This window comes from Prorops nasuta, unplaced genomic scaffold (assembly GCF_024137725.1).
Source record: "Prorops nasuta isolate Cenicafe-Biocafe unplaced genomic scaffold, Cenicafe_Pnas_1.2 PNAS00035, whole genome shotgun sequence".
In the NCBI taxonomy this organism is placed as follows: Eukaryota; Metazoa; Arthropoda; class Insecta; order Hymenoptera; family Bethylidae; genus Prorops; species Prorops nasuta.
Genome location: NW_027116832.1, coordinates 1,087,951 through 1,160,039, shown reverse-complemented (window position 1 = coordinate 1,160,039; position 72,089 = coordinate 1,087,951). Strand labels below are relative to the sequence as shown.

Sequence of the window (72,089 nt, the reverse complement as noted above, 5' to 3'; positions counted from 1 at the left end):
TCGATCAGTCAGAGAAAGGTAGCCCTTAGTCCGTACGACCACAAGCGTTTCGTTACACCCGGCACCGCGGCGACTCTACCCTGGGGACATTATAGTCTAAAAGAATAATTTATTTATTTATTTATTTTAAGAATACATATATTTTTTGTCATGATACATCTTAATAAAAGTTCCTTTAAGACATTGTTCTTATAAAACATTGTTTTTATTTATCCAGGAATTGTGCGTCCTGTCGAATCCCAGCCACTAAACAAACACTTTATTGTCCTTTCTGCGCAATACTCTCTCCACCAGATACACATCGGGATTGATAGTTTTCGAAAGCTCGTATTCGTAAAATCCACCCAATAGTTCCGTACCCATGGAATCCTTGAGGAGATACGTAATGGGATTGGTCCTCTGCACTTTCGCCACCTCGAATATTTCGGTCGTCCAATTTAGCGTGTAGCCTTTGGCGAACATCTGCTTGTATTTACTGATTCGTACGAAATCGCCGTTTTTGAACTTGGCACGACCTGCGACCTTGATGTGACTGTATACTGTCTTGAGTAGCTCTTCTGCATGCTCGGGTTTCACATCCACGGGACGCATTCCCGTGGTACGATGCTTTCGCGCATTGTACGCATCCACCAACTCTTGCAGCATAGCGCGCCACTTGTAATTGCCGTTCAGCGTAAATCGTTTCCACATTTCCGTCTTCAACGTACGATTCCAGCGCTCGATTATCGAGGCTTTCATCACGCTGTAAGTCGAGTAGTGATTTATTCCGCGTTTCTTCATCAACGCCTGAAAGTCACTGTTGTAAAACTCCTTGCCGTTGTCGTTCTGTAAATTTTTCGGATATCTGCCGATCTTTAGGATTCCCGTCATTGCCGTCGTCACTTCTCTGCCGCTCTTGGTCTTTAATGCCACAGGCCAAGCGTATTTCGAGAGGGTATCGATTACAGTGAGATTGTACTGGTGACCCGCATCGACGTAATTGCGCATATCAACAAGATCGGCCTGCCAGAGATCGTCGAAGCCACGCACGATGACTCTTCTGCGTGGAAAATTTATCCTCGCCGGTGCATGGAGCTCCTCCACCAACTGTATCTTTTCTTTGCTCATTTTTTTCAAAAATGGACAGATTCTAAGAATTTATAATTATTGTTAATTGTTTCACGTATCAGATCTTCCTTACTCACTTTATCATCCAATTTTTCACAAATTATTTGCAAAATTTGGTTCATCTTTTTCTCAAATGGTTCATTAAGTTTATTCAATGTCATTGTCAAATATTGTTTAAATTCAAGCAGTAAATATTCTAAATTTGGTTCGTGAAAGTGTTTCCTACTCTCACCATCCAGCCCAATTCCAAATTTATTTATCGACATTTCGAAATAAATGCACTGCTGTCACTTTTCTTTTTTCAAAATTCAGTCTCTTGTTCCTCGTTATTATTATTATTATTCCTCTTTTTGATGGCTCGTAATGCGGAGAGTATACAGTCTACTATGTATGTTAAGTAAATGCAAATTTCACAACAATCATCAGACATTTAATTTTTTTTTACCTCGTGCTACCGAAAGACGTTGATATTACACTGAGGTAAGAATTTAACGTGCAACTTTCTTTATACGATAAGATCCTCGTCGCGCAACTCCTCGATTATCGACTGTATCTCGTTGTGATGACTCGTATTGCCGGCAGCCACCGATGCGATCAAAAGTCTCAAACGTTCGATCAATTCATTCGGATCGTTCCAATGTACGTAGTTGATTGGTCCCTCGGTGACACGCATAAGACCTTTACCCCTTTTTTTTTATGATGTTGACGCGTCAGACGTTGACGATTTTCTTGCTGGTGCGTCAGACGTTGACGATTTTCTTGCGCCTAATGTTGATGGTAACCGATCAGGCGGTAACATTGGTTTTCCCAATAGCAATGGTTTCATAATTTCTGTATATTTTACACCTTTATTATCCTTGGTTTGTTTTAAAGTATCGTTTAACAGTTTATGCGCCTTAGTTTGATTGAGAATACTCTTGTATTGTTCCAAATCTTCGGGTTTTATAATAGCTCGATTGGGTTCTCTCATGAAAACTAGTTCATAAGTATCTACTGTACCGGTGTATAGCGTCTTATCGAGAATAATATCTCCTTCATGATTAATATCAAATTTACATCTACCAAGCGTTAGTTGTTCATTTTTATAACGAGGTCCAAAAGCACGATCAATCAATTTTTCCCTATCGGTCAGAAGTAATTTAATATACTTGCCAGGGATCGGATGTATTCGATTATGTTGAAAGGCATATTGTAACAAGCGTGGTTCCTCGTTTTCATCAATATTTAATTTTTCTAGAAAACTTTTTTTCGAATCGGGCGACGTTTGATCGGTTATAGAAGACTCGTCGTCGGTCATGAATTCCAATGGATTCGTAATAGTTTCATCACTACTATTAAGATTCTTCGCTCTTTTAGCAACTCGATGCGGTGTCGATGTGAAGTAGGCTCCCCTCCTCAATTTATCGTTGTATTTGAAAAAAGAATTATTATTATTATTTATGTTATCACAATCCTCCGTTTGCGAAACGAGTTTCTTCAATGGATCGACTATCGGCTTGAATGTCTCGTTCAAACTGCTCTCCATTATCGCCTTCTCCGATTTCAAGGCACGATGCTTATCGCGAATGACCTCGCTCGTCTTGGCGATCCTCTTCAGAAGCGATTTTTCATCCATCGCGATGCTGTATACAACAGCTTTCCCCGAATTGAACCGACACGGTTTTTAACCGACCTGTTACTGACACGGTTTCTTAACAGATCCGACCGGCCTGTTCATCGGCACTCGACTATCTGACGCTGTTTTTTAACCTGACACTCTCAAGGCCGTGAGTAGAGTAGCTGTAAGGATTCTGGGACCGGGTGGCGAGGGGGTCGGGGTCCCGCGGGGGTAGGGGAAGTAGGGGAATTGCCCCCTCTCCTCGAGCGGTTGTGCGCATGCGCATCCTCCTCCTCCCCCGACGTTAAACTCGTAGGTTACACACGTGGGCCCCCCCCCCCCTCTTACGTTAAGCAGTGGACGCAGAGAAAGAGAGAAAGAGAGAGAGAGAGATTCCATCGATGATTGTCGGTATCGCTAACTACCGATAGTTGTCGCGTGTATCCCCCCTCTGACTCCTTTGGTGGGGGGGGTACAAATGTGGCCTCCCCCTTTTACCTTAAATTCCTTAAAGAGCGGTGCCCAAGCGAATCTTGACGCTCCTGGGATGAGAGTTGGGGGGTGCCCAACCGAGTCTTTACGCTCCTGGGTGCCCGCGCGACCGACTTCTTTTAAGGCGAATAGTGTAGTTGAATACAGTGAGAAGCTAACTCACTATTACCTAAAATGTGACATTCTTGAGGAAAAATTTACAACTCTAATGAAAAAAATCGATGAAATTGATGAAATTGGTATAAGAATCGATAAATTGATTGATAAAGTCGATCATAATGATTATAAATTGGATCGGAAAGACAAGGAATTACGAAATTATATGATTGCTGGATTGAAAATTGTTGTAGAATATTTCTCTAATCAGCTCGCAAAAAAAGATTTTGAAAATGAGAAGAATAGAGAAGACGATATAAATTATGCCCTGAAGAAACTTATACTACCGCCAGTGCTTGATGACCTGCTGTAAACATAACACGTAGTGGAATAATTATGAGTAGTTTCCGAGAAGTGGAACGCAGAATATTATTTTGTAAAGTGGATGGATGGAAAGGTATTGAAGAAACACAAATTTAAGTAAAAATATATTTATTGGTTTTATTTACAATTTTTAAAAGTTTTTCATACATTCGATAGTATGATGAATGTATTGTTTACAAATGGAACACCACTCTGGAAGTATACAATTAATTTTTAGGTGACCATACTTTTTACAATTAGTACACCAATAATGTGGTGTTAAATCCATTTCAGGTTCCATTTGTGTAGCCTCTGTTTTTGCGAAAATAGGTTCTGTCTGCGTGCTACTATTTTTCACCTAGGACATATTTGAAAACTTTTTTTAATATTGTAATAACTACTTTACAAATCAAGTATACTTACAAAAATCACCACCTCCTCCTCCTCCTCCTTCTCTAAATCAATAGCTGCTAAAAAATAAAAGGAAAAAAAATTAAATTTTTTTTTTTTTTTTTTTCGTATGTGTGTTGTAAGATTATTTCATGATTCTATGTATGGGTGGGTTTTCTTCTTTTAAAAATTAATAAAATAAGTACTTACAATGCATATTTCGCTGAAGCATCGCTTCATATTCTCGAAAATAGCGTTCATGAGAATCGTTAATTCTCCTAATATAATCCTGCATAGATTCTGCTGCAGTTTCCTCCTCTTCTGCACGATTTATCGTCACAGAACACTTTTCACTTTCCATTTTTAATATTTTGCTCTTTCAACGTGTACTGCTGTAGGTTCGAGGACTGAATGAATCCTCTGAAGAAATCCCGTCGAGAGAGAGAGAGAGAGAGAGAGAGTCTTTATCGTTTGTTTTCAATATGAAATTACATTAGAAGTCCATTCTTTCTTTCTTAAAGGATACACTATACCCTCCCCGTATATAGAGATATCCATAGATATTTTTCCCTATTGTGTTATACTGTGATAAACCTACAGGTCAATCACAATGGAAATTTATCGCAAGTAAGAAAAAAAAAAATTACCCCTTCCATTATTTCTTTCTTAATTAAGAAGGATACACTATACCCTCTGAATAATCCCCGTATAGTGATATCCATAGATATTTTTTCCTATTGTGTTATACTGTGATAAACCTATAGGTCAATCACAATGGAAATTCATCGCAAGTAAGAAAGAAAAAAAAAAAAAACAAAAATTACCCCTTCCAAACATTGCATACGCTTAATATATGATAATATCGTTCATATAAAAAGTCAGTCTGTTAAACGAGAGCTGCATAGTCGTACCACGCGTGCTTGAACTATTAAGAAAAAATAAGTTTGTGTGTGTGTTTGAACGCATAAAAATAAACTTGATTCTTACATAAATAAAAAAAGGTAAGGATTTTCTTTTTCATTCGATTAGTAAATGCATTATTTAATTGATTTTTTTTTACTCTAATGAGACTAATTTTTTCATAGAGATAAAAATGAACTTCAATAAGATCAATGAATTGGGAAGTGTCATTCCAAAAAAATTCGTTAAATTAGATAGCTTAACGGAAAATGACGAATACGAAATATCTGAAGTTGAAATAATTAAGACAAAATAAGGCATAAAAATTATTGTAAAGCTGCCAACAGCCGATTGGGTATTCTTGCCAGGGAGAATGGCAAAATTGGCAGAGGATACGGAGCAGTTGCAGCAGCTGCAAAAGGCTGCAACAGCCAAAAATTTAATAATGCTATACAAAGGAGGAAAATACCACAACGTGGAATTTAAGTGTAAAGTTTGATAGATATTTTGTATTAAAAATAAAAAATTAATTGATGCTTATAATTATTCATATTTATTTATTCCCTACGTTTAATCTCCCATAATGTAGAATTTAGGAATAAAACATTAAGAACTTTAAGAAAGTATTTTATTTTTTTTTTTTATAAACTTATATTTCTAACAATATTTTTTTTTTTTTTTTTTTTAACTTACATTTCTAACAATATTCGTAAGAGGATTATATTGTACAATTTTATCGTGTATGATTAAACAATAGGCTGTAGTATTATCCGGAATGATTTCCATACACTCGATCTCGAGTTTAACGTCGACCGTGCCGGTTTTTATGGACTCGTTCTGATGCGAGCAGTCGATGACGAAGAGCGGCCCGTACGTCAAAAAGTCCGTATAGTCGAGCATGGGTCTCCCGAGTTTCTCACCAGCGTAATAGGAGGTGAAAAACTTTACATACATGTCGTAGAGGACGGAGTAGCGGGATTTCGTGAAATCAGTGTCGAGACGATCGTACGGATAGGATTCGGAATTCAGATAGAGTTTGACATCGAGGACATTGCAATGAATAAATCTCAGCACATCCTCGTGCTGATCACTCTTCTTGTTCGTTCTGAACGCCAGAATGACGTATCGCGGCTTCTCCAATTGCGTGGACGCTTTCACGGACCACGTGTGTCGCTGCGACTTGGGCAAAAGGGGATACTCGTAAAGTTCCCAGGCGCGAAAAGCGAGTGACAGACTCTTGTCCTGCTCGACGATACCGAGAAATTGGAGTTTCGTAATTTCGTTCAGGGTCACATGGGGTATTCTCCATTGCACTCGTAGCAGCTTGATCGACGAATCGGTGATTTTCACCGCCGAGTAAATGGCGTTTGTATCGTCGCGCGCGCGAATGAGAACGAGCTCGTGACGCGCGTTAACGACGACTCGCCGATAATCCTCGCAGAATCCCAGCAGCATTTTCAGGGGCACGCAAAAGCTGAAATTCTTAACAGCCGCCTCCTTTTTGAGCCGGTCTCTGGCCGTAGCGACGAACCATCCGGAATGACGTAGACTGGCGCTCTCCTCGGTGCTCAGGGAAACGAGATTCTTCAGAGTGCTGGTAATACCGACGTTTCTGCATCGGTCGATCTCGATACCGTTCAATTCATAACGAATCTCGTCGAAGAGGAAAGCCGCGGAATTGCAGTCGAGCGTAACTGTATCATCGTTAGTGGCGCTCGCGTCACGCGTACCCTCCACCAGCTGGCCCTCGACGTAGAGATAACTCTCGCACGGCAGGAGTATCAAATCTTGCTGCTGTATGGGAATGCGAATCTCGTCGCTGTTCGGCAACGAGGCGTTCGCATACGGATTGTAGGCATGCATCTCCATTTTCGTGATGCGATTGTCGTAGGTCAGCGGTGCGGTGACGTTCAAGGGATCTGCCATTGTTCCACTATGTACTACCTTCGCCCAATCTCTTCACGGTGAATCCCAATGATTGTAAAAATTCGATATTTCTTCTCGTTAGCAGGAAGCTCCTCTTGTCGCGATTTTCACTCCGAGCCGGTGTATTCGACTCCACGTAGGACGAACGACTAGCGAACGTTTCATCCAGTTTCACCGCTTTATAATCCTCGCTACTACTTTTGTAAATTAACATTTCTTAATGTGTAATCTTATGGTAATTTCTTCACGTCCAAAGTCTACGAGACGATCGTCCTGATCGAGGATACGTAACGTGAGACGGTCGATTACTCTGACGATGACCGGTAGATAAATGACGGTTTTCGGTGCCTCCGAGATTTTATAGCCCGGTGGTACGCTGGGAAAGAACTCGTGAATAATGTGTCGTGGTCTACCGTTGGTGTACGCACCACCCGCAATGTTGCACTCGATGCGTAGAATATTTGTTTTCACAATGTCCACGGTATCGTCGGATTCAGCATGGACGTTCGGCTCGATCACGCGATTCGACGAGAAGCCCAGTAGCGAGCCAATGTTATTCGGTTTTCCAAAGTCAATCGAATATTTACAGAATATTTCACTCTTCAGTGTATTGTTATTCGCTCGTAGAAGAATGACGCTGTCAATGTTGTCTTTAATTTCTTGTCTCGCAGAAATTTCAGACTGGAAAAATTCATTTATGGCACTCAACTCGTAACAGCCTCTGGGTATCGTCAGTACCTTATCGTTATCGTAGTAAAACTTATTATTCATCTCGTCCACATTGGCTATCGAGTTGAACGTTTGCATGTCCACGAGACCGATCTCGTAGCGATCGTCTTGCAGATTGATGGGGGGGAAGAAATCTGAATTTAAAACTGATTTACGATCCGATAATGTCACGGTGAAAGACATTTTTGTTTCAAAGTATCTGTTCTCGCAGGAATTTCACGCACAACTGACCGCAATTGCTTTTATCGTACGATTGATATCGATCATGATTGTAGTAGATTGTAACATTAGGACCAAAGTAACGCACACATTCTATCGGCGGTTTCAAATTTCCAAATGAATCGAAATATACGAAGATGTCGTTACGCTTGACGTAGGCTACCCAGTGGGTACCGGGACCGCATTGATCGTCGAGATTCACGATCGCGCACTCGTTGCACCGCGGCCCGTCTAGCGGCAGAGATGTGCGCATAAAGACTCCACGGAAGTATGGTATGCGTCGGCAGATGCGTGTCAATTGTACGTTACTAATAGGACCTGAATCCGGGAAAGCATCGCCACGACGAAATTTTCCCTCATTCATTTTCTTCCTCGACCGTTTTTTTGTTGTTTTTTTTTTGTTTTTTTTTTTCCACGGATACCCTCTCCGACGACTCGCTTGTACGGTTTCAGATAAAGACCTCGGCCTCTCTCGCGCGACGCTTCCATCGCGCGATTGTGACGTTGCATTTCCCGCAATCGTTCTCTCTCAGCTTTTGCACGGTTTACAGCACTCGCTATACCCGATACTCCACCTGCCAATGCTCCGACTGCACCTAGTAGTGGAAGTATAGGTATTATACCACCCCGTTTCCTCGGCATTCGAATTCTTCTCTTCCTCGTAATACCAATTTTTTTCTTGCTGTTGTTCTTTTTTTTAGCCGCTACTGCTTTCTTCATCGCAACAATATTATTATGTAATCCCAAGCCAAGTTTACGCTTAGCATTCATCGATGCCCATACGGCTGCGGCGACCGCGCGTTCACCCAAGGTCGCGTCTCTTGCGTTAATACGTTCACGCGCTCTCCTCGCTAGCACTTTATCGGCCTGATGACGCTCCGGTAGATCCTCGTTGTGCCAATATGCTAAGTCGTGATCGAGGAAGGCCTCGTCCAGCGGATTTATACCACGATCGCCGCGCTCCAATCTTTCGCGAAGTCGAGTGCCGGGTCCGCAATAATTGTAACCGGGCACGTGCAGCTCAAATGGCAATTTTTTCAAGACTTTATTGAAGAACGATCCAGACATTTAGAGCAACTGCTTCTCTTGCTGACAAACGTAACAGTCTTTTATCCGTCTCGGTGGTCCGTCCGTGGTGAGTGGTATCAGGTAGATTGTAGTGTTGCAAACAATATTGATATTGCTGCACATCCGAGTCCGCGCGAATGTGCCGAGGTAATCTTTCCCCACACACTCGCGATACTGTCTGGAAAGTACTCGAGCAATACGATCTTCGGTATGTGTTCGAGCTGATGATTCGTCAAGTTATGCAGAGAATCGACGACGACTAGCATGAACGCCATCGTAATGGCCAACTGACCGAATAGTTCCGTAATTCGCGAAATAAAAATGAACGATACGGCTGTACCCGAAGGTTAATAGCGAGGATGCATTTCGTGAAGCACGTGCCGACTATTTCGCGTGACAAATTTGAATGCTCACAATGCTACCCGCGCAAATAAAAAAAAAAAACGTCACGGATCGCTATTACCATCTACGATACGCTGCATAGTTTGCGGTCCGTCGAATTGCGGTAAGACAAACGTGCTGCTGAGCCTCATAGAGAGTCCGCACGGTGTGAGATTCGAGAACCTGTACGTCTACTCGAAATCGCTCCAGCAACCGAAGTATCGATATCTGGGCAGCTTCTGCAGGAAACGGAGGAAATCGGTTACTTTCAATTTTCCAACAATTGCGAGGTTGTGAACGTCGCGGATGCAAAGCCGAATTCCATTTTCATATTCGACGATGTGGCCAACGACAAGCAGGACAATATAAGGGACTACTTTTGCATGGGTAGACATTCCAACATCGATTGTTTCTACCTCTGTCAGACTTATGCGAAAATACCGAAGCATCTGATACGAGATAACGCAAACTTGCTAATAATATTTAAGCAGGATGGAACTAATCTGAAGCATATTTTCAACGATCACGTCAACAGTGATATGTCGTATGAGAAATTTCTCACATTGTGTTCGACCTGTTGGAGTCGCGATTACGGTTTCTTAGTAATAGACAAGGATAGCTCTCTGAGGAACGGTCGTTATCGCAAAGGTTTCAACGAGTACGCCACGATCGAGTGAACGGCCTTGTCAGGCCGGTAAGGTTTCGGCCTTGTGAATGTCGATAATCATGCCGGTAAGGTTTCACGATCACGGCCTTGAGTGTCAGTTTGATACTGGAGCGCAGGCTGTTCGGATCACCGTGTCAGGTCGGTTAAAACCCGTGTCGGTTCGGGGAGAATACAGCATCGCAACAGGTCGGTTAAAAACCGTTCAATTCGGGGGAAAGCTGTTTTATACAGCATCGCGATGGATGAAAAATCGCTTCTGAAGAGGATCGCCAAGACGAGCGAGGTCATTCGCGACAAGCATCGTGCCTTGAAATCGGAGAAGGCGATAATGGAGAGCAGTTTGAATGAGACATTCAAGCCGATAGTCGAACCATTGAAGAAACTCGTTTCGCAAACGGAGGATAACACAAATAATAATAATAGTTCGTTTGTCAAATACAACGATAAATTGAAGAGGGGAGCCTATTTCACATCGACACCGCATAAACGAGCAAAGAATCTTAGTAGTAGTAATATTAGTGAAACTATTACGAATCCATTGGATTTCATGACCGACGACGACGACGAGTCTTCTATAACCGATTAACCGTCGCCCGATTCAAAAAAAAGTTTGCTAGAAAAATTAAATGTTGATGAAAAAACAGGAACCAGGCTTGTTTCAACATGTCTTTCAACATATTCAATTACATCCGATCCCTGGCAAGTATATTAAATTACTTCTGACTGATAGGGATAACTTGATTGATCGTGCTTTTGGACCTCGTTATGAAGATGATCAACTGACGCTTGGTAAATGTAAATTTGAAATAAGTCATGAGGGAGATATTATTCTCGATAAGACGTTATACACCGGTACAATGGGTACTTATGAACTAATTTTCATGAGAGAACCCAATCGAGCCATTATAAAACCCGACGATTTGGAACAATACAAGAGTATTCTCAATCAAACTAAAGCGCATAAACTGTTAAACGATAGTCTAAAACAAATCAAAGGTAATAGAGGTGCTAAATATACAGAAATTATGAAACCATTGCTATTGGGAAAACCTATTTTACCGCCTTATCGGTTACCATCAACATCACGCGCAAGAAAATCGTCAACTTCTGACGCGTCAACATCAGGCGCAAGTAAACCGTCGGGCGCAAGTAAACCGTCGGGTGCAAGTAAACCGTCGAGCGCAAGTAAACCGTCATCAGCATCATCGAAAAAAAAGGGTAAAGGTCTTATGCGTGTCACCGAGGGACCAATCAACTACGTACATTGGAACGATCCGAATGAATTGATCGAACGTTTGAGACTTTTGATCGCGTCGGTGGCTGCCGGTAATACGAGTCATCACAACGAGATACAGTCGATAATCGAGGAGTTGCGCGACGAGGATCTCATCGTATAAAGAAAGTTGCACGTTACACTCTTACCTCAGTGTAATATCAACGTCTTTCGGTAGTACGAGGTAAAAAAAAAAAAAAATGTCTGACTCCTGCTGCTGTGAAATTTTCATTTGTTTAACATACATCGTAGACTGTATACTCTCGACATTACGAGCCATCAAAAAGAGGAATAATAACGAGGAACAGGAGACTGATTTTTGAAATGTCGATAAATAAATTTGGAATTGGACTGGATGGTGAGAGTAGGAAACACGAACCAAATTTAGAACATTTACTGCATGAATTCAAACAATATCTGACAATGACATTGAATAAACATAATGAACAATTTGAGAAAAAGATGGACCAAATTTTTCAAACAATTTGTGAAAAATTGGATGATGAAGTGAGTAAAAGAGATCTGGAAAGAGCAATACTTAGCAACACTTTTCATTAGGAATTTCTAAGAATCTGTCTATTTTTTGAAAAAAAAAAAAGAAAAAAAAAAAAAAATGAGCAAAGAAAAGATACAGTTGGTGGAGGAGCTCCATGCACCGGCGAGGATAAATTTTCCACGCAGAAGAGTCATCGTGCGCGGCTTCGACGATCTCTGGCAGGCCGATCTTGTTGATATGCGCAATTACGTCGATGCAGGTTACCAGTACATTCTCACTGTAATCGATACCAGTAGATAGGCTAGGATGGTTCTATGACCGCGTGGCGAGGGGGTCGGGGTCCCGCGGGGACAAGGGAAGTAGGGGAATTGCCCCCTCTCCTCGTGTGGTTGTGCGCATGCGGTTGTGCGCATTATCGCGTTCCCCCGACGTTAAACTCGTAGGGTACACAAGTGGCCTCCCCCCTCTTACGTTAAGCAGTGGACGTAGAGAAAGAGAGAAAGAGAGAAAGAGAGAGAGAGAGATTCCATCGATGATTGTCGGTATCGCTAACTACCGATAGTTGTCGCGTGTATCCCCCCTCTGACTCCTTTGGTGGGGGGGGGGGGGGGGGGGGGTACAAATGTGGCCTCCCCCTTTTACCTTAAATTCCTTAAAGAGCGGTGCCTAAGCGAATCTTGACGCTCCTGGGATGAGAGTTGGGGGGGTGCCCAACCGAGTCTTTACGCTCCTGGGTGCCCGCGCGATCGACTTCTTTTAAGGCGAATAGTGTAGACGCTTTGGAGAAAGAGAGAGAGAGAGAATACTCGTAGAGAGCGATCCAGTGATCGCTCCCCCATATTTTTTTTTTTTCGTAAGTTAGAAAAAAGGGAATCTTTTTTTTTTTTTTTTTTTTTTTTTAAATTATAATTTATTGAAGTATTAAAAAGGTTTTATTTACAATGCTTTTTTTAGAAATTTTTTTTACATTCAATTGCATGATGTATATATTTATGACAATTGCTACATCACTCTGGTAGTGAACAATTGATGCGTAGGTGACCATATTTTGTACAATTTGTACACCAGTAATGTGGTGTGAGATCTATCTGAGGCTCCATTTGCGTAGCCTCAGTTCTTGTAGCAATGGACTCCGTTTGTGTGGCCATATTTTTCACCTGGGACATATTTGAAAAACATTTTGTTATTTTTTTTTTTTTTTTTGATATTGTAATAACTATTTTAACAAAGCAAATATACTTACAAAAATCACAAAAAGATTTTTAGGCTTTCGCTGCTTCTCCTTCGTTTTCCTCCTCCTCCTCCTCATGCTCTTCTTCTTCTTCTTCTTCCTCTTATTCCACCTGCTCTTGCTCCGCTTGCTGTAGCCCTTCTTGTATTCGATTTCTGAGCTCCACTAGTTTTTCAACTAGTACTATCAAATCAGGATCGTCACCCAACAAATCTTCGTCCTCTTGCACTTCTTCCCCCATTTTACCCATTATTTCCACAAGTTCTTTAACCAAGGCGCTAAATTCAGGATTATCCTCCGGATTCCTCAACAAATCTTCGTCCTCTTCCTCTATTTGTTCCTCTATTTCACTTATTATCCCCACAAGGTCTTCAATCAAGGCATCAAAATCAGGATTATCCTCAAAAATGTCTCGTTTTTTAGGTGTATCACAGAACATTGTCACTGTCGTTGCTAGCGTTAAAATGATCTCAAGATTTTTCGTCACTAGTCGCTCAGATGCAAAACGATCTTCCAATGAAATATGAACTTACTGATTACACACGTATTTTGTAGTTAATCTGATACCTTTCTTTCTTCTTTATCAATACATACATATTAGTCTACTCTTTATCAAAACGTATTAGCCTCCTATCCGAGAAGCGGAACGCAGTCAAAGAGAATTTCAATAGAGACCTGATACGACGAACGTTAATAATAATAATAATAATAATATTGTTTAATCATAGATATTTTTCCCTATTGTGTTATACTGTGATAAACCTACAGGTCAATCACAATGGAAATTTATCGCAAGTAAAAAAAAAAAAAAAAAAAATTACCCCTTCCATTATTTCTTTCTTAATTAAGAAGGATACACTATACCCTCTGAATAATCCCCGTATAGTGATATCCATAGATATTTTTTCCTATTGTGTTATACTGTGATAAACCTATAGATCAATCACAATGGAAATTCATCGCAAGTAAAAAAGAAAAAAAATAAACAAAAATTACCCCTTCCAAACATTGCATACGCTTAATATATGATAATATCGTTCATATAAAAAGTCAGTCTGTTAAACGAGAGCTGCATAGTCGTACCACGCGTGCTTGAACTATTAAGAAAAAATAAGTTTGTGTGTGTTTGAACGCATTAAAAAGAAACTTGTTTGTTACATAAAAAAGGTAAGGATATTTTTTTTCATTCGATTAGTACATGCATTATTTAATTGAGTTTTTAACTTTAATGAGACTAATCATTTTTTTTTTTTTTTTTTTTTTTTTTTTTCATAGAGATAAAAATGAATTTCAATAAAATCAATGAATTGGGAAGCGTCATTCCAAAAAATTTTGTGAAATTAAATAGCTTGACGGAAAATCAAGAGTACGATATTTCCGAAGTGGACAAAATTATGACAAAATATGGAATGAAAATCATTGTAAAGCTGTCAACAACCGATTGGGTATTCTTGCCAGGGAGAATGGCAAAATTGGCGGAAGATACGGAGCAGTTGCAGCACCTACAAAAGGCTGCAGCATCCAATAATTTAATAATGTTATATAAAGGAGGAAAATATCACAACGTGGAATTTAAGTCTAAAGTTTGATAGGTATTTTGTATCAAAAAATAATGAATAAATTTGTTGTTTATTATATATTTATTTAATAAAAATTGTTTTCTTATTTTTTTTTAACTTACATTTCTAACAATATTCGTAAGAGGATTATATTGTACAATTTTATCGTGTATGATTAAACAATAGGCTGTAGTATTATCCGGAATGATTTCCATACACTCGATCTCGAGTTTAACGTCGACCGTGCCGGTTTTTATGGACTCGTTCTGATGCGAGCAGTCGATGACGAAGAGCGGCCCGTACGTCAAAAAGTCCGTATAGTCGAGCATGGGTCTCCCGAGTTTCTCACCAGCGTAATAGGAGGTGAAAAACTTTACATACATGTCGTAGAGGACGGAGTAGCGGGATTTCGTGAAATCAGTGTCGAGACGATCGTACGGATAGGATTCGGAATTCAGAAGAGTTTGACATCGAGGACTTTGCAATGATTAAATCTCAGCACATCCTCGTGCTGATTACTCTTCTTGTTCGTTCTGAACGCCAGAATGACGTATCGCGGCTTCTCCAATTGCGTGGACGCTTTCACGGACCACGTGTGTCGCTGCGACTTGGGCAGAAGGGGATACTCGTAAAGTTCCCAGGCGCGAAAAGCGAGTGACAGACTCTTGTCCTGCTCGACGATACCGAGAAATTGGAGTTTCGTTATTTCGTTCAGGGTCACATGGGGTATTCTCCATTGCACTCGTAGCAGCTTGATCGACGAATCGGTGATTTTCACCGCCGAGTAAATGGCGTTTGTATCGTCGCGCGCGCGAATGAGAACGAGCTCGTGACGCGCGTTAACGACGACTCGCCGATAATCCTCGCAGAATCCCAGCAGCATTTTAAGGGGCACGCAAAAGCTGAAATTCTTAACAGCCGCCTCCTTTTTGAGCCGGTCTCTGGCCGTAGCGACGAACCATCCGGAATGACGTAGACTGACGCTCTCCTCGGTGCTCAGGGAAACGAGATTCTTCAGAGTGCTGGTAATACCGACGTTTCTGCATCGGTCGATCTCGATACCGTTCAATTCATAACGAATCTCGTCGAAGAGAAAAGCCGCGGAATTGCAGTCGAGCGTAACTGTATCGTCGTTGGTGGCGCTCGCGTCACGCGTACCCTCCACCAGCTGGCCCTCGACGTAGAGATAACTCTCGCACGGCAGGAGTATCAAATCTTGCTGCTGTATGGGAATGCGAATCTCGTCGCTGTTCGCCAACGAGGCGTTCGCATACGGATTGTAGGCATGCATCTCCATTTTCGTGATGCGATTGTCGTAGGTCAGCGGTGCGGTGACGTTCAAGGGATCTGCCATTGTTCCACTATGTACTACCTTCGCCCAATCTCTTCACGGTGAATCCCAATGATTGTAAAAATTCGATATTTCTTCTCGTTAGCAGGAAGCTCCTCTTGTCGCGATTTTCACTCCGAGCCGGTGTATTCGACTCCACGTAGGACGAACGACTAGCTAACGTTTCATCCAGTTTCACCGCTTTATAATCCTCGCTACTACTTTTGTAAATTAACATTTCTTAATGTGTAATCTTATGGTAATTTCTTCACGTCCAAAGTCTACGAGACGATCGTCCTGATCGAGGATACGTAACGTGAGACGGTCGATTACTCTGACGATGACCGGTAGATAAATGACGGTTTTCGGTGCCTCCGAGATTTTATAGCCCGGTGGTACGCTGGGAAAGAACTCGTGAATAATGTGTCGTGGTCTACCGTTGGTGTACGCACCACCCGCAATGTTGCACTCGATGCGTAGAATATTTGTTTTCACAATGTCCACGGTATCGTCGGATTCAGCATGGACGTTCGGCTCGATCACGCGATTCGACGAGAAGCCCAGTAGCGAGCCAATGTTATTCGGTTTTCCAAAGTCAATCGAATATTTGCAGAATATTTCACTCTTCAGTGTATTGTTATTCGCTCGTAGAAGAATAACGCTGTCAATGTCGTCTTGAATTTCGTGTCTCGCAGAAATTTGAGACTGCAAATACTCATTTATCGCACTCAATTCGTAACAGCCTCTGGGTATCGTCAGTACCTTATCGTTGTCGTAGTAGAACTTATTATTCGTCTCGTCCACATTGGCTATCGAGTTGTACGTTTGCATGTCCACGAGACCGATCTCGTACCGATCGTCTTGCAGATTGATGGGGGGAAAGAAATCTGAATTTAATACTGATTTACGATCCGATAATGTCACGGTGAAAGACATTTTTTTTTTTTCAAAGTATCTGTTCTCGCAGGAATTTCACGCACAACTGACCGCAATTGCTTTTATCGTACGATTGATATCGATCATGATTGTAGTAGATTGTAACGTTAGGGCCAAAGTAACGCACACATTCTTTCGGCGGTTTCAAATTTCCGAAGGAATCAAAGTATAGGACGATGTCGTTACGCTTGACGTAGGCTACCCAGTGGGTACCAGGACCGCATTGATCGTCGAGATTCACGATCGCGCACTCGTTGCACCGCGGCCCGTCTAGCGGCAGAGATGTGCGCATAAAGACTCCACGGAAGTATGGTATGCGTCGGCAGATGAGTGCCAATTGTACGTTACTAGTAGGACCTGAATCCGGGAGAGCATCGCCACGACGAAATTTTCCCTCATTCATTTTCTTCCTCGACCGTTTTTTTGTCGTTTTTTTTTTGTTTTTTTTTTCCACGGATACCCTCTCCGACGACTCGCTTGTACGGTTTCAGATAAAGACCTCTACCTCTCTCGCGCGACGCTTCCATCGCGCGATTGTGACGTTGCATTTCCCGCAATCGTTCTCTCTCAGCTTTTGCACGGTTTACAGCACTCGCTATACCCGATGCTCCACCTGCCAATGCTCCGACTGCACCTAGTAGTGGAAGTATAGGTATTATACCACCCCGTTTCCTCGGCATTCGAATTCTTCTCTTCCTCGTAATACCAATTTTTTTCTTGTTGTTGTTGTTCTTTTTTTTAGCCGCTACTGCTTTCTTCATCGCAACAATATTATGTAATCCCAAGCCAAGTTTACGCTTAGCATTCATCGATGCCCATACGGCTGCGGCGACCGCGCGTTCACCCAAGGTCGCGTCTCTTGCGTTAATACGTTCACGCGCTCTCCTCGCTAGCACTTTATCGGCCTGATGACGCTCCGGTAGATCCTCGTTGTGCCAATATGCTAAGTCGTGATCGAGGCAGGCCTCGTCCAGCGGATTTATACCACGATCGCCGCGCTCCAATCTTTCGCGAAGTCGAGTGCCGGGTCCGCAATAATTGTAACCGGGCACGTACAGCTCAAATGGCAATTTTTTCAAGACTTTATTGAAGAACGATCCAGACATTTAGAGCAACTGCTTCTCTTGCTGACAAACGTAACAGTCTTTTATCCGTCTCGGTGGTCCGTCGTGGTGAGTGGTATCAGGTAGATTGTAGTGTTGCAAACAATATTGATATTGCTGCACATCCGAGTCCGCGCGAATGTGCCGAGGTAATCTTTCCCACACACTCGCGATACTGTCTGGAAAGTACTCGAGCAATACGATCTTCGGTATGTGTTCGAGCTGATGATTCGTCAAGTTATGCAGGGAATCGACGACGACTAGCATGAACGCCATCGTAATGGCAACTGACCGAATAGTTCCGTGAATCGCGAAATATAAATGAACGATACGGCTGTTGCCGAAGGTCAATAGCGAGGATGCATTTCGTGAAGCACGTGCCGACTATTCGCGTGACAAATTTGGATGCTCACAATGCTACCGCGCAAATAAAAAAAAAACGTCACGGATCGCTATTACCATCTACGATACGCTGCATAGTTTGCGGTCCGTCGAATTGCGGTAAGACAAACGTGCTGCTGAGCCTCATAGAGAGTCCGCACGGTGTGAGATTCGAGAACCTGTACGTCTACTCGAAATCGCTGCAGCAACCGAAGTATCGATATCTGGAGCAGCTTCTGCAGGAAACGGAGGAAATCGGTTACTTTCAATTTTCCAACAATTGCGAGGTTGTGAACGTCGCGGATGCAAAGCCGAATTCCATTTTCATATTCGACAATGTGGCCAACGACAAGCAGGACAATATAAGGGACTACTTTTGCATGGGTAGACATTCCAACATCGATTGTTTCTACCTCTGTCAGACTTATGCGAAAATACCGAAGCATCTGATACGAGATAACGCAAACTTGCTAATAATATTTAAGCAGGATGGAACTAATCTGAAGCATATTTTCAACGATCACGTCAACAGTGATATGTCGTATGAGAAATTTCTCACATTGTGTTCGACCTGTTGGAGTCGCGATTACGGTTTCCTAGTAATAGACAAGGATAGCTCTCTGAGGAACGGTCGTTATCGCAAAGGTTTCAACGAGTACGCCACGATCGAGTGAACGGTCTTGTCAGGCCGGTAAGGTTTCGACCTTGCCGGTAAGGTTTCGGCCTTGTGAATGTCATGCCGGTAAGGTTTCACGATCACGGCCTTGAGTGTCAGTTTGATACTGGAGCGCAGGCTGTTCGGATCACCGTGTCAGGTCGGTTAAAACCCGTGTCGGTTCGGGGAGAATACAGCATCGCAACAGGTCGGTTAAAAACCGTTCAATTCGGGGGAAAGCTGTTTTATACAGCATCGCGATGGATGAAAAATCGCTTCTGAAGAGGATCGCCAAGACGAGCGAGGTGATTCGCGACAAGCATCGTGCCTTGAAATCGGAGAAGGCGATAATGGAGAGCAGTTTGAACGAGACATTCAAGCCGATAGTCGAACCATTGAAGAAACTCGTTTCGCAAACGGAGGATAACACAAATAATAATAATATTAGTTCGTTTGTCAAATACAACGATAAATTGAAGAGGGGAGCCTACTTCACATCGACACCGCATAAACGAGCAAAGAATCTTAGTAGTAGTAATATTAGTGAAACTATTACGAATCCATTGGATTTCATGACCGACGACGACGACGACGAGTCTTCTATAACCGATCAACCGTCGCCCGATTCAAAAAAAAGTTTGCTAGAAAAATTAAATGTTGATGAAAAACAGGAACCAGGCTTGTTTCAACATGTCTTTCAACATATTAAATTACATCCGATCCCTGGCAAGTATATTAAATTACTTCTGACTGATAGGGAGAACTTGATTGATCATGCTTTTGGACCTCGTTATGAAGATGATCAACTGACGCTTGGTAAATGTAAATTTGAAATAAGTCATGAGGGAGATATTATTCTCGATAAGAAGTTATACACCGGTACAAGAGGTACTTATGAACTAATTTTCATGAGAGAACCCAATCGAGCCATTATAGAACCCGACGATTTGGAACGATACAAGAGTATTCTCAATCAAACTAAAGCGCATAAACTGTTAAACGATAGTCTAAAACAAATCAAAGGTAATAGAGGTGCAAAATATACAGAAATTATGAAACCATTGCTATTGGGAAAACCTATTTTACCACCTTATCGGTTACCATCAACATCACGCGCAAGAAAATCGTCAACTTCTGACGCGTCAACATCGGGCGCAAGTAAACCGTCTAGCGCAAGTAAACCGTCGGGCGCAAGTAAACCGTCAGGCGCAGCATCAACAGCATCGAAAAAAAGGGGTAAAGGACTAATGCGTGTCACCGAGGGACCAATCAACTACGTACATTGGAACGATCCGAATGAATTGATCGAACGTTTGAGACTTTTGATCGCGTCGGTGGCTGCCGGTAATACGAGTCATCACAACGAGATACAGTCGATAATCGAGGAGTTGCGCGAGGAGGATCTCATCGTATAAAGAAAGTTGCACGTTACACTCTTACCTCAGTGTAATATCAACGTCTTTCGGTAGTACGAGGTAAAAAAAAAAAAATTAAATGTCTGATTCCTGCTGTTGTGAAATTTGCATTTGTTTAACATACATCGTAGAATGTTTACTCTCGACATTACGAGCCATCAAAAAGAGGAATAATAGCGAGGAAAAAGAGACTGATTTTTGAAATACAAAGTAGTGCATTTGAAATGTCGATAAATAAATTTGGAATTGGACTGGATGGTGAGAGTAGGAAACACGAACCCAATTTAGAGCATTTACTGCTTGAATTCAAGCAATATCTGACAATGGCATTGAATACACATAATGAACAATTTGAGAAAAAGATGGACCAAATTTTTCAAACAATTTGCGAAAAATTGGATGATAAAGTGAGTAAAAGAGATCTGGAAAGAGCAATACTTAGCAACACTTTTCATTAGGAATTTCGAAAAAAAAAAAAAATGAGCAAAGAAAAGATACAGTTGGTGGAGGAGCTCCACGCACCGGCGAGGATAAATTTTCCACGCAGAAGAGTCATCGTGCGCGGCTTCGACGATCTCTGGCAGGCCGATCTTGTTGATATGCGCAATTACGTCGATGCGGGTCACCAGTACATTCTCACTGTAATCGATACCCTCTCAAAATACGCTTGGGCGGTGGCATTGAAGACCAAGAGCGGCGGAGAAGTGACGACGGCAATGACGAGAATCCTACTGAAGGACGGCAGATGTCCGAAAAATTTACAGACCGACAACGGCAAGGAGTTTTACAACAGTGACTTTCGGGCGTTGATGAGGAAACGCGGGATAAATCACTACTCGACCTACAGCGTGATGAAAGCGTCGATAGTCGAGCGCTGGAATCGTACGTTGAAGACGGAAATGTGGAAACGATTTACGTTGAACGGTAATTACAAGTGGCGCGCTATGCTGCAAGAGTTGGTGGACGCGTACAATGCGCGAAAGCATCGTACCACGGGAATGCGTCCCGTGGATGTGAAACCCGAGCATGCAGATAAGCTACTCAAGACAGTATACAGTAACATCAAGGTCGCAGGTCGTGCCAAGTTCAAAGTCGGCGATTTCGTACGAATCAGTAAATACAAGCAGATGTTCGCCAAAGGCTACACGCCAAATTGGACGACCGAAATATTCGAGGTGGCGAAAGTGCAGAGTACCAATCCCGCTACGTATCTCCTCAAGGATTCCAGGGGCACGCAACTGTTGGGTGGATTTTACGAATACGAGCTTTCGAAAACCATCAATCCCGATGTGTATCTGGTGGAGAGAGTATTGCGCAGAAAGGGCGAAAAAGTGTTCGTTAAGTGGCTGGGATTCGACAGTACGCACAATTCCTGGATAAATAAGAGCAATGTTTTATAAAAACTTTTATTAAGATGTATCAAAATATAGAATAAATACATAAATAACTAAATAAAGCGAATAAATAAAAACAATAAATAAATTATAATTTTAGACTATAATGTCCCCAGGGTAGAGTCGCCGCGGTGTCGGGTGTAACGAAACGCTTGTCGTCGTACGGACTGAGGGCGACCTTCCGCTGACTGATCGAGAAAACTCGGTGCAGCTTCGATCTTATTAAATTTTGACTGCGAGACTGTACGGTGAAATTGTTCAAACAATCCTTGTAGTCGTCAAATGTTATATTTCTATCGATAACGTAACCTTTGACACCTTTGGCTTTTTTGGTAATTCTCGCACAGTCCTGCACCTTGAAAGTATACATTTTTGCCCTCAGTCCTACGAACTCGGTCATGATACGACCATTGTTCTCGTCCTTCATCAGACCGGGTATCTTTTTGTTGACGCGTGGCAAGTCATACCGATTATCGTCAGGATAATCGCTGGTGTCGAATCGCGCGAGATCGCGTTTCATGACCGAGTAAACGTCGTCGCACTCGACACTGTATATCAGACTGTCCGTGTCGGTATACATCGCTCTACATTTACCGCCGAATGTAGGAAGCATATAGTCATAGTGAAATTCATACAAGCAAATTTTTGAAATATCTAAAATACTCATTCCCACGTAAATGGGTTTATCAAATTTCGCGGACAATTTCGATAATTGAATCGCGACCAAATTCTCCTTGAAAATCGCGAGACTGTGAAAATTCGGTTTGGAAATCAGGCTTTCCGCCCCGTATCTTCCCTCCCACTTGGTTGCGAGCCTCACGTCAACTCTATTCCTCACGTTCTCCATTGTTTTACCGAAAACCGCGTTGTTCATCAATTTGAAGAGATTCTTCTCAAATTCATTGGTGGACGCGGTGCGCAAACGCGTGTTCAGCTCGATGTAATCGCGTAGCCAGGTGGACTGTTGAAACTTTAAACCACGATGTATACGCTTCAGTACCAGTCCATTACGCATACATTGTTGCAGAGCGCGATAATGTATTACGTAACGGGTCTTATCGTTTAAAGTGGCCAGCAGCTTCTCCTGGCTACCGCCCGGCGGTTTCTCGCGCACCATGCAGAACGGTAGGTCCGCGTGTTTGTCGTGAAGCTCGCGCGGATACTCCAAATCGACCTCCAAAATATAACCCTCGGGATGATCCGTGGGTATAGCGGAGACATCGAGATTGGCAGCGTCCTCGATCCATAGGAATCCATGGGTGGGCAGCGGCTGACACATTGCCCACCCATACAGATTGTTTACGTCGTAATACATGAGATATTTCGACGGTTCCGCCGGATCGTAGTCCCGCATGTACCGATTGTTGGCCCTCTCGTAACGATGGGAGCACTGACTCAAACCACCGCGTATACCGCGCTCTACGAACAGCAACATATCCACGTCCGTGAAAAGCTCCAGCCTGATTCCCGTATGCTTCAACATCGCGTCCCAGGTGAAGCCCGGTAGCGTATAATAATGGGCTGGATCCAACTCATAATTTAGCATGCAACTATCGCGAAAACTTTCGAAAACATCGGCCAACAATAGGACATCGGTCTTCAGGTACAGGTCACTGTACTCCCCAAGTGTGCGCATGTGGAATTTGGTCCATACCTCTACGGCATGATTGTATGCTTCCTCGCTGATATCGCTGTCGGTCAGTCTGTTGTGAAACGACTGGCGCGGTGGTAAAGCCGTCTCTTCCAATCTAGCCGCACTATCTACATAGTCGTAAGGAAAAATACCTTTCCTCGTAAGCAAGTCGAACTGCTCGACGCTCAATTCCGAAAATTGTGACCTCAAATTTGTCAGCTGAGATTCCGCCAAGTACGAGCTCAATTTGTTCAAACTGGAGGCCATAAATTTGAACGAATCGATAAATCTCAACTGTATATTATATTTTCGCAAATATTTGGTAAATGAAATGTATTTTTCCTTATGTACAGGCAGCAGATATACCGATCCCTCGTACAAATTAGCGATCGTCTCGAAGATAAAATGCGAATCATAGCCGGATAAATTGTGAAAAATTACTGGAATGACATGCGAATCTTTGAAATTTAAATTACAATTATTGTGAGCCGGTCCTCTGTATCTGCCGGTCAGATGATCGTGATCGCGAATTCGTAGTTGATTCGGAAGAAACGGCTTTTTGCATATATGACAATTGGGGTCATTATAGTGACGCAATTGTTCGCTAAGACTAAGATTATGCATGGGCACGATAGTACTTAGCGTCTCGCTCGCGATGCGCGCAATGTTCTCGAGCTCGCGTACGAACCATTCGATGCAGTCGGCACCCCGACGAGCGTCGTACCTCGAGAGTGACGCATCGCGAGCACTTTTTAAATAATAGCCTACACTAATAGGTTCATGTCTCTGATAAATATCACTACTACTACTACTGTTCGATTGTTCAACTTTCAATAATATGCACTCGAGATCCGCGTATACGACGAATGGCGCTCGTTCCCCATTTTTGATGTTCTTGAAGGAAACCCAGCGATCCTCGGCTTTGCTCGGCAACATCAAGCGGAGATTATCGTTGAGCTGCGCGCAATCCTGCTCGTGCGACTCGAGCCTCTCCACTGTGCGGAAGTAGTGGAGACATCTAAAAAATTTAATATAAAACATATGCAGTTATATTTGTATTTTTTCAGTATTATTATTATTATTATTAATACATACCGATCGCATACATAATGAGCATTTTCTCTCTTGGTGAATTGGCTTCGCACCAGTCTCGAGAGATTCCTTATGCACATAAAATGTGCAGCTCCCTGTTCATCGTTGACGAGAAGAAGATTAGCATGCCTCGATCTCTTCTTCTTCGTCACCTGAAGAGGCACAATTCTGCTTTTTGCGTCGCTATTTTGCTCTTCATTCTCCAAGGTGAAGATGTTCACCGACACGTCGTTATCCACCTCGAATTTCGGAATCTGTTTTAGCGTAGTCGGAAAGGTTAGGCTACCGACGTCTAAAACCGTCCGAAAATGTGGATAAGAGGACGTGCGCTTTGGATTAGCCGTAGGTTTTGCCGGATAGAGTGCCGCCGTCACGGACCACGCGAAACATGCATTATCACTGGTTTCTAAATTTATCAGAGCTTTCCTACTCGTGATAGCGGATGGCAGATTAATTTTACAACCCGCGTGGAACGGGTTAAAACGATTAATGTTAACTATTAAATAATGAATTTTGTGCAAAGTCCATCCACTATCACGCTCTTGAAATTCACTTAATTTTTGTATAATAACGTCTAAAATGTTTTTCCTATACCAATCACTAAAATTATCAGTCTTATACAATGTAGCATTAGTCGTACTAATGTTTTTATCATCACTCTGGTCCTTAGAGATGAATTGTCCGTTAAATACACAATTAACCTTAACACTATTTGCACTAACAAATACCTTATCTATACGCGTACGCACTAATACTTCCGCGTCTACTAAAAAATCCTTAGGCTCTATATAATTACTATTAACTACCATGCCGCTGCATATTCGACTTCGAAACGCCGAATCAAGCTCCTCCCAGGTAAGTCCTTGTACGTCATTGCTACAACCAGCCCCTGATTTAATATAATTCAATTCCCTCTGCGCTCGTAGCAACAGACACTTTATACACGCGATTTCGGCAAAATTCTTCTGACGCGTTCCAACGGGTAAAGCTCGATCCGCGTTGCTCAATCGTCGAATATGCTCGCGACATTCCAGTACCCACGCATCGTACTCATTCGCACTATTAATTGTAAAAAATTGTCTTCGCAATTCAGTCGACATTTTGTGTGTTTCTTAAAGAAATGACTCTGTCATACGGTGAACAACAACAATAAATTAATAATTGCGAATGCGTCTCTCGCGAAGAGTAACGCTTATATATATCGAATAGAGAATGGAAGTAGGGGTATCTACACATCCCATTGTTTCGTCCGAGATGCATACTGACATTGATATACATTGTTTTTTTTTTTCAGAAGTCTTTTATTCCTTTATATATTGATCATATACAGATTTCATAAAGTAAACATTTTGCAGTGAACATATACCATAATGATTCATACACTTGGGTAACGGTGGTTCGAAATTTTTACTCCATCCAAGACTAAATTTACCCCACTCACAATCCTTCGCATTGTATATATTTTCTAAGTTGCAAATTTTTCTCAACCAATCATATTTCTCCCGTCATTTCACGAAAATCCAATCCTCTCCCTCGTACGACGTTACATACTTTCTTATTACATCTTTATGCTTGTAATAAGGTGAATGACCGTCGGTCCAATTGAATCCATGTCGATTAAAATAAAGCCAACTTTAAAAAAGAAAAAATTATATATAAAACATTACATTTTAAAAAAAAAAAATACTTACTCATTCTGTTCTCTCTCGAGATCGCTCAACCAAGCTTCTTGAAATGGTGGTGAAAATACATTGTGATACACTTCATTATCACGCAACACCGCAAATTCTTTAACTATAAAACTCTTGTCGGTCAATACAAAACCTTGAAAATCAACGAATGTCGGTGTCATTATCGTCGTCGTCGTCGTTGTCGTCGTCGTCAATCGCTCGATGCAAGAATGAACGATCTTTTTTTTGTCGCATTTAAGAAAATTTTTTTCCCCCTCCAACAGGGGAACAAATAACGTATTAAAATTTAATGTTTTTAAAAGGAGGGGATAATTTCTAAGAAAATTTTTTCCCCATTGTTACCTATAGTTTCTTCACAGTATAATACAATAGGAAAAAAAATATCTTCTAGAGATTAAGAAAGAAAGGACTTCTTATCAAATGTAACTTTATATTTTAAAGAAACGATAAAATCTTTCTCTCTACGGAGATATTTCTTCGAATGTTTCATTTCAGTTTTTTTCTTCATCGAGAATAGCACGAGCGCAACAATGTATAGAATAACTCACATAATGGATGTAGAAGGTTTCTTAGTTTATAAAAAAGAACTTAAATATAAAGATATAGCTATAATTGATTTAAAAAGTAACCAAATTTCTTACGCATCGTTTCGTTTGCATGACAGTATGAAAAATCTTAGTGAGAAAGACAAAAAAACTGTGTGGTATTTGCTCAATATGGTTCATGGTATAAAATATAGTGATACGGGATTCGAGAAATACGAGCAGGAGGATGTGGAAGATTTTATTAGAGGTTGCCTAACGTGCGAGAATCCCGTAGTAGCCTACAAGGGAGGGAACATTGAAAAAAATCTATTGAATAGGATGAATGTGGATAATATTAATTTAGAAGTGTATGGTTGTCCTAAGTTTAAGGATTTAATTAAATTATATGATTTTGAAAAAACTCCGTGCAATTTACACGTTCGAGAGAAGAACTTGGACAATGAACGTATCCACTGTCCTTACGAGGAGGTGTCAGTTTTTGCCAAGTGGATAAAAGCAAATATGTGATTCTTTAAAAACTATTTAGAGAAATAAAGAGGAGAACACAAGTCCTCAATTCTTCATTCAATCTTATACCGTTGTCGGTGCTGCACACAGGAAAAAAAAAAAAATGAGCTGTGAAAAGTGTAAATTAATCATGATTCAAGAGGATATTGTTCCTCTTTCACCCACTCTTCCCAGAGAATTGACAGAGGAATACGTCAATCGAATTAACGATTTTTTCAATCGTTACTTCGAAGAGTATGAACGGAAACTGCATCTTTATTTGCATAAAAACTGTAAGTATTTATTTTTTACATTTTTTTCATAATTATTGTTTGTTTCTTTGTTTTTTTTTTTAAAATAAAGTGAAGAAAGACGAAGAGAAACAGGCTGAGGAAAAAGATATTGAGTTAAAGGAGACGAAGAAGGAAGAGGAGGAGGAAAAAGATATTGAGTCAAAGCAGACGAAGAAGGAAGAGGAGAAAAAAGTAGAGGAGGAAGAATGTAAGTATTTATTTTATCTTTTTTTACCTTTTCATAATTATTATTACCTGTTTGTATTTTTAAAATAAAGTGAAGAAAGACGAAGAGAAAGAGACTAGGGAAGATATTGAGTCAAAGGATATGAAGAAGGAAGAAGAAGAAGAGGAGAAAAAAATGGAGGAGGAGGAGGAGAAAGATATTGAGTCAAAGCAAACGAAGAAGGAAGAGGAGAAAAAAGTAGTGGAGAAGGAGGAGGAAAAAGATATTGCTTCAAAGCAGACTAAGAGAGAAGAAGAAGAGGAACCACCACATTTCTTTTTCTTTTACTATTAAATTATTTTATCTAACAAATTGAAAAAATATCATTGTAAATTAACCTCTACTATTTCTTTTATCAAATAAATTGAAAAATATTATTGTAAATATACCTTTTACTAATTCATCTGGAGTTAACGGAAAGAAACCTAATACGTATTGAGAAATGGATATAAACTTCTCTCCGCATTGATAATGAGATGTAAACTTCATCCGAAGTGGAGAGAGAAAGCTAATATGTATTGATAAAGATATGTAAACTTCATCTGGAATACGTAGAGGAGAGCACTCTTCACTTCAGTCTTCAGTGAGACATCATGAGTTCCACACGACCAATAAGCTTACCTGACAAGAAACTAACATTAAAAGATTTAGAAAAAAAATATTGCAAACCAGTGGCAATAGTAAGGCCATTTCGGCATAATGAAGAACAGCAGCAGCAGCAGCAGCAGTCAGTTCTAAGAGGGTATCGCTTGATACTTGAACAGCAGCAGCACCAGCAGCCACTGCGGCGACCACATTCGCTGCCCGTAGCCCTGCAGATGCCGCCCGCAGCGGTGCAACCTGCAGCGGACCAACCTGCAGCGGACCAACCTGCAGCGGAGCAACCTGCAGGGGAGCAACCTGCAGGGGAGCAACCTGCAGTCTCGCGTAGGAGGCAATTGTTATTACGGTTACGTAATATGCAGCCTATGTGAGCTTGTGGGTTGTATGACAGACAGTCACCACCACCAAATCGGTAAGAGTTAATAAAAGTCAAAGACTAATAAAATATAAAAAAAAAAAAATGGCTTAATAGCGAAGGAATCTCGCATTCACTTTTTCTCTCGCAGCGATTTATTAAATCGTAGTACTACTTTTGTTCGACAAAGAGTGCTTTTAATGTAGTATAGAAGCTACTTAAATAATTTTTTTTTAATTATAGATGCTGTTGCTGTTGCTGTTGCTGTTTTTATTGGAATTCTACAGGACGTACAATTCCTGGTTTATTTATATATTTTTATAAGTAAATTTGTATTTCAATAAAGAGGGTTTTTTATGCCGAAAGGCTTTTTCCCTTACATTGGTGTTTCTTCAATTACCTCTCCACCTTGAATTACGCGAAAAAATGATTAAACAATATTATTATTATTATTATTATTAACGTTCGTCGTATCAGGTCTCTGTTGAAATTCTCTTTGACTGCGTTCCGCTTCTCGGATAGGAGGCTAATACGTTTTGATAAAGAGTAGACTAATATGTATGTATTGATAAAGAAGAAAGAAAGGTATCAGATTAACTACAAAATACGTGTGTAATCAGTAAGTTCATATTTCATTGGAAGATCGTTTTGCATCTGAGCGACTAGTGACGAAAAATCTTGAGATCATTTTAACGCTAGCAACGACAGTGACAATGTTCTGTGATACACCTAAAAAACGAGACATTTTTGAGGATAATCCTGATTTTGATGCCTTGATTGAAGACCTTGTGGGGATAATAAGTGAAATAGAGGAACAAATAGAGGAAGAGGACGAAGATTTGTTGAGGAATCCGGAGGATAATCCTGAATTTAGCGCCTTGGTTAAAGAACTTGTGGAAATAATGGGTAAAATGGAGGAAGAAGTGCAAGAGGACGAAGATTTGTTGGGTGACGATCCTGATTTGATAGTACTAGTTGAAAAACTAGTGGAGCTCAGAAATCGAATACAAGAAGGGCTACAGCAAGCGGAGCAAGAGCAGGTGGAATAAGAGGAAGAAGAAGAAGAAGAAGAAGAGCATGAGGAGGAGGAGGAGGAGGAGGAGGAGGAAAACGAAGGAGAAGCAGCGAAAGCCTAAAAATCGCATTGTGATTTTTGTAAGTATATTTGCTTTGTTAAAATAGTTATTACAATATCAAAAAAAAAAAAAAAAAAAAAAAATAACAAAATGTTTTTCAAATATGTCCCAGGTGAAAAATATGGCCACACAAACGGAGTCCATTGCTACAAGAACTGAGGCTACGCAAATGGAGCCTCAGATAGATCTCACACCACATTACTGGTGTACAAATTGTACAAAATATGGTCACCTACGCATCAATTGTTCACTACCAGAGTGGTGTAGCATTTGTCATAAATATATACATCATGCAATTGAATGTAAAAAAAATTTCTAAAAAAAGCATTGTAAATAAAACCTTTTTAATACTTCAATAAATTATAATTAAAAAAAAAAAAAAGATTCCCTTTTTTCTAACTTACGAAAAAAAAAAAATATGGGGGAGCGATCACTGGATCGCTCTCTACGAGTATTCTCTCTCTCTCTCTTTCTCCAAAGCGTCTACACTATTCGCCTTAAAAGAAGTCGGTCGCGCGGGCACCCAGGAGCGTAAAGACTCGGTTGGGCACCCCCCCAACTCTCATCCCAGGAGCGTCAAGATTCGCTTGGGCACCGCTCTTTAAGGAATTTAAGGTAAAAGGGGGAGGCCACATTTGTACCCCCCCACCAAAGGAGTCAGAGGGGGGATACACGCGACAACTATCGGTAGTTAGCAATACCGACAATCATCGATGGAATCTCTCTCTCTCTCTCTCTTTCTCTCTTTCTCTACGTCCACTGCTTAACGTAAGAGGGGGGGTCACGTGTGTACCCTACGAGTTTAACGTCGGGGGAGGAGGATGCGCATGCGCACAACCGCTCGAGGAGAGGGGGCAATTCCCCTACTTCCCCTACCCCCGCGGGACCCCGACCCCCTCGCCACGCGGTCATAGAACCATCCTAGCTACTCTACTTATCTTCACACCATTTGTGTATTTTTTAGAAGAGCGTTTGCGGTGGGCATAAATTTTTGAATTTTATAATAATTTTAGAAGAATTGTAAGTCAATTTTGAATATATTATACACAATTATATGTCCATTTTATATTATATATATTATAGATTCTTATTATAGTTTTTAGATATGATTAATCCATATTCAGTAAGAAATGCCAATTATACCGCTGATGAAAAGATAGCCTTTACAGAAATTATTAAAAAATATTCTAACATTATAGAAAATAAAACTACGGATAAATTTGGACTAAGTGATAAAGGAAAGGCATGGAATGAAGTTGAGAAAGAATTTAGTTTAATAACTTGCAAAATTGAAACGCAAGAGAAGTTAAAGAAGTTATGGAAGAATCTAAAAGCTACCGCCAGAAAAAAATTTGCAGATTTAAAAAGGAACACATATATGACTGGTAATGAGTTAATAGAAGTGATTGTTGTACTCATGCCTTTTTTATAATTAATTAGTTAACTAATGTTATCCAACTGTGAGCTATTTTTAGGTGGTGGAGCTTATAATGGGAAGCCGGATGTATTGATGGAAAAGGTACATGAAATAATAGGATTATCTATCGATGGTTTAATAAATCCTTTTGACTCTGATTTCTATTATGGTCAAAGCACACCAAATAATGTATTCTCTGAAAATGAGGAAAATAATGACCCAGATGACCCTGATCCTGTATTTGAGGTAAATTGAAAGACATTCTAAATAGTAATATGTAGAATAGGATTAGAAGTAAAGATTGAATGATAATTAAAAACAATTTCTCAGCTCACTCGGAGTAGTCTCATAAATGCTACTTATTGAAATCATATAAGTGTGAGTTCTTTATTGTGTATAGTTTACTACAGATTTTATTCAGCTATTAAAATAAATATAGTATCAATTTTATCTTTCTTATTTAACCTAAATATCAATTGTGTAACTCACTTATGTACAGTTATAATAAATTCCTTCATTAAAGTGTTTAGTAAAAGAGACCCTATAAATTTTGCCACCTTGTCTTATTGATTTTTTATTGACAAATGAGAAAACAATATAAGCACTTTGTTTATATTTTAATTTGCAATAACAGACAACTATTTTTTATTATCTACAGCACTTGGTTGAAAATGAAGAAGTGAGAAGATGGGATCATTGGAATGCTGAAATGCTGCAAACACCATTAAGTGAACCATTGGCAAAAAATATTGCTGCTAATAAATCAACAGAAAAAACAAATGCTCCTAATGTATGCTCACAGAAGAAACATCAAAATCATGACCAGGATGTATATACAGTTTTAATGAAAAGCAAATTGGAGCTAGTAAATTTAATGAAGAAGCACTTTATTGAAAAGGAAAAATTGGATAAAAAAATTCTTGAAACGCAACTAAGAAAAGAAATCTTACAGGTAGAAATTTTAGAAAAGCAATTAAGGAAAAGCAATTAAGATCCAGTATATGTTTTCAAGATATATTGCCTCTCATATAAAAATGTGATGATACTTGTGATAATGTTTTGATTTAGTTTTATCATTTTTGAATTTGTATTGATAATATACTTCAAGTACAATGTTTATAATATGAAGCCTATGTTGTATTTAAGAACGGAAAGTTATAAATTTACTAGTCATAATATTTAATAATTTAAAAATTATTAAATTATAATTTCTAAATAAAATTGTTATTTAGTTTAAATTGTTAGACTTTATAAAAAGAATATCTATATAGTTATATAAAGCTGCATGTATGTACCTTAAAGTCTATTCATGTTAAATACATTTCCAAAGTTTAATAAATAAGACTGATATGAAAGTAAACTAATTACTACATTACTGTCGTATCAGAATGTAGTAAACATTATTAATAATTTTTAAATTAAGAATAAAATGTTTGTAAACCGAAGAAAGCTAAATTTGTTTTAAGATGGCCACTAATATTGTTTCTTTTGTTAAAATCCCCAGTTAAGCATACAAAAACAATGAGATTGACCAAATAACACCCTATATTTAACAATTTTATATCTATATGCAGGATCTCTATAAAAGCCTGAAAGAAAGATACATTATTTAATGTAGAATTTGCTTAATACTTTAAATAATCGAATTAAGTATACATGAATTCTGAAAAATAAAGAAGAGAATGGTATTTACTTTCGAAAATAATTTTCAATTAAATATGTTCGCTCGTTTGTGTAGATTTTCCTCTAGGTCTCTGATAAGATTATTATATCTCTCGGAATTATAATTCTCTACTGTTGCTGATAATCTGGATACATTATGTAAAACGGCACAAGCCATTATTAATGTTAACGTTTTCTGCGGTGTTCGGAAACGTGATCCTATTGACAGTACTGGGAAACTTCTTTGAAATATTCCAAAGCATCTTTCAACCATACAACGTGTCCGTATAAGTGCTTCATTATATAAAACTTCCGCTGGCCTTTGCGGATTTTGTAGCGGTGTTAATAAGTACGGCAAACAAGGGTAACCGGAATCACCTAATAATAATCCATTCCCAAACATATTATTTTCAAACTGCGCTTTAATTCTGGAATTGTCGAATATGGTAGAATCATGCGTTGATCCGGGCCAACGAGCAACCAAATCTATGAATTCTAGTCTCGAGTTCACAATTGCCTGTACATTTATTGAAAAGTATCCTTTTCTGTTACGAAATAATTCGCTATTTTCTCCACCTAAAATTAAAATAAAGACATTCTGTTTAGTTTAATATTACTCCTATATTATATAAGTATATAATTATTTATAGAAACAATATAGTATTTCTTTTACCAAAAGATTTAATTCGAACGTGAAAACAATCAATGGCACCTATTACGCGAATAAACCCAGAAATGTTAAAATTGCCTTGTTGAATTTTAGAAATTTCATCAGAATTAGATGGGAATTTAATAAATTCTGTACTTAAAGAAGCAATTGCTTCTGATACTTTGTGGACAAATAACTGTGCGCTAGTTTCGCTAATTCCACAGTAGTCAGCTACAGAAAGGAAAAATGAACCAGTGGCGTAAAAACGTAGAACCACAAGAAGTTGAATAACTGGTGGTATCGCATAATTTCTGAAAAGATACAAATTTTATAATAAAACTTACATATACATAATATCATTACAGCTACATAAAATAAATTAAAAGCTACTCCTGTTAATGTTTAATCTTATAAAACTTTTAATTCACCTGTCTGTTCCATGAATTAATCTTTGTTCGATTTTTTGTAATATCATAATAAAATTATCTTTTGATAAATGGAACCTTCTTCTAAAATTTGTATCATCATAAAGCTTAAACCAATTCATTCTTTGCTGGATGATTCTTGGTCTTCGGTACTCTATTCGACCGTTAATTCTTTGTTCATTTTCATTTCTTTCATCTCTAAGCAACCATTCTATAATATCCTCTATAAAATTAAAAGCAGAAAATATGGTGAAAATAAGGTTAATGGAATTTAAACATGTGTAACCTTAATTGTAATGTTTTTATCATTTGTATATTTACCATTCCTTATTGAATATTGATTATCCATATCTGAAAACTATAATACGTATTAACAATACATTAAATGTAAAATAGAAACATAATTTTGTATGGTATATTCAAAATTGACTTACAATTCTTCAAAAATTTAAGTAAACCGCCAAACGCTCTTCTAAAAAATACACAAATGGTGTGAAGATAATAGTAAAATTAAAAATCCATGGTTGCCAACTTATATCTTCAAAAATATTATATTTTTGCACACGTTGGTACCACTAGTTAAGTCAGACTTAAGTTAAGCCTACTTGGTCGAATTGACCCTTACGTTTTATTTTCTTGGTTTTTGTTTTACTTCGAAATATATAAAATTTATATACTAAATACCGAACAGTATAGTGATTCCATCAATGTCTGATACTTCTGATTAATCTTTAGAATTAGATTACTTGTATGTGATTTTTTTAGAGCTCAGGCGATTAAACACGTTGATACTTGAGATATAGTGGATGCAGTTTACTCAAACATTTTAATTTCACATAATTTATAATCTAAATATTAAAAGATTTGAAAACAAAATAATGGACCAAGTAAAAATACGAAAGAGCAATCGAGAAGATTGTACGGCTGTACAAGCTCTTATACAGGTAGATTATATGTTACATAATTAATGAAACATTATTTAGCTATATATTTATTTTTAAATTTTAATTTCTTGATTCTTGCAGGAACTAGCAGATTATGAAAACATGTCTAGTGGACCAAAGATTGATGCAAAAAGTAAAATGAAATTGTTGAAACTTACAATAACTTGAAAATTATTTCAATATGGAAATATATATTTTAGTTTTAGAGCGAGATGGTTTTGATACAAATCCGCCATTATTTATATGTTATGTGGCAGAAAATGCAGAGAAATTAGTAGGATATGCAATTTCTTATTATTCATATTCAACATGGGCTGGGAGATCTATGTATCTGGAAGATCTGTATGTGTCTCTAGATTATAGAAAGCTACATATTGGCAGCCAACTTTTAAAAGCTGTTGCAAATGTAAGTGTCCTATCAAAATGAATGCATATATCTATATTGTTTAAGACAAAAACTTCTGCAGGAAGCAGTGAAAGCTAATTGCAATACAATGGATTTTACTGTTTTAAAATGGAATCCAGCACAAGAATTTTATAGACATTATGGTGCTACTGATTTAACAGCTGCAGAAGACTGGCATCTCTATAGATTTTCAAAAGAAGCATTGAAAAAGCTTTTAGATAAAGTGTAAAGATATTTTTATATCAATTTTATATTTTTATAAATCATATATTTAGTATGATTTTTGCAATAAAATAATTGATTAAAATCGAAATACTGCATTTATCATCACTGTAACCATGGTAATAGATATTGAATAATTAATTTAACCAAATTTTTTAATTTTTTTGTAGTAACTAGTAATGATGAGGGAAACTGATGAAATATTTGCTAGTCCACACTTATCTTCAGAAGTAATAATTTAATAATATTGTAAAATCAGCTTTTACGATACTTTAAATAAATTACTTTCACAGTCTAATGAAGAATCTAATATAGATAGTGCGCGCTTAGGAAAAAAAAAAATTTTTATTCATCCATGGGGCTGTCAAGTAATAGCTGAAGAATTAAAGGATCGAGCACAGTGGGAGATAAGAGATACAAAGCCTCTGCCAATAGATGAGACTATTCTTGAGGAGCTTGAGCAAAAAGGATTCTTAACTGATAGGTTGATAATGCTTGGCTCATCAAATTTAACAAAATCACCAGAAAATAATCAACTTTTTGTCTTTGCTAAATGCGTTTTAAAACAAATGGTTAATATTTGTTTTTTCTATTAAAATTTTCATATATCTAACTTTTAATATTCAAATTTTAGTGTCTTACAGATATTACAATGATCCATTATCATTGTTATTTACAATATATTGATTTTTCTTATAATGACATTGAAGATGCTACTCCGCTTAGCGGAATACCTTATTTAATGTATCTAAATTTATCACACAATAAAATTCAACATGTTTTAAAATTTTCACCACCTTGGTATTTAACATGTGTTGACTTATCTTACAATTGCATAAAAAATATCAGAGACCTTACTGAATTTTGGAGTATTGTTAAATTGGATTTATCACACAATTTAATTGAAATAATAACTGGTTTACAAAATTTGAAGTAGGTGAAATAAATTACATTAAATTATTTTTAATGGTTAATTTATGTTTTATTTTTCAGATACTTACAGTACTTAAATTTATCTTACAACCTTATTGAGTGTATCGAAAATTTAGATGGATTAAAAATTCAAGAATTGAATCTAGAAGGAAATTATATAACTACATTTAAAACATCAGTTCCTGGCATTTGGAGTTTACCTAACTTACGTGCACTTTTCCTAGCTAGAAACAGAATTAGTTCCTTAAGTTTTATTCAGAGTAATTGTGCATTGCGAATAATTGACCTTAAATTTAATAGGATCAGTGATCTTGGACAAATATCAAATTTTAAAAGTTCAATTTATGAAATTGACCTTCGAGAGAATCCTTGCACAAACTGGCCAAATTATAAAGACCTAATGCTATTTACAATCCCAACTATACAATTCCTTGATGGCTCTGAAATTTCATACAAAGAAAAAGTAATATATGCTATAGCTAAAGTGGTTAAAGCATGCATAATAATTCATGGAATCAATTATATAAAAAAAAGGGGGTTTGGAACACTCAATTTACAATAATTTAAATAGTTTAAATTTTTTGAATATATTATTTTTTGCAAAACAATGATTGAAATAAAGAGGTATTTTTTAAGATTCAAGAGACATTTAAAAAAAACTCAATATGTCCTTTTTGGTATGAATATATTTTCTATAATAGAAAAGATTACAATCGTATACATCTTTTACAAAATACAAGTATTCAAACTTGTGAAAAATTATTTTCATCTGCCTTAAAATGTTTAGCAGCTTACATGAAACTGCGTAATTTTCTAGCTTAATTTAAGTATTCATCTGAGTTTAATTTTTGTTATTGGAAAAAATTCAATAAAATTTATAGTTTAATTTTTTATTAAAGAATCGGTCTTTAAGATTTCTACATACTTTTCTATTTTCTAATTCTTACATTTTTCTAAAACAAAAATGTGTAAACTAGTTGGGTATTCTAAAAATATCCTTTTCTAATCGATTCTATGCATTATTTATACCTGCTTTAATGAAATAAAGAAAGTATGCAAATGCTTTTTTTACTTTCTTTATTTATTTTTATATTAATTTCCTTATAATTTAATTAATTCAATTCTCTTACATCTTTTTACGAGGTACCTGCTGCTTCATTATTTTCTACTCCCGTGGAATTAGCGGCTGCTCGTTCAGTAACAAAGTTAACATTGCTAGAGATGTTAAATTTCCCCAAAATTGATAAATATGTGTTTCCATATGATGAAACTTGTCCACCTTTAATTATTCTTTGCGGTCCCTCAGCAGTAAAAAAAGTTGCCTTGGCCATGCATATTTGCAAAACGATTCCTCAAAAAGTAATTTAAAGTTTTTGGTATCAATTAAAACAGAACACTTTACTATTGGTAATTAATTTTATAATTTTTATTCAGATTAAATATTGCCAGTGGCACACAACAAGAGAAATAATTGATAACGACGACTACAAAGCATTTCTTTATGTGAATCAAGAAGAGTTCAATACAAAAACAAGAAATGGAGAATTCATTGCCATTCAAGAACATCTTGGTCACAGTTACGGTTTTCGTAAGTATTTAAAATTTGGTAATGGTTTTCAACGTTATGATAAAAATTAATGAATTTTCAAAAGATGTTGACCAAATCTCTTCTTTGGTCTTGGAGAATAAAATTGGAATTACCCAAACTGATTTACATACTAGCTTACAAATGAGAGCCCGGTATACCAATATAAAATCAGTTTTGGTACTTACAAAAAGTGAAGACATACATCGTAATTGGATAAAAGATAGATTTGACGTTTATACATTGCTTAAAGGTAGCTTGGCAGATTTGCTTTCTGTAAAAATAGGAAAATTCGTTGAAAAAGGAACGTACGACTCGTTTTCCTACAAATTGGAAATCGTGTCTGACATTATTGAAGAGGTATAAGTTAAGTGACTTATTTGTTGATAAGTTTTACTATTATATTACGATCACGCTTCCTAATTATTTGTGAACGTTAAACTTTCAATTTTCCAGCTTTTAGAAAATTTAGATTTACCCGATTACACTTATTGGAAATCCCAAGCAGTTGATCTTATCTCAGTCAGCATTACATCTGAAAGTATGACTTTGCTACCTAAACAATTAAAGAAAAGGAGTGAATATGAAAAAGAAGAAAGGAGACGTATTCAATTTCAATTAGATGACGAAGATGATGAAAAAGAATTTCCATCTGATAACTTCTATTCTACTTCTGAAATTGGCGAAAGTTCATGTGATCTGAAAGTATTTAGTTATATATTTTGAAATAAAATAGAATTGAATTTAATTAGACTTTACTTTCAAGGTTATTCTTGATGAAAAATCTAATATTATTATCGACGATTTGGAATACGAAAAGTTAAAGAAAAAGAAATTAAAAAGAAGACCCACGATTATAGATGTAATGAAACAGCCTAGTTTTGAGGGATATATTAAAAGATCGTGCCCAAGCGTTGAAACCATATTAAATTTAGTAAACATTAATCTTTAATTATATGTAATCCATGCTTTTTTTATAAAGATATTCAAATATTATTCAATTTTAGAGTCAAAGAAATGCTGAAAGTAGAGATAAGGTGGAAGAATTAAAAAATATGTTTACAGAACTTGAAATCAAATCAAGAGAAGTTTTTTTACAACTCCATGATAAAAAGCCAGGATTTTTTTCTCTTGTGGTAATTCTTTTAAAACAAAAATACCAAATCTATAAATATTAATTTATATAATTTTCAGTTATTTACAGACGACTATTTAGCTGCTTATAACACCTTAGGCGATTTCATATTTAAATTATATGTTAATCAGTCAATTAACAAGCCAACTCCTTGTCCTGAAATTCAGTACTTATCAAAAGTTACCATTCCAAATAGAGCGGAACTGATTCTTAATGAAATTGAGTCAATAAACAAATAATTTAATTTGTCTGTCCGGTCATAAACCTATTTTTGTCACCTGTACTACCTTCTAAGCAGCAGAAGCATGAAATTAAAGTGCCAAATAGAACAGCTCGTTTTATGTGCGTTCTTCACTGTATTAAATATTTATTTTACAAAGATTAATTTTATTTACATATCTTTCATTATATACGCGGACTGAAAATGATTTATCTTACATATATTTGACATATCACAGCTATTTTCAAATAATATAATGTGCGCGTTGTTAAATAGGATAACATTCATAAATATTAGATCTTCACCGGGTTTGTATAGTGTCGTTTTTACTCAAAGCTCTTGGCGTTGGCCTAGGAACTTTATTACTCGCTTGTAAATTCAGAGACTCCTGAGTGGGATTTTCAGAAACCGAAATGGAAGTGCTCACTGAATTTGATAGTGATTGATTTTGCATTTTTGTTTTCAAATTTTTCAAGGCAATTGTATTTGCCACTCCAGTCGGCTTTTGCTTCACCACACTTAGCTAAAAAATAGATACCTTTCTATTTATTGATACATTTATAATAAAATAAAACTAAAAAACGAGAAAATATTGAAAAATAGTCTTTAAGGTTCGGGTACATGGCGCATAAAGCAAGTGGAGCGTGCATGCGGCATTATTTATATGTAGATATACTTTGTTTTCCAATTTAGGGTCGGTGTCTTTGCTCAAAAGTCGGAATTAAGTTGGTACACACCAACTTAAATTTTTAATAGCAGTATATTAGCTCTCACAATGTTTTTCTCCTCTACATATCATTTGTTTAGTTTTAATTAACTTCATACAAATAAAATTTCATGCAATAAACTATCAAAACAAAATATATTTAGGATTTGGTGAAGAAAAAATTGAGGTTGGTGCACCTACTTAATTCTAACTTTTGTGCAAAGACACCGACCCTACTGTACGCGCCGCGCGTCCGCTCCAACGCCACGTCAAAAACCTGTCCGTCGCGCGTTTATTTTACGCGCCGTGTACTCATGCCTTTACCTGCTCTTCTATCTTACGAGTAATTTCTTTAATATTATCAGATTGAGTAGTTTTCAATATAATATTATCCGAGCTCATGGGTTTTTTATTTTCCAGCATTGATTCTTTCTCATCAGATATACTAAGTTAAAGAAACCGTAGTTAGAAAAATAAATAAATTGTAAGAAAATGTATAAGCTGAGGCACTTAATAAACCCTACAGTATAAAAGCATTACGTAAAAAGGATGTAATCTCGTTTATTATAAAAAAATCCATTTGTTGCATAGAACGTTTTTACAGATCCTTTCTATTTGTATTTAAAGAGATGTTACGTAAAAAATTTATATCTCTTAGACTGGTACAGATAAATAAATTTTTACGTTGTGGCTCTAAAGTGTCATAAGTGCCTTATCCTATATTAAATTATAATATTGACAAATTTAATTAATAAAATACAACCATTATTTATACCTGGAAACATTCCAATCACTATCATATGGTTCCTTACATTTTTGATTAAATTCCATCATCAGTTCTCCTACAGACTTAGACTGAACTAATTCTCCTTTATTTTCTAAATCAAAAATAACCTTTTTCTTTATCAAGCTTCCAGTGGAACCAGTTATGGATTTCAGAACGCTTTTACTGCTTTTTGGAGTTTGCTGTATTCCATCTAAAAGTTTTTCTATGCTTGAATTTCTCAAATTACTGTCAAATTCCAATTTTTGTTCAGTCTCGATTGGCGTGGATGTAGCCTCCCCCTCGTGTATTAAATTGGATTTCATATGTAAAAAAGAATTAAATTGACCAATTTCAAATATATCTTCCTGCAGATCGGAAAGTTGTTTGTCTCCTATTAATAATTGTTTACAACTCTTAGAATCTATCATTAAATTCTCATTTTTCTTCTGATCCCCTTCACTTTCTTCAATTTCAGAACTGTCTTGATAGTTTAATATATTTTCATCCAAACTTCTGGATAAATGTAATCTTTGCTTCAAACCTATCCCTTTATGGCTTTTCTGAGCATTGAATGCTCTTATTGCTTTTTCCTTAACATTTGTCATTAGTTTATTCAGAGGAGACTTTTCTAATGGTTTTGTAATTTTTACAGCTTCGTTTTTCATAGTTAGTCTGTGATGAAGTTCATCCAAAATTTTTCTTTTTATTTGATTATATTTAGGAAATTTCTGCAATTTATTAAAAAAATCATTAAAAGCATTATTAAGTGAATTATTATAACAAAAGTTTATTTAATACTTTATCACCTTACCTTAGAGTTAATGTTTTTATGGTGAGAAATGATATCCATTTTTTTTTCAAATGTACCTTGTGGTATTCCATGCCATTCAGAATCTAATCCTAAATCTTTTAACTTTTTTTTAAAATTTGTATTAATAATGTCTTTAATCTCTTCAGAGCTCGTTACTTTACCGAATGTTCGACTTGGTGTTGCTACATTAGAATTAAGCAGAGGAATTACAGATGATTCTTTATTGTCGTAATACTGATTCTTTACTTGAGCTTTTTCTGATTCAGTTTCTGATGTAAATTCAGAAAAAATAAATTCTGAATCTGACTTGGAATTCTCCTTATCTTCTACTGTAAAAGCTTTACTGCTTTGCAATTTAAAAGTAGGAATATCTTCTTCCAAAGATTTAATTATGATTTTTTTTTTATTGGCTTTCAAGGAATCATTTTCATCTTTTTCTGATTTTGACTTAATTCCAAATTCCAAATTTTTATGATTTGTATCACTGAAACTTTTCATCTGAAAAACATTTGTCATGCTTTCAATATTTCTGGGGTGAGAATCAATTTTCTGATAAGATTTTAACTTTTCAATAAGCACTGATTCTTTGTCCAATTTAGTTTTTTGATATTTATGAGGTGAATTAACTTCTTTTAAAATATGTTGAGAATATCTTAAGAGCTCGTTAGTTTTGTCACTGTGAGCTGATGTATATGCATTGTTGAAAGTTTGTTGTCCTTTAAAATTTGTAGGATCAGTATTTTCAATTTGGCAAGAAACATGTTTTTGCTTGACTGTAATACTTGGTGAACAAACTTTATTCGAGACATACCCATTAGCATTACATTCAAGATGAGGCTTTTGTGAAATTTTCATTCCATGAGACAATGAACTGAGTTGCTCACTTTGTTCTGTCAAAATTTTAGACTGATCTAATGACTTTCTTTCCAAATCGATCACTTTAGAACTATAGTCTTCCTTCATGAGTTGAGCTACTTGTTGAGTGGATTTTAACTCAGCTGATAAGTTTTCAATATCTTTACGATGCTGAACTTCTAGATATTCAAGTTTGGACTTCCAGTAATTTTCTTGAGTGTGCAGTTTCTTTTGCATGCTATCTACATCTGGCGTAAGCTAAAATGAAGTATTTGTAATTATATAATAAAACAGACTAGATCTGAATGATTACTTACTCTGTCAAGCAGTTGGTTTTTTAATTTTTCAATTTCTTTTTCTTGCTGACTAATTAATTTTTTCAAATGCACATCAGATTCAATATCGTTATGTATTTCACCTTTGAATCTGGAATTATCTAAAGAGAAATTACTCGGACAACCATCTGAATGTTTCTTCCATACTTCCTTTATACTATCATTATCACTATATTTGAAAACTCTTTTCTCACAATCAGTCACTTCTTTTTTGCCCTTTTCATTATTTATTGACTTATTGGTGTTATTGTATATAATTTTTTCTGTTTGATTAAGTCTTTCCTTTAGTGATTTTATTTCATTATGAAGCTTCTCTGTCTCAGTTTTATAATGATCGTGTATAATAGGTATAGCTGAATAATTTAATTCATATGCATGACGTCTGGCAATATGTGCATTAACAAAAATACCAGAAACAAATGTTTTTGGACAATGTGGACACTGTAAAAAAAAAATATAATTGTAATTTGTGTATTTAATAGCTGCTTTACAGTTTGAGTAAATTTATTTAATTTTACTTTATGTATTTCACCATGAGAATCGTTATTTTTTATGTCAATTATTTTGTGTTTTCCTCTCAACTGTTCCTGCAATTGCTTAATAGTTTCTTGTGCGGTTGACAAGTCTTTTCTCAGTTTACAATTATCTTCTATTTTCAATCTTAATTCATCCTTTAATATAACTACACTATGATCTAAATATTGCTTACAGTATAATAAATATTCTATGGCCAATTGTGCAAAACGAAATAATTTTACAAAATTAGAATCTAAGACTTTAACATCACGCTCATGTTCCAAGCCATAGCTCAATATAATATGTACATTCTTATCAATAATGGAAAAATCTCTTTCCCTTATCACACAGTCAATATCTATATTACCTGAAATTAATTGGTATTTGCCATTTAACAAACATACACACACAGTATAACCAAAAAATAGAAACTTACTAATTTTACTCCAATCTATATGATTCCTTGGTCTATTAATATTAAAATAAAATCCAGATTCTTTAGCAAGCTTGGGAAAATCGTGGTACCAATTATTAATATCCATTTTACATGTAAAATCAACTACTTTTACAAAATCATTAGTGAATTATAAAATACTTTTACAGATATTTCATATTATAAACGAATTTACATTGGCCTTAAAAATAAACTACATGCAGGCGCATGCACTCCCCGGGATTCATAAACAAAACTTAACGGGATCGTCGGGACTCGGGATCCCTCAAGCCCTCTGTAGCCAACATTACGGAACGAAAAACGAGGGAGAATTGTCCAGCGCTATTTTTCAACCGATTTCAATGTTTTTGGGCTTGTTGGAATCGTTAGGACTCGCTTTTTGTCATAAATAAGGCCGTATTTTCCAAAAAACGTAAAAAAATAAAATTGTTTAAAAATTCGCATTAATAATATTTAAACGCAAAACAAATCGAAAAATCGGGCTTCTTTATGACGAGGTGCCAGACCTAACGATTCCAACAAGCCTAAAAACATTGACATCGGTTGAGAAATAGAGGCGTACCATTGTCCCGCGTTTTTGAGGTGGACGAAAACCAAAAATTTTTAGGAAGAAAGCTAGGCTTCCACCCCTCTCGTGGCTCACGCTAACATGTTCCCCCACTCCAGCATCGAAACTTACTGCAAAGCTTTCCTCATATTTACGCTATTCCCCTATCTGTAGCTATACACATATAGGGGAAAGACGGACAAAACGGGGTAGGTGACTAAAACGGGATACCCTACTTTATTTCTACGCAAGTAGCTTTATGTACCTAATATTTACGAAATTATAGTATACACGCGTATATGAAACCTATGCAATAAGGCCGAAATCGACAGTTATAAGACAATCGCTGTCCTTGGCACACGTCTGTTTACGGTATTCACAGTTCTAATATCACCGCGTATATTAAATTCAACGTAAGTACTAATAAACCAATTTATCATTGATAAATATTATTACAAACTAAAGGTAGATAATTACTAAATACTACTTTTGCCATATGTTAAAAAAAATTACATCTAATAAAAGAAATAAGTCATAATCCAAAAATCGGCTAATTAGGGCAAAATGGGGTACTAGCATCTGAAGAAAAAAGAAACTTTACCAAGGTGAAATTAAGGAAACTAAAGATAGTAGATGGTCAAAAACAAACGCGCACAATTAAGGAATCTAAAGTGAGAAAAACTAAAAAAGAAAATTCAAATTCAGAAGATGAAGTCAGTGACGCTGCATGCTTGTATTGCAAACACCTTTATTCAAAATCCACAGAGGGATGGATAAGTTGTTCTAGTTGTCACAAATGGGCTCACAATTCATGTGCAGGTATAGATGATGAAGATGATGAAGTAAAGCTAATATGTAAACATTGCTCATGAGATTTTCATGATTTAATCATACTACCTCAATTTGCCCTAAGCGACGGGCATAACGGGATAAAATGCATTCTTTGATTTTTTCTGCAATATATAAGAATATATTTATTTTTTTATATGTTCCAATGTTATTAATAAACAGTTAATAATGTAACAATGATATTCCCTTATTGTCCAAATTACAAAGTTTCAGGTTTTTTAAAAATTTTATTTTAAACATTAAGTACACCATTTTGCCCGCCTCTCCCCTAAATACCGCTAAAATAATGTTGAGAACATTTCATTTCACCGATATAATGAAATTGTTAAAAATCCAATTATCATTTTGAATTAAAATGGTAGAAAAGGAGATTTCGTAATGCTTGAAAAATAGGGCATACGGCGAAACGCGGGACAATGGTACAGTCGTATTTTTCAACAGAATTTGATGAGACTAGTAATAATTAAAGCCATTCTTCATGTAGATTGTCATAAAGAGCTCGCATTTTAGATAAAGCTTATAGTTTTTCAGCTATGAACGTTTGAAGTTGCACGGCGCACAAATACATATTTCTTCTCTCGCGTAGATCAGCTGTTTCGCACGTCCATCTTCAATCGTTCATAATTGGAAAACTATAGGCTTTATCGAAAATGCGAGCTCTTTAGGACAATCTACATGAAGAACGGCTTTAGTTATGACTAGTCTGATCAAATTCTTTTGAAAAATACGACTGTACCATTGTCCCTCGTTTCGCCGTACGCCCTATATTTCAAGCATTACGAAATCTCCTTTTCTACAATTTTATTTCAAAATGATAATTGCATTTTTAGCAATTTCATTATATCGACGAAATGAAATGTTCTCAACATTATTTTAGCGGTATTTATATGTGTATTCGCTCCGTGCATTCAAACACTAATATTATAAGGTGAGAGTGTGTAATACTGCATTTGAATATTACCAGCGCTACCTATCGGTAAATTTTGTCATTTTTGTTGGAAATTTTTCATATACGTATATACACTAATATACAGTTATACCAGAGATGAAACGGGAGATTGCTCATGCGAGGTCCCGAGGCAATCCCTACCGGTAGGCGGCGCTGGTGTTGGCAAACGCGTGTCTCAGGTCCATCTAACCCCTAACGCCATCTATCGGAAGAGACCACGAAGCACGAGCGTTAAGCTTAGAATAGGGTAAAACATATATGCATTGTTGCCAGAAAGCGGAATAAAGAGAGAGCGGAGATATTTTCTCGGACCTCTCTGTCTTTCTCGCTGTTAGCTTCTAGCAGAAGAGTCGAGGCAAAATCTTTCCGTTTCGCTTTGCCGAAAATCTACCAATAATCGATGTCATTTATATTTGCAGGCCAATGCCTTTATACATGATTTTTTCAGCATATTTATTTATCAGCATTGACTTATTTAAATCAATAATAAATTAAGGAAATGCGTATTTGATATATAATAATTATTTTAACTATAATTTCATCGTTATATTTCGCTTATTTCCGTAAAATCTGCATTTCTTTAGTTTATTATTGATTATTGTAAGTCAATGGCAATTAAAAAAAATTTAATCTTAAAAAAAAAAAAAAAGTACCGATCAGGAATCGAACCCGGACCCACGAATCGCCACGCGATTACCTTACCGCCTAGACCACGAGGCTTCTTCAGAGCACCGTAAACAGATAGTCTTTTTAAGGGCTTGAAATCTTCTTTTAAACCATATAAATAAACGAGCAACCGACAGCTTTATTCATTATTATTCTGTCATAATGGTACACAAATTAAGGAATAATTATATTTTGAATAGTTTTCAAAAGCTTTTCCAATAGCCAAGAACGAAGATAAATAATCAACGCTCGCAGTTTCCGTTCTTGGTTATTGGAAAAGCTTTTGAAAATCTACATTATATAATTATTCTTTAATTTGTGTACCATTATCATAGAATAATAATGAATAAAGATGTCGGTTCTTCGTTTATTTATATGTTTCAATAGAAGATTTCAAGCCCTTAAAAAGACTATCTGTTTACGGTGCACTGAAGAAGCCTCGTGGTCTAGGCGGTAAGGTAATCGCGTGGCGATTCGTGGGTCCGGGTTCGATTCCTGATCGCTACTTTTCTTTTTTTTTTAAGATTAAATTTTTTTTAATTGCCATTGACTTACAATAATCAATAATAAACTAAAGAAATGCAGATTTTACGGAAATAAGCGAAATATAACGATGAAATTATAGTTAAAATAATTATTATATATCAAATACGCATTTCCTTAATTTATTATTGATTTAAATAAGTCAATGCTGATAAATAAATATGCTGAAAAAATCATGTATAAAGGCATTGGCCTGCAAATATAAATGACATCGATTATTGGTAGATTTTCGGCAAAGCGAAACGGAAAGATTTTGCCTCGACTCTTCTGCTAGAAGCTAACAGCGAGAAAGACAGAGAGGTCCGAGAAAATATCTCCGCTCTCTCTTTATTCCGCTTTCTGGCAACAATGCATATATGTTTTACCCTATTCTAAGCTTAACGCTCGTGCTTCGTGGTCTCTTCCGATAGATGGCGTTAGGGGTTAGATGGACCTGAGACACGCGTTTGCCAACACCAGCGCCGCCTACCGGTAGGGATTGCCTCGGGACCTCGCATGAGCAATCTCCCGTTTCATCTCTGGTTATACCAGAGATGAAACGGGAGGTACATACTAGATTGTCCGAAAACTTTTGTAGAAGTGAGTCGACTACCTATATGACTAGTGAATATGGCCGAAATCTAGTAATATATTGCTATAATGTCGTAAGGCATTTATTGTAGTATTCATTTAGATATCAAGATGAGAAAAAGATAATTGAATAATCTTCAAGATAACGTCAATTTAAAGAAGCAGAAGAAAAAACTGCAAAATAAATGTAATTAAGAAAAACTATGGATCTTAGATAAGTAAAAACGTTTGAATAATTTAAAGTATTTATATATTGAATTTACTAGTGTTACTTTGTGGAAATATATTTTGTACAAATATGATTTAGGTGTTTGTGGCTTTCGCAAAGGATTAAAGAAATGCAGCATAAATGTTTATCAGAATAATAATGAGAGACGAGACAAAAATGACTGATAAGTGTAATTAAAATATTCATGCGTACTTTATTGACATATATGTCATCTGGTATAACTTTTACTGCTACGATGTCCATATTAATTATGATTTTATGATGAGAAACGCATGGGTCAAAGAAGGCAATACTTCTTACAAGGTAAATGTAAACAATTTGCAAATGTATTATACTTTCAATTTCAAATATAAAACTGTGTCTTAACTGTTTAGTTGATTAATTATTTAGATATTACTTTTATCGCTGGAATGATATCTTGCTCATATCTACGATGAGCAGAAATAAGAAGATATGAAGGACTTTCGACTAATCCCATCCATGTAAATTGCTTCCTTTGGCACAGAGTTTATGGTTAGTAATCGCAAGGTATATGTAATTTTTATTACAGTGTTTATTAATTCAAAGTTACTTTTAATTTGCTTAGCTTAATGAGTTTATATATTAAATATGGTCTGCTTTGGTTTTTCAGATATTACTGAGCGACTGAAGTGGAACTTTTATCAAATAACCTATTCAAGGATTATAATAAATATATAGAGTATGGATATATATATAATTATTAATAATCATACGATGCAAGATTTGTACAGATGACAAGTGTCTTTATAACAGTGATTTTGCAATACTTAATTAGAACAAGTTCAAGCAAAGTTAAATTATACAAGTTAATATTGAAATTTTATCATTTTCACTATTATTAAATATATTTAATAGATATACAATATGCAGGGCATACCACTTAAAATGCTCCAGAACATAGATACAAAAAGACGCGTACCTCTTCAACTATAAGAGATATTCAATGTTTGCACAGGACTTTTTCGAAACCTTTTGTTATTTGCTTCCAAAAGGGTCATATGAAAAAATTGAATATCTCTTATAATTAACGCAATACACGCTTTTTGTATCTATGCTCTGGGGCATTTAAGTGGTACGCCCTGCATATTGTATATCTATTAAATATATTTAATAATAGTGAAAATGATAAAATTTCAATATTAACTTGTATAATTTAACTTTGCTTGAACTTGTTCTAATTAAGTATTGCAAAATCACTGTTATAAAGACACTTGTCATCTGTACAAATCTTGCAGCGTATGATTATTAATAATTATATATATATCCATACTCTATATATTTATTATAATCCTTGAATAGGTTATTTGATAAAAGTTCCACTTCAGTCGCTCAGTAATATCTGAAAAACCAAAGCAGACCATATTTAATATATAAACTCATTAAGCTAAGCAAATTAAAAGTAACTTTGAATTAATAAACACTGTAATAAAAATTACATATACCTTGCGATTACTAACCATAAACTCTGTGCCAAAGGAAGCAATTTACATGGATGGGATTAGTCGAAAGTCCTTCATATCTTCTTATTTCTGCTCATCGTAGATATGAGCAAGATATCATTCCAGCGATAAAAGTAATATCTAAATAATTAATCAACTAAACAGTTAAGACACAGTTTTATATTTGAAATTGAAAGTATAATACATTTGCAAATTGTTTACATTTACCTTGTAAGAAGTATTGCCTTCTTTGACCCATGCGTTTCTCATCATAAAATCATAATTAATATGGACATCGTAGCAGTAAAAGTTATACCAGATGACATATATGTCAATAAAGTACGCATGAATATTTTAATTATACTTATCAGTCATTTTTGTCTCGTCTCTCATTATTATTCTGATAAACATTTATGCTGCATTTCTTTAATCCTTTGCGAAAGCCACAAACACCTAAATCATATTTGTACAAAATATATTTCCACAAAGTAACACTAGTAAATTCAATATATAAATACTTTAAATTATTCAAACGTTTTTACTTATCTAAGATCCATAGTTTTTCTTAATTACATTTATTTTGCAGTTTTTTCTTCTGCTTCTTTAAATTGACGTTATCTTGAAGATTATTCAATTATCTTTTTCTCATCTTGATATCTAAATGAATACTACAATAAATGCCTTACGACATTATAGCAATATATTACTAGATTTCGGCCATATTCACTAGTCATATAGGTAGTCGACTCACTTCTACAAAAGTTTTCGGACAATCTAGTATGTACCGAAACGGGAGATTGCTCATGCCGTGTCCCGAAGCAATCCTTGCCGGTAGGCGGCGCTTCGATCCCATCGTTTAGCTTCCAGATGATTATGCCCTCGCGCCATCTATCGAAACTGATGCGAAACAACACGGCAGAGCTTCGAATAGGGTAAAACAGGTCTATATTAGATAATTTTATAATTTAAGAAAATATTTTTATTTTAGTGTAGAAAGATACACGAAAATAGCATTAATTTGTTAACAAACGAAATTAATAAAAGTATTATACATATACCCTACATTATTATTACAATATCCTTCTTAAATTTAAATATGACTTCCAGATGATTTGTTTGATACATATATATATATATATATATATATATATGTCTAATCGGGTAGATACGGGGGATACGGGGACCAAATCTTGTGTAAAATGGTATTTAGCGGTACATCTGGTACAAGTAAGGACGGTCCTCATAACTTCAATAAATCTGAAGGTATATATGAGGACGGTCCCCACAAATTTAAGTTTTTACTAAACGGTAGTTATAGGTACCGTCCCTATATCTGCCTATACTTATACATAGTATATATTATATATGATTATATACGAAAATATATATATATATGTGTCCACTCGGGTACTTTTGGGGACTAACGTATATATAATTTTTTATTACATAAATGCCTTCTATTTTTAATTCCATTAGGAACGATGGTGGTCATTTCCACCAAAAACTTATGGAATTTTTTATATAGTTCTTATATGCAAAGGTATATATGAGGACTTATTTATGGAGACATCACCGAATGTCTAATGAAAGTTACCGGTACACATACACTTATGAGGACTTACTAATGAATAGGGATTTATGAGGACACTAGCAAATGAATGTATTTATAGGGACATTAAAAAGTAATGATATTTATTGGGACAGTCCTTAAATGTACCAATATGGCAATAAGGTACATTTATCTTCTTAATAATTATGTTGTATGGAAAATCATTAATTGGGGGGATAATGTTTTCAATTAATTTTGAAAACACTGTCGAATTTAAATACATTAATTAATAATAATAATAAACCTTTATTGAAGATTCAAAATTACTATAACCTTAAGAATTTCTTAAACAACACTTATATCGGATCTACTAATTTCTCAGAAATTGACCATTCTATGAAAAATAATTTATTAAATATCAATCAATGTATGTCAGATAATTATAGGTCATCTACTCGCCTCATTCATAAAAAAACTTTAAGAAGAAGATAGTCTTAATATCAGTCTCTAACAAATTATTAAAACGAAATCCGTCGTGAGTATAATTGCTCAAAGTGCAGGACGTACTTTTTTAAAAACTCCTTTATTGTTCCCACAAGTACCAATGATTTTACAGATAAAGCTGCTTTGAGTGTAGTAATTGTATTGTCGAAAGTAAATGTTTTACAAGGGTTTATGCATCATTTTTGTACACAATGCTGCTACTGCAGTTAAAGAAACTTATGTAAAAAACATTGCTACATATGGGAACACTAGTTAAGTTTTTGAAGAAATTGTAACTGATATGTTTAGAGTGTTTCCTTTTCGCAGGATCTCCGTTAGTTACTTGATGGAAGGTAAGGATCAAACTTATTTTCTTATCAACAACTGGCTCAACTATTAAATCTTCAAAGTAGTAAATCCTCCCGTCAAACACTGTAAAATATCTACAGCTTTAATTAGGCTCCCAAACTTTTTATTACACACAGCTCAACAGTTCAACTAAATTATAAAAATGTAGTCAAATTAAAACCGATCATTCACAAAGTATTAAAACCTACGCCTTACTGAATATATTCATTTTCAGTAAAGCACGCGTACTTTTAAAAAATTTTAATTATTCTTCTCATATATGTACCAATGACTTTTCAGGAAAACTCCTTCAATTGAAGTAAATGTGTTGTTGAAAAAATCTTCAGCTTTATATACAATTTATGCATCAATTTTAAAATAACACAGTTATTGCTTTTAAAGAAACTTATGTAAAATACTTTAGTACAATATAAATACTAATGCAATATTTTTAAAAATGCTCATGCTGTACTTAAATGCATTATATTCAATGCGGTTTTCATTTTAACAATATTTGAGAAATCAGCTTGAAACTGATAATATTTTTCTAATAGAGCTAAGTTATAACGCGATGAGTAATAAAAATATTGGGAGTCTGCTTATGCCTCAGAAAAAATTGTAACACCTGATAGAATTTTGCTACGCTACTTGTGTGATAAGTATTTCAACAAGATTGGAAATATGTTTAATTGCGATCTTGCGCTAAGTAATTGAACACAGCTCATATTTAGTATAAACGTATTAAGTATACTACATGTAGCGTTTTTAAGAAATTATTAGCGTCCCTATAAGTACCCATTTTTATCAAATAAGATCCTTTAACTGCCATAATTATATTGTTTAGATAATCAATGCATAAAACCTACCAAACCATCGATTTTTCTAACGAAATAATTATTGTAGTCAAAGCATCTTACATGAAATTTTATTTTAATACTAATAGGAACAGAACATCACTCGATTGACACTATGAATCCGTTCTATATACGTCCACGATTTATTCTCACACTTCAATAAAATAATATATATTAGATAAAATAAAAAAACGCGTGTTCACATCATCGTTATAGCCCAAATATTAATATCATATAATTCAGATTATGTATAAGAATATTTTTTTAAATCGAGAACAATTCTGTACAGGCATATATAGTGCGAATCAAACTGAATAAAGTTTTCAAAAGTTTATATGCTGCACACAAAATAATTGTATCCAATAAAATCAACGTTTAAATAAGTTTTAAAAAAATTTTTATCATAAGCTTATTTCATTTTGCACATTTACTAATTATTTGTTGACTAGAGTACCCACAAATATCCAGAGTAGAGCTTGTGGATTACGTACTTTCCGAAAAATGCTATTATGGTCCCTACATGTACCTTCTTATATAAAGTGAATCTTTAACTACTATTACCTAAATCTGTAACTAAATGTTTAACCTTGATAAAGGAGTGAAATAAATATTCATGTACTTCAGAATTTATTTTTCATTATTTCTCCAACAGATACGTTTTTATGGCATCGGTTAATTTTAGAACGGTGTTATGATATTTTTTGTTAGTAAACCGAAAGAACGCGTTAGCGCTATAGGTAAACAAAAGGCGACCTCTTTGTTACTAAGCTAATATAAGGTTTGAACGTCTAGTAGTGGACAGTAGTGGATGTGAGTGGATGGATAGCAGTTGATTCTTTCAAAAGAGTTCTCGAACGTGTGTAATAAGTTTCGGATAGAACAATTCTTTTATCATTGAATTTGTTAAGTCATTTTTAATTCTATTTGTGAGAATTAACCTATCTTTGTGCGTGAATAAATATGTATTCATTAATACAATTTTCACATAATGAATTCTATGTGTGCTATTCGAAAAACGTTTCAAAAGTAGATTTAAGAACTAAAACGTGTACTGTAAAATACAGTAACGGGGGTAAATATGGTGGGATCTTGTTACAGAAGAGTGGTAAGTAAAATTTAATTGTGAAATTTGATTTAATAATAATTTATAATAATACGCCTCTCTTTTTTTCTTACGTATAATAATTAATTTTTTTAGATAATGTTCAAAAATTAAGAAAAGAAAAGCGGCAATTAGAACAAAATCAAGATAGAAGTTGTAATAAAACTCATCAGAATAGTTTAGTAAGTAATTTTGAAATAAAAGCCACACACAATACAATAAAAGGTTTATTCTTTATGTTGAACTGCTGAACTGATGCCATTAGTTGAAATGATAAACAATTTTTAATGTTCACTTTCATTCAAACTTATATGTTGAATAAGTATAAAACAGTGTAATAGTGCAGCGTAAAGAAAAATACTTATACACATCACCTTCGAAACATCATTTTCTTGCTTGGAAGCTATTAAGACATGATTTTAAGATATTAATTTTAATTATTTTTGTTGTATGGGTATGTGCAGAATTAATAAGGTGCAAAAAAGTTAAATAAATTGATATGTAATAAAACTGTATCAATTGTTAACTAACACTGTCAATGATTATTTTCAGAAGGTCAAATTAAGACTACCAAAGAAAAGTCACAATGGCTGCGAAGCAACTGAAAAAGTAAATTCTAAATGGATTTCAGAAGATAATGAGACGTATGATACATTAGAAGCTACAAATAAAGATAATGAAGTTGCTATAATTTGCAAAATTGGAAGTACAGGTGATAATAATATGGAGAGAGATAAACTAACAAATGTAAGTAGCAGATTAGCATAATAATTTCTGAATTATGTAAATTATAGTATATATAGGCTAAAACAAATTTGAATAGTGTAAATTAAATAATAATTTACAGAAAGTTGAAGTAAGCGTAGCAACAAAATTTGAAAATGTCAGCGAAGCTAGTGAAAAGGAAAAATCTAATTTGAATTAAGAATATAATGAATTTACTTCAAATAAGATTCTGGATGGAAAAAGCATTAATAATGCAAGTCATAATGCAGGACTAGATAATGGCAATATTTGTTGTGAAGCTGAATCCGGTAAATCATAAAATATAATTCAAATAATTAATTTACTCTTTTTCATTGCTATTTTTTAATTCATTTTATTTTGTAGAAGTTGCAAGTAAAGTAGCGATCAGTTTAATTGCAGAAACTGATACCACAGAATTGAATTCTTTCCCGTTAAAGGCCATTGAGTCAGATGGTATGTTAGCAGCTTCAGAAGAAATTAATGTAATAACTGAAATTTGTGATGACATTTTACTAAATGTCAGTGTTGCTGATAAGAGCATTGATTTTATAGATAATTTGAATTATACAAATTTGTCATTATCAGAGAACGGTATGAAAATATGACCTCTTTAATTTCTATCTTGAAATTTGATATTCATCATGCATTAAAATATATCATTTTAATTAAAAAATCAATTTTAGAAAGATCTTTGCTGCAAGCGCTAAATATTGATAGAACGAATCTCAATAATAAAGACACCGAAACAACAGCCAGCAGTATGTTTTATTATATTTATTTGAACAAATCAATGAGTAAGAAAAAATACTGAATTAAAATTTTTATGAAACGTTTATATTTTCCTATAGGTATTACTAGTCATGATAATTGTGATATGCAAATAAATAATTCTGAAAATGGTAACGTCAAACAAAATACGAAAAATTGGATGCAAGATATGATAAATAATGTTATAGCTGGTGCTCCAAATGATAGTACACTTAAGTTACCAGAACGAAAATTAAAAAAGCATAACTGCTTCTATTGTAATACTTTATTATGTAAAATGGGTCGACATTTAGAGCTTCGTCATTCGGAAGAAGAAGAAGTAAAAGCATTTTTACGTTTACCAAAAAATTCGAAAGAACGCGCTAACTTGATAGCTAAAATTCGCAAAAAAGGCGATTATAATTATAACACAAATGAAGCATTGAATGATGGTCAACTTATAGTTCGTCGTCTACCAAACCAGCATCAAAGTAAAGATCCAAGTGACTATATTGCTTGTGCAAATTGCAAAGCACATTATATGCGTTCCAATATTAGGCATCATTTTATAAAATGCACTAATCAAGCTTTTAAAGGAGAAAGAAGTACAAACATTTTATGTAGAATGGTTGACGGAAAACTACACGAAGTAGCGAATACTGTAGTCAGGAAGGAAATATTCCCTTATATCCAGGACGGAGCTATTAAAGAAGAGATTCGATATGACGAATTGTTAATATTATATGCGAATAATCAAAGCGAAAAATACTCGCACGAGAACTTTTCTATGATTAGATCGAGATTGCGACTTTTAGGCAGATTCCTTATTGTTCTGAAAGACATGTGCAATGAAATACTCGATTTTTCTAGTATTTATAGACCAAAACATTTTAAATTTTGTGTAAAAGCTGCAAGCGTCGTTGCAGGGTATAACGAAGAGACTGGGATTTTTACTTCACCAACAAATATATTAACTTTAGGAACTGCGCTAAAACAAATTGGTAAATTTTTAGAAACATTATATATTGAGAGAGAAGACAAATTGAAGCAAAAAATGACAAAAGATTTCATAAAATTAGTTGAGCAAGGATTTCAAAGTATTAACAGGAAAGCTGTAGAAGCGCAAGTTAAGAAAAACAGACAAAAGAAAATTAATTTACCATCCACTGATGACATCGCTAAATTAAACAATTATTTGAGTCAAAATCGTATATCAGTTTACGAAAAATTAAAACAAACGTATACTTATAATCATTGGTTATTTTTGAGTGAAATATGTTTAATCGAATTACAGCTTTTTAATCGACGACGACAAGGTGAAATTTCGAAAGCGACGTTAAGTGATTTTGAAAGTTGTGAAGGTATCGATAAGACAAATAACTCAGATTTATACAATTCTTTGTCGAAAGAAGGTAAAGCATTCTGTGACGCATATTTAAGATTTACCATAAGAGGAAAGCTGGGACGAACTGTAACTGTTCTCATTCACAAGGAAATACAAAAATGCCTAAACCTTATCTTACAATATAGAGTTGATGCCGGGATATCCCCTAAAAACGAATACTTATTTGCGTTACCTTCATTTGATGAAAATAGGCAACGCAAATTCATAATAGCTTGTGATGTACTGCGTAGATTTTCCACTCAATGTGGTGCGACTACACCAAATACTCTTAGAGGGACAACTCTAAGAAAACAAATAGCAACTAAGTGTGCTGACCTAGAATTAGGAGAACAAGATATTAATGATTTAGCCAATTATTTAGGTCACGCTACAGAGATTCACAAAAGGTATTACAGGCAGCCTTTGATTTCAAGGGAAATTTGTAAGATGTCAAAAATTCTTGAGTCTGCTACCCCAACCTTAAGTAAAAGAAAACCAATTGTGCAATCAAATATTTCTGATATTTCTGAAGCAATGGAAAGAAGGTTAGAAGAGGAGGCCGTTGACGATCCCTTAAATTATGACGAAAGAATATCTAATAATTCCGACAGTAATATAATTTATTCATTTTCTGAATACTGTTTATCTAAATTGTTTATAAAAGTAAAAATAATTAACTTATTCAATTTTATTTTATAAATTTTACAGTTAATAATAACTCTACGTTAACTGAACATAAGGAAAATTGTAAGAAAATTAAAAAATTTCTTTTACAATCACAATTTATTATTGATAAATAATATGCATTTTTATTACAGCTGTAAATAATCGATGTACAAGAAAAAGGAAATGTAGTAAGAAAAGAACAACTGCCAATGCTGAAAATAAAAAAATTAAGAAAGCAATTAAGACAATAGGAAGAAAGCATTATTCAAGTTGTAAGTTGTCTGAAAGTGGAAATGTACGGCGTATGATTGTTAGAAAATAACAATAAAAGTGACTGAACATTTTGGTTGTTTTAGTTTTCTGTCGCTTGGCGGCGCACAACAAGAATCTGCGTCTTATGTATTTTATGTTCTAGTATAGTTTTAAGTTAATGGCTGAGTCGTTTAAAAAAAAGGTAGAAGGTTGTAACGGTTAGAACCAAGAAATGTTCTTTTGTACTTTTAACATTATTCTTGCTTATTAAATAATAAAGTTTTACAAAACAAAAAGGTGTTCATTAGGTTATGGGCCCAGAACACGAAGAAAGAATATATATTAAGGTAGAAAGTTAAATGTACTATTAATTTAAACTACCTGTCGAAAGTAATAAGCAAGAAATTGGCAAAAGTAAAGATTCCTTATTAAAAAAAAGGAATTATTATTGGTGAAACACAGAAATTTGTTAAAATGGAAATGGAACGTCAATTTACAAAATTAAACGGGAGTAATTGGCCTACCTGGAAATTTAAAATGGAGGTTATGTTAAGATCTAGAAAATTGATAAACTTAGTTGCTGGAAAAGAAAGAAAACCGACAATAGAACAAGAAAGGAAAATATGGGATGAAAAAGAAGCCAAATCTCAAGAGTTAATTGTCGTAAGTGTTGAAGAAAATATTTTGACTCATTTAATACCATGTAAAAGTAGCTACGAAATGTGGGAGAAATTATTGGCTATATATGAACCTAAAACCAAAGTTAGTGTACATTTGGTGCAGCAGAAATTTTTTAATTTAAAATACGAAGATCCCATGTCGAGTTTCATTGCTAAAATTGAAGAATTAGTTAATAAACTGTGTTCCATGGATGAACAAGTATCAGAAAATATGGTAATCACAAAAATATTAATGACATTACCTAACAAATACAAGCACTTCATATCTGCGTGGGAGTCCGTACCCAGTAAGGATCAAACATTGAAAGAGCTAACGTCAAGGCTACTTGTGGAAGAGGAAAGGAATAGAAACTTGGAAGAAGAGGAACCATCGACATCATCAGCATTAGTTGCACATTCCAAGGAAGGAATTAAGAAGAAAAACTGTAGTTCTAGGAATAACGTTAAGATTAATATAAATGCAGGTAAAGCATGCTACGAATGTGGTAAAAAGGGTCATTTAATTAAAGATTGTAGACTTCGGAAGAAGCTAACATGTTTCTTTTGTAAGAAACCCGGCCATATAATGAAAAATTGTAGATATAGGTTAGAGAAAGAAAATAATGAGCCCAAACAAGAAGATGATACTCAAAATGCATTTGTGGCAAATAATTTGCATACTAATAATATGTGGTTAATGGACACAGGTGCAAGCGAGCATATGTGCAAAGATAGACATTTATTTAAGGAATTCGAAACGTTAGACTTAAAGAAATATATAACTATAGGAGATGGTAAAAGACTAAAAGTTTGTGGTAAAGGAAAAATTGCAGTATTAGCATATAATGGAAATGAGGAAATACCATCAGTTCTTTGTAATGTATTATATGTCCCAGAACTAAAAGTTAATCTGTTTTCGGTAATTTCTGCATTGGATAAAGGATACAATATGATTTCAACAAACGAAGAATGTAAATTTTTCAAAGAAAACAAATGTAAAGCTTTAGCAACTAGATATAACAAGATGTATGTAATGAATTTTAAAATAGATATAAGTTACGCGATGGTTAGCTTGGTTGATTGGCATGATAGGTTTGCTCATCAAAACTTTCAGTATGTAAAAGAAATATTAAATAAGAACAACATCACATTTACAGGAGAAAAAGAATTATGTGTATCGTGTTTAAAAGGAAAACAGCATAAAATTCCTTATTCATTAAGCGAAAGTAAAGTAACCAGTCCAGGAAAGTTGATTCATATAGATTTGGGAGGTCCAATGGAGCAAGGGTCGCTGAATGGATCAAGATATTTTATTTTAATCAAAGATGATTACAGTAGCTTTAGATTCGTTTACTTTTTAAAAAATAAGTCTGACACTTTCAGCAAAATAGTTCAGTTTATAGCTCTTTTTGAAAATGAATTTGAGTGTAAAATTAAAACCATTAGATCAGACAATGGAAGTGAATTTATAAATAAAGAGATACAAGATCTGTTTCAAAGAAAAGGAATTACTCATCAAACGACTATTACTTATACTCCACAACAAAATGGAAAAATTGAAAGGGAAATGAGGACAGTAGTAGAAGCTGCAAGAACAATGTTGCAAGCCAAGAACCTGGGAAAAGAATTGTGGGCTGAGGCGATTAACACGGCAGTATACACGATAAATAGAACAGGCAAGACAAATGAAAAAGGTAAAACACCATTTGAATTAATATACAAAAAGAATTTTGAAATAAAAAATTTAAGAATTTTTGGTACAAAAGTATATGTTCATATCCCAAAAGAAAAAAGGTTGAAATGGGACCCAAAAAGTAAAGAGGGGATATTCGTGGGATATGGGATAAACAGAAAAGGATTAAGAGTTTGGTTCCCTGGTACTAAAAAGGTAGATACTTTCAGGGATGTGATTTTTGTTACTGAGAGTATAAAACAAAATAAAATAAATTTAGAGAAAGAGAGTGTAACGTGGAGAAATAAAGAAATTGAAGAATCAGATACTAAAGATAATGAAGATAAAAATGCAGAAAAATATAGCAGTGAAAACGAAGAAGTAAGTTCAAGTGAAGATGGAAGCGATGCATTTTTTGATACTATAGATGATGATGAAACAGAATCTGAGACAAATGAGAAAGAAATAACAAGTAATAGAAGAAGTAATAGGAAAACGAAAAAGCCAGGATGGTTTGAAAATTATGAAATGGGGCTAGTAGCAATTGAAAAAGAACCTAACTCCTTTAAGGATGCCATGGAAAGTGTTAACTCTAAAGAGTGGAAAGATGCAATAGATGAAGAATTAAGGATGTTAAAAGAAAATAATACCTGGCAAAAAGCGGATTTACCCCCAAATAAAATAGCTATAGAAACAAAATGGGTATTTCGAACAAAAAATATTGAAAATAATAAAGTGTTATTTAAAGCCAGATTAGTGGCGAAAGGATTTCAACAGAAAGACTATTTGAGCCATTCAGAGATCTTTGCACCAGTGGCAAAGCTACCTACATTTAGAATCCTACTAGCTGTAGTACAAAAATATAAACTGATAATGAATCAAATGGATGTTAAAAGTGCGTTCTTAAATGGTGATATTGAAGAAGAAACATTTATTAAAACTCCAGAAGGTCTGGAAGGTAACGGAAAGATACTGAAACTTAATAAGTCTTTGTATGGATTAAAGAAGTCACCAAAAACATGGAATGTAAAATTTAATGATTTTATGATTAAGGAAGGGTTCAAAAGGAGTAAATCAGACTATTGCTTGTATTATAAGGATGGTAAATTTTATGTTCTTTTATATGTGGATGATTTAATTATAATATGCTATAGTCAAAACGAAATAGATAAACTGAAACGAGCTCTATGTAAAAGTTTTAAAATGAAAGACTTGGGGAAAGTTTCAAAATATTTAGGAATTACAGTAAAGGAAACAAAGAACTCGATTGAGTTAGACCAAAAAGACTATGTGCAGCAAATACTGCAAAAATATCAAATGGATAACTGTAAGCCGAGTGCTACACCAATAGATCAAGGGCTCAAATTATCAAAAGAAAATTCGGCTAATACAGAGTTAATCATTAAATGCAGACAACTTATAGGCAGTTTGATGTATGTTATGATAGGGACACGTCCTGATATATGCTATACAATAAGTTACTTAAGTAGATATCAGCAATATGCAAGTGAAAGTCTTTGGAAGGCATTGAAAAGATTATTACGATATTTGAAAGGTACATTGGATATGAAGCTAGTTTATAAGACGTATGAAAGCAAAACTATTGTATGTTATACTGACGCTGATTGGGGAGGAGATACCAATGACCGAAAATCAACATCAGGTTATATTGCCAAATTGTATGGTTGTACAGTCTCATGGTGTTCAAATAAGCAACAATGCGTATCGTTATCTACCACCGAAGCAGAGTACGTGGCACTGGCCAAAGGAGTTGCCGAGGGGTGTTGGATAAGAAATATGTTAAAAGAAATAAATCTTGAATACAGCAATGTAAATATGTTAGTAGACAATCAATCAGCAATCTGCGTAGCCAAAAATCCAGAGCACCATAAACGTTTGAAACATATTGATTTGAAGTATCATTTTGTTAGAGAAAAGGTAAATACGAATGAAGTGAATATATGTTATGTGCCATCTGAAAACCAAACCGCTGACATATGTACTAAAGGGTTAAATCGTACTATTTTTGAAAAATTATGTTTGATGTTAAACTTAGAGCAAAAGAAAGATTTAGATTATGAATAAAAAAAAAAATTTTTGAATATTGCTTTTATTGAGGAAGGGTGTTAGAAAATAACAATAAAAGTGACTGAACATTTTGGTTGTTTTAGTTTTCTGTCGCTTGGCGGCGCACAACAAGAATCTGCGTCTTATGTATTTTATGTTCTAGTATAGTTTTAAGTTAATGGCTGAGTCGTTTAAAAAAAGGTAGAAGGTTGTAACGGTTAGAACCAAGAAATGTTCTTTTGTACTTTTAACATTATTCTTGCTTATTAAATAATAAAGTTTTACAAAACAAAAAGGTGTTCATTAATGATGGGACGCGATTGATGTAGGGTAAATAGTGGTTGGAATATACATATATGCAAGACGTTTCGACTGTTAATTGCGCCACTTTACGCGCCGTGTATTTCCGCCTTAAAGAAATAATCCACCTTTCTCTTTTTAAAATTTGTTACAACGTGATATATACTATATAAATAATTATTTTTAGCTGAAAATGAGCATAATTATAACACAGATGATAGTGAAGGCGTGACCGATGATGAACAAAATATAAGCAAAACAAGGAAAACAAAATCAGAGAAGTCCTGTAAGTAGTTGAAAATTTTTTCTAAATTTATATTATTAAAACTAAGATTACCATTATTTGCAGTTATTCCTCGTATACGGTGGTCCGACGAGGAAAAACGATTGGTCAAAGAAGAATTTGCACATCATTTCAGAACTAATACGTTACCATCATCGACTGACTGCAATAAACTTATTGAAAAGTATAAGGACGTATTTAATAGAAAACGAACAGCAGTGCAAGTAAAGGCGTTTGTCAATAATCAAAATAAGAAAAACGTAAAATATAAATAAACAGCTATAGTAAATGCTATTTAATATATTTTCAATGTTTAGTTAATATATAATGTCAATACTCTCTATTTTTATTCATGTTTTTATAAGTAGGAAGAATAACTTGTTTTAGTTCGTATATATCATATCACATTTCTTAAATATCTAAAAAAAACTTTTTTATTTGTAATAATCCTTACATATAGATAATTAATCTTCGTACGTGTCTTATATAGTTGCATAAAATAAACTCATTTTTGTTCTTATTTATGTATTAGCAGAAACTATGAATACAGGAATATAAAATATAAAACATATAATTCATTTTCTTAAAATTGAATACTAATTCTTTATTTTACTTTCCATGCTAGCCAAAAGGATTTTGATAAAAAAATAATACTACAAGATTTTAATATTTTAATAGTTCTTGTTAAATAACATTAAACACGACTGAGGTCAAATTTGAATCATACGCCGCAATTAATTGGGTCTCATTAAATTACGTACGTGTAGAATCAAATGTATGAAAACAACGATTTTCGTCATAAATCCATTTTTATACTTAAAGGAACTTATCTAAAAATAAATGAATGGTACATATGGGAACAGTATGATGTTTTTAAAGAATTATGTGCTACAATTTGAAGAATGCTCATATTGAACACCATTTTCTTTTTATTACTTTGAAAGCAATCAGTCTGAAACTAATTGAAATTTCATATAATATTAAGTTGTTGATGAATAATTAATAATAAAATTAAGAATTGGCGTATTGATTTGGAAGCCTTATAAAATTCGATAGGAACTTATTACTTTGAGCACTAAATAGTTGAATACATCCGCAAAAAATATATTTAACGGCAACCTCCCACAAAGCAATCAAAAATAGACTGGATTAAATGAAAACATTCTAAATATATCCTGAATAAAATTTTTTAAAAATTGATTAGTGCTCATGTACCAATAAAATGTTCAGTAAGCTCCTTTAGCGGCGATAATTATATTGTTAAAAAAATAATTATTTTGATTGGTTTTATCGAAAGATTTTCTAAATAATGTAGTTATTATAGTGAAACGAACTTATCCCAAATACATTAGTACATAAGGGAACAACATTTATATGTATATAGTTTAGCAAAAAAGCTATATATACCGTATATAGAACATTTATATTAAATACGAACTCTGTTTAATTGTGGTAGGAGATGACTGTTAAATATATTTTCGATCTTGTTCAAACATTTATCTCGTAGAATAATAAAGATCTACGAAGTAGTGTAGTTTTCAAAGCATTAGACGCTAGGCTTTCTCTATTTTTATTCGTTATCGCACAATATCTTAATTGCATTAGAAAAAATTCATTAGACTATAAGTCAATATCTTATACAGTATTAAAACAAAAACAACATTATATTTAATCATTTTAAGTAAAGTAGGTACTTTTTTAAAAACTTTATAATTGTTTTCGCATTTATCCATTACATTTAGCAGGCTATCTTATTTGACTGTAATAATAGCAGATTGTATAAATTATATGTTTATTAGGTTTTATGCAGCGATTTCTCATAAATGAGCTTTATATAGTTTTAGGAGTTTATCTGAAATTCATTGGTACATATGAGGGCACTAATAAAATTTTTGAAAAGCACGTGTAACAATTTTGGCTCATTAATTACTTGTTTAATTATAAACAAGTCTTAAAAGTATTTCTTAATTTTCACTTTAAGATCTGTGCAATTAATGCTTCTTTCCATATTCTTATAGTTATCCCATAAATACCGGTATATATAACTTTTGAATAATTATATACGTATATACCGTATATAATATATATGGTTTATACATTAGCTTTATATATGCGTATATAATTTTATATACAAATTATAGATAGGTAGTTATAGGAAAGTACTCATATCTACCATTTCTTTAAATTCAAAATTTATGAGGACGTCCTCATACATACCATTTTACTAGTTGATCAAATGGGTACAGTCCTCATATGTACCAGATGTCCGCCTAACTACCATTTTGCAGAATTATTTGCCCTCGTATGTACCTGACCGCAAATATATATATATATATATATATATTGTTATGGGTTCACACCGCGACAAACTAATTCAAGTACTTTTGGTACAACTAAATTTATTCAGTCCTTGTAGAATTATTTTACAATGTTCGTTTATAAAATAAATTAATAGTTATACAAGTTTTTAGAGGTTTTTGATTAAATGGTTATCTAATTGAAGTTAGAATGAATTTAGGGTAACTAGAGAGTTAATGCTCGGATAAAGTCGGATGACTTGTTCTAGTTACTGCTGGGCCTGGACTGATCGGTCAGGAACCGAGCAGTCAAGTCGTTGCCTCAAAAATGCATCGATTCTCATGACCATATATGGTATGGTTATAGGGAATCGATCGTGCGTCAACGGTTACTAAGTCGTACGTCAATAAGTCGATTGTTCTAATAGCTGACTAAGACTTTTGGCCACGCGCGCTCTGAGGCCCTGGCAACAAAGAAGTGCTGTTGCCTAAGAAAGAGGTTCAGGTTGCATACGAATGACGCCACACGGCGCTTGGAAGAATGCAACCGGAGCCTTTTTGAATTTAACTAATTTTAATTAATTAAATATTTTAATACTAGTTATAGGCTAGTTATTGGCTAGGTTCTAGGTTAATAGAGAAAGTAATAGAAGTAGTTATGTGAATATAACAATATATATATTGTTATGGGTTCACACCGTGACAAACTAATTCAAGTACTTTTGGTACAACTAAATTTATTCAGTCCTTGTAGAGTTATTTTACAATGTTGAGTTATAAAAATAAATTATAGTTATACAGGGTTTTAGAGGTTTTAAATAAAAAGATTATCTAATTGAAGTTAGATTGAAATTAGAGTAACTTGGGAGCTAATGCTCGGTTAAAGTCAGATGACTTGTTCTAGTTACTGCTGGGCCTGGACTGATCGGTCAGGAACCGAGCAGTCAAGTCGTTGCCTCAAAATGCATCGATTCTCATGACCATATATGGTATGGTTTTAGGGAATCGATCGTGCGTCAGTGGTTACTAAGTCAACCGTGCGTCAATAAGACGATTGTTCTAATAGCTGACTAAGATTTTTAGCCACGCGCGCTCTGAGGCCCTGGCAACAGAGAAGTACTGTTGCCTAAGAAAGAGGTTCAGGTTGCATACGAATGACGCCACACGGCTCTTGGTTAGAATGCAACCGGAGCCTTTTTGAATTAAACTAACTTTTATTAATTAAATGTTTTAATTCTAGTTATTGGCTAGTTAATAGAGAAAAGTAGTATAAGTAGTTATATGTATATAACACCCCTCCCCCCCTGGGGGAAGAGTACCATAAGGGACTCTTAATTGTTTACAGCACGGACATGTGGTCGGAGTTTTAAGAGTTAACATCCTCTTGCATCTCCATCGCTTCTTTTTTTATTACTCTGGTCCTTGGCTTGGGTGTGGGCCTACGTTGACAATAGTGCCACAATGCGTAGAGTCCTATTCCAAGTAGTAGTAAAACCAAGGCTGAGTATGAGGATACTGTGTGGTGAAACAGGTAGTGGCCCGTCCCTTGACCTTTTTTTTCTAGGTCCTTCTCGAGGTCCTTTAATTGAACGCTGAGGGTGTTGAGTTCGTTCACTTTGTTTAACACATTGTGAAGTCGAGGTATCTTGTTGGTGTCCGCTGTATTCATGCTGTTTTTGGGATCAATTGTATTTAGAGAAAAATTATAGTTTGGAATGTAATTCCTTCGCTTGCTTATTCTATAGGTTTGTACGGTTTCCAATATAAAATCAGTAGCTGTTAGCAAACAATTATTATGTAGGTAAATTGTCCCGGAGCCCATTAATTCTACGCTAAATTTCGGTTTATTTTTACAAATTATCTCTATAATTTCTTTATGCGGAGTCGTAAATATCCATGATGATGGATTGTTCATTGGTATCAGCATTGGCTGAACCAGGTGTACTGCTTTATGTTCACATGTATCTGTTTCTATCGCTTTAAGATATAAGGCAATTTCACATGGGTTTACGCTTTTTATCTTTATCATCGGTTTTTCTAACGGGCAAAAATATTGGTCGTTAATTATGTTACAATTTCCTAATTCTTTTAGGTCATATTCTGTGTACCTTTCTGTTGTACTATCTATTGCTAGGTATTCTCTTTTCAGATTTATTATTGTAAAGAGTGTTTTTGAAATGTTTGTTGGAATCGGAATAGGGTATAAGTGTATAAGCTCGTATTCTTTTGGTGTAACTAATGGTATACTTAATATTACTATTAGTTTATTGGTTTTAGACCAAATTGTGGGTTTCATTAACCTTGCAATTAAGTGTATATTTAGATTGTCTAATGTTATTGGGAATTTCGTACCCGATGGAATGTGTTGTACCGCATCTTTTAAATATTGTAAGATTTTTGAATGTGGGATAACTTTTGGGTTTATTACTCCGTTTGTTGCTTGTATCGCAAAATTTAGGAGATGATCGGTATCTATCATTAGCTGTTCCGCGGCAAAGTCTATATTATATAACGTTTCTTTTTCCGCTTGCTGCGTAAGCAGGCTATTCGCCGTGCGTGATAGCATTTCTTCGTTCGCGTACAGATTTCTTACGCTGCTATTAAATATTTCTAGATTCCTAACAATAATTTGTATTTGACTTTTTAATGCTTTTTTATTAGTATCTACTTCATTATCTAAATCTTCTAAATGTTTATTTATTTTTTTTTAATCTTCGCTATCCATTGTTCCGAATAACGATTTTCCTAATGAACCAATCGCATTAACTAAACCTCGCTTTGATCTATCTGTATGTTCTGTTATTTCAGTAAGTTCTTGTAAGTTTCGTTTTGTCGTGTTTAATTTGTAGTCTATGTCGTTTATCGTGTTCATGCAAGTTTGCTTGTGTTGTCGTTATTACAAAATCGTTGTTCTTTCATTATTTTTTCTAGTGTCTTGTGTCTCGTATAATATTCGGTGACGTCCGTTGTAATTACTAGTTTCCATTTTTCTTTATAGTAGTTTATAGTTCCAATACGTTCGTAAAAGAGTCCTGGTTGTCCAACTATGGGGTCTATTTTGACTTGTTGTTTCGTCCGTCCAATGTGGATAATTGTTAATAACAATAGGAACCTAGAAAGAATGTTATTTATTAGAAAGTGAAAGATTTCTTTCTTTTCTTGTCTTTTTTTTTCAATGCTGTTCGACCCATGGCTTGAACGTTATACGATCGCCAGGTCAGCGCTTTTTTTTATGTGTTCCTAAGTGGGGATTTTCCTATATAATGTGCGTTTTTCGGACGTGAAGTCATTTTCGTTCCTTCTTTTGAAGTGTATAGTTGCTCGACGTTTTTAAAAGAAAATATGGTTAGTGCTCGGAAACAACAGTTGGCTAAGTACCGGCCTCATGATCGGGGATTATGCAACGAACATGGCGTTCCCCTGTTTGGGTTTTTTGGTGGTTGTAAGTATTTAAAGAATTACTTTTGTTATATATTTGGTTGTAACTTTTCCCTTTTTAATATCGTTGTCTGTTTCGTTTAGTTTTATGGAAAAATCTCCGAGCAGTCACGGCGCGGAAACAATATCGCCGGCAGGAGCGGTACTTCGCGGAGGCTCACGCGGACTTCGCGGAGCAGGACAACGACTTCCATGAAGTCTTCGACTACTGCGGGATCCGGTGGTTGCAGTACACCGGCGTGGTACCCAAACGTGGCTGGGGGTACAATAATTGTCAAGTGGAGTATCCGGAGGAATGGTATCCACATGCCCCCTCGGAGGACTATGTCCTATGGTACCACGGACTGATTAATTAAGAGGAGTAAAAAAATTTTTTTTGTATAACTTTATGTTTCTTTTTTTTTCCTTTTTATAATAAATTGATAATTTTACTCAATTTTGTGATTCTCCTTTATGTTTTCCTTTCCCAAACGAATTTTTAAATAAATTATTGATTTTACCTAATTTTTTCTTATTTTATTTGTATTTTCCTACCTTTTAGTATGTAGTTAGTATAAGATAGCTCAGGTTTAGTTTTAATTACGATTGGTTGCTAGTTTGCAGTAGAGTAGACTTGTTAGTTATTAAAAAAAAATTATAGTGTTAATTATTAAAACTACGCTATTAATTATTATACTTATTTGACTATTCACATAATATAGGGTTTTAATCTGTTTACGTGTACATTCACGAATTTTTTTCCGGTTAGTATTTCGTAGTTTAAATCGTTTCGTTTCCTTGTAACCGTATAGGGACCATCGTAGATAGGTTCAAGTTTCTTTGGTCTACCATGCCGAATCATTTCCCTTTTTAGTAAAACTTTATCTCCTATATTAAAGTCAATTTCTCGCGTGTTTTTATCGTATTGCAGTTTAGATTTTTCTTTTTCCCTTATCAGATGGTCTTTCATCATGATACCTGCCGAACGCATTCTTTCGCGTAATTCTTCACGGTAATCTCCGTATGTATATGAAGGTTTCGGCTGTGATTTTAGGGATGTTGGGAGTTCTATTTCTCTCCCAAATAACAATGAAAATGGAGTTTCGTTTGTGGCAGTATGAGGGGTTGTATTATATGCAAACATAGCGTAGGGTAGCCACTCATCCCAATTATTTAAGTCGTCATTAACGTAGCTTTTTAAGTATGACGTTAGTGTTCGATGCGAACGTTCTAAAGCTCCATTTGATTGTGGATGGTATGCGGTTGTTTGAATTTTCTCGATTTTCAACAATTTGCATACGTTTTTGAAGAGTTGACTGACAAAGTTAGTACCTTGATCAGTTAATACTTTTTGCGGGATTCCGAATATAAAAAGTATTTTTTCCACAAAATACTTAGCCACTGTAGAAGCTGACTGGTCTGGTATTGGTAAGGCAATACTATACCTCGTAAATAAGTCTTGGAACGTCAGCGCATATTTATTTCCACGTGGTGTTGGCGGGTAGGGTCCAATAATGTCAAGTGCTACCTTTTCGAAGGGTTCTAACGGTGTATCCATAATAAGTATTGGAGCCCTTTTTACTCCCCCTGTTTTGTTCCTTTGGCATTTGTCGCATTTTGCGATGTATTCCTGTATATCTTTTTTCATGTTGGGCCAGGTATGTCGGAGTTTAATTCTTTTTAAGGTTCTGTGTATACCTTCATGACCTCCAAAGGGTGTGTCATGGTATTCATACAGTATGCGAGCTATTTTTTCAGCGGAATGTCTCCTCTTTTTCCAATATTTCTGACTCGCTTTCTTCCTCTGATTCGCTTTCTTCTGGCCTTGACGAGTCAGCTGTGTCGGCGTCAACGTTCGACGTCTCCTGTTCTGGGTCCACGTTCAGTGTCGCTAGTGATGTAACAGTTTCAGCTGTCGTCTTCTCTTTGCGGGTTTTTTGTTTCTTCTGTAACAACTTAGGATCTGCTATTGGAGATTTTGCCTTATCATTTGTTAGCGGATCTGAGGGTACCGTTTTCGCTTTGGCCCTTGTGACAACATGTATTCTACTAAGAGCATCTGCGTTGGTGTTTTGTTTTCCTGGCTTGTACTTTATTTCGTAATCGTATTCCTCAAGTTTCAGTCTCCATCTCATAAGTCTTGATCCTGGATCTTGAATATTGAATAACCATGTCAAAGGTTGATGGTCTGTAACTATAGTGAATTTTGTTCCATATAAGTATGGTCTGAAATTTTGAGCTGCCCAAACTATGGCTGCTAGTTCTTTTTCGGTTGTACTATAGTTTATTTCTGCTTTGTTTAATGTTCTACTGGCATATGCCACTGGCAGATCTTCTCCCAGAATTCCTTGTGACAACACGGCTCCTACTGCTAGTTCAGATACGTCCGTAGTTAAAATGAAAGGTTGTTTAAAATCTGGGTATTGCAATATTGGTGCGCTTACGAGTTTCCTTTTCAGTGTGTTGTAAGCGGTTTCTTCCGCCGTAGTCCAATGAAAATTTTTTCCCTTTTTTAAGAGTTCTGTTAGCGGTTTGGCTAGGTCAGCAAATTAGTCTATAAAACGTCTATAATAGCCTGCTAATCCTAGGAATGATTGAATGTCTTTTTCATTTTTGGGTCGTGGATATTTTTTCACAGCTGTTGTTTTGCTCGGATCAGGGTAGATTCCTTTATCCGATATTATATGTCCCAGATAACATGTTTCTTTTCGTAGAAACCGACATTTTTCTGGTTGTAATTTTAACGTATTTTCCCTTAATCTGGTAAACACTTCTTGTAGCCTCTTATTATGTTCTGTTAAAGTTGGTGCATGGATTACTATATCATCCAGATACACGTAACATTTGATTCCATGCAGTCCTGACAACACTGAGTTCATCATACGCTGGAATGTTGCGGGTGCATTTTTCAAACCGAATGGCATACGATTATATTCGTAGTGTCCCATTGGCGTAGAGAATGCTGTTTTCTCCTTGTCCTTCTCTGCCATTTCTATCTGATGGAAGCCTGATGCCAAATCTAATGTTGTGAAATATTTAGAATATCCTAATTGATCTAGTATTTCTGTTATATTTGGTAAAGGAAATGCATCTCCTACCGTTACTTCGTTTAATTTACGGAAGTCTACGACTATGCGCATCTTCACATTTCCCTGGGCATCAGGTTTCTTAGGAACCACCAGGAGTGGTGCACTCCATTGACTTTTACTCGTACGTACTATACCTTCTTCTTCCATCTGATTTATCTGTTTATTTATTTCGTTCTTATGTTTTTCTGGCAGACTATAAGGTTTCTTGAAAATTGGGGTGGTCCCTTCTTTTAGGGTGAGTGTGTGTTTTACTCCTTTTGTAGTCAAAAGACGATCTCCTTCTATTTGGAATATATCGCTGAAGCTTTTACAAATCATGTATAATTTCCGTTTTTCTTCTTCATTGAGATGGGCTACATCTATGAGATTTATCAGTTTATCAATTCTATCTTCATTGTAATTGTTTATGTGATAAATTGCTGGAGGTTGAGAGTGCTCGATGTTTTCTTCGGGTGGGTCGGGAATTTTTTCTAGTTCCACTATTGGGGTATCTATCTCCTGCTCGTCTTCTGTAACATTAATTATGCTGACGCAGCAGGTAGACTCAGACG

The 72,089-nt window shown here is 35.3% G+C and overlaps 4 protein-coding genes across 6 annotated transcripts; 2 read left to right on the top strand and 2 right to left on the bottom strand.

The window, feature by feature from the left end:
* The first annotated feature begins 30,873 nt into the window (after nucleotides 1-30,873).
* LOC136783717 (myb/SANT-like DNA-binding domain-containing protein 3) lies at nucleotides 30,874-32,176 on the top strand. The gene is made up of 3 exons (XM_066743974.1): nucleotides 30,874-31,153; nucleotides 31,244-31,431; nucleotides 31,844-32,176. The coding sequence occupies exons 1-3, from the start codon at nucleotides 30,874-30,876 to the stop codon at nucleotides 32,174-32,176; spliced, it is 801 nt and encodes a 266-aa protein (XP_066600071.1).
* A 717-nt stretch (nucleotides 32,177-32,893) lies between these two features.
* LOC136783716 (putative nuclease HARBI1) lies at nucleotides 32,894-34,270 on the bottom strand. The gene is made up of 4 exons (XM_066743973.1): nucleotides 34,243-34,270; nucleotides 33,925-34,144; nucleotides 33,521-33,807; nucleotides 32,894-33,423 (listed from the first exon to the last, which is right to left on the bottom strand). Exons 1-4 carry the CDS (start codon nucleotides 34,268-34,270, stop codon nucleotides 32,894-32,896), a joined length of 1,065 nt encoding a protein of 354 aa, XP_066600070.1.
* A 221-nt stretch (nucleotides 34,271-34,491) lies between these two features.
* On the top strand, nucleotides 34,492-39,396 carry LOC136783715 (uncharacterized). Its single transcript, XM_066743972.1, has 14 exons — nucleotides 34,492-34,865; nucleotides 34,947-34,998; nucleotides 35,066-35,271; nucleotides 35,333-35,496; nucleotides 35,741-36,065; nucleotides 36,128-36,426; nucleotides 36,487-36,889; nucleotides 37,570-37,785; nucleotides 37,861-38,014; nucleotides 38,079-38,371; nucleotides 38,468-38,716; nucleotides 38,778-38,945; nucleotides 39,019-39,147; nucleotides 39,206-39,396. The coding sequence occupies exons 1-14, from the start codon at nucleotides 34,800-34,802 to the stop codon at nucleotides 39,383-39,385; spliced, it is 2,904 nt and encodes a 967-aa protein (XP_066600069.1). The 5' UTR covers nucleotides 34,492-34,799; the 3' UTR covers nucleotides 39,386-39,396.
* Nucleotides 39,397-39,398: 2 nt separating this feature from the next.
* LOC136783750 (cilium assembly protein DZIP1-like) lies at nucleotides 39,399-44,053 on the bottom strand. 3 transcript variants are annotated; one of them, XM_066744017.1, is made up of 7 exons: nucleotides 43,792-44,051; nucleotides 43,358-43,722; nucleotides 42,822-43,280; nucleotides 41,650-42,762; nucleotides 40,848-41,566; nucleotides 40,397-40,517; nucleotides 39,399-39,889 (listed from the first exon to the last, which is right to left on the bottom strand). In XM_066744017.1, the coding sequence occupies exons 1-7, from the start codon at nucleotides 43,895-43,897 to the stop codon at nucleotides 39,668-39,670; spliced, it is 3,105 nt and encodes a 1,034-aa protein (XP_066600114.1). In that variant the 5' UTR covers nucleotides 43,898-44,051; the 3' UTR covers nucleotides 39,399-39,667. The 3 variants fall into 3 exon arrangements, with proteins under 3 accessions (XP_066600114.1, XP_066600115.1, XP_066600116.1); XM_066744018.1 differs by lacking the exon at nucleotides 39,399-39,889 and having other exon boundaries at nucleotides 40,383-40,789; nucleotides 43,792-44,053; XM_066744019.1 differs by lacking the exon at nucleotides 39,399-39,889 and having other exon boundaries at nucleotides 40,437-40,517; nucleotides 40,836-41,566; nucleotides 43,792-44,053.
* Nucleotides 44,054-72,089: the final 28,036 nt, after the last annotated feature.

Bases quoted from the DNA above. Each gene is read 5' to 3' on its own strand.
- LOC136783750 (XM_066744017.1), bottom strand. From the start codon at position 43,897: ATGGATATTAATAATTGGTACCACGATTTTCCCAAGCTTGCTAAAGAA. The intron at 42,763-42,821 runs GTAAGTAATCAT...ACTTCATTTTAG, and splicing joins AAAACCAACTGCTTGACAGA to CTTACGCCAGATGTAGATAG. The intron at 39,890-40,396 runs GTAAAGGCATGA...TCTATTTTTTAG, and splicing joins CTCGTAAGATAGAAGAGCAG to CTAAGTGTGGTGAAGCAAAA.
- LOC136783715 (XM_066743972.1), top strand. From the start codon at position 34,800: ATGGACCAAGTAAAAATACGAAAGAGCAATCGAGAAGATTGTACGGCT. The intron at 34,866-34,946 runs GTAGATTATATG...TGATTCTTGCAG, and splicing joins CTGTACAAGCTCTTATACAG to GAACTAGCAGATTATGAAAA. The intron at 34,999-35,065 runs GTAAAATGAAAT...TATATATTTTAG, and splicing joins ACCAAAGATTGATGCAAAAA to TTTTAGAGCGAGATGGTTTT.
- LOC136783716 (XM_066743973.1), bottom strand. From the start codon at position 34,270: ATGGATAATCAATATTCAATAAGGAATG. The intron at 34,145-34,242 runs GTAAATATACAA...TTAATTTTATAG, and splicing joins TCAATATTCAATAAGGAATG to AGGATATTATAGAATGGTTG. The intron at 33,424-33,520 runs GTAAAAGAAATA...TTTTAATTTTAG, and splicing joins CGTTCGAATTAAATCTTTTG to GTGGAGAAAATAGCGAATTA.
- LOC136783717 (XM_066743974.1), top strand. From the start codon at position 30,874: ATGATTAATCCATATTCAGTAAGAAATGCCAATTATACCGCTGATGAA. The intron at 31,154-31,243 runs GTAATGAGTTAA...AGCTATTTTTAG, and splicing joins AAGGAACACATATATGACTG to GTGGTGGAGCTTATAATGGG. The intron at 31,432-31,843 runs GTAAATTGAAAG...TATTATCTACAG, and splicing joins ACCCTGATCCTGTATTTGAG to CACTTGGTTGAAAATGAAGA.